Genomic DNA, 72,089 nt, shown 5'->3' with positions numbered 1-72,089 from the left:
ACATCACACACAGTCACACCACATACACCACACAACCACACCACACACCACACCACACACACACACCACACACACACACACTAACACACCACACCACACACACACCACACACACACATCACCACAGTGACACACACACACACCACACACACCCCCACACACACACCACACACACACCCCACACAACACCACACACACACCACACACACACACCACTAACACCACAACACACCACACACCACTACACAGTCACACACACCACACACATACACACCACATACACCACACACACCCACACACAGACACAAACACACCACACACCACACACACACCACTAACACACACACCACACCACCACACACCCCACCACAGTCACACACACCACACACACACCACACACCCCACACACAGACACAAACACATCACACACACACCACACACACACCACTACACAGTCACACACACCACACACCACCACATACACCCCACACACAGACACAAACACACCCCACACACCACACACACCCCACACACAGACACAAACACACCCCACACACACACACACCACTAACACACACACACCCACACACACACCACTACACAGTCACACACACACACCACACACACACCACACACACACACCACAGACACAGTCACAACACACCACAGACACAGTCACAACACACACACACACACACACACACACACACCACACACACACACAGAGACACACACACACCACACACAGTCACACACACAGTCACACACCACACACACAGACACACACCACACACAGAGACACACACCCACACACACACACAACACACACAGACACACACACACCACACACACACAGAGACACAACACCACACACACAGTCACACACACAACACACACAGTCACACCACACACACAGACACGCACCACACACAGAGACACACATACACACCACACACACAGAGACACACACACACACACACAGACACACCCACAACACATAGTCACACACCACACCACACACAACACCACACACACACTACACACACACACCACACACACACACCACACACAGTCACACACACCACACACACCACACACAAGAGGACACACACACCACACACACACACACCACACACAGTCACACACACACAGAGACACACACCACAAACACAGTCACACCACACACACAATCACACAGAGACACACACACCACACAGACACACACACCACACACACACACCACACACAGTCACACACACTGACACCACACAATCACACACACAATCACACAGAGACACACACACCACATACAGACACACACCCCACACACACACCACCCAACACGTGCAGACCTACGCCCACCCCAGGCTCTATCCACGTGTGCGACCCACTAGGCCCACACAGACACACACACACAGACAGACACACACACAGAGACACAACACCACACACCAACACACACACACACACAGTAACACCACACACACACAGTAACACCACACACACACACAGACACACACACACCACACACCACCCAGACCACACACACACCACACACACCACAGAGACACACACACACCACACACACACACAGTCACACACACCACACACACCACCACCAACACGTGCAGACCTAGGCCCACCCCAGGCTCTATCCACGTGTGCGACCCACTAGGCCCAAACTCACGCTGAGCGAAGCGTTGATGTCCGTGTGTCACGTGTGTGGACACGTGGAACAGCGCCTCTCGACTGCTGCTGCTGTTGTGCTGCTGCTGCTGTTGTTGCTGCTGCTGCTGTTGTTTCTGTTGTTGCTGCTGTTGTTGCTGCTGCTGCTGTTGTTGTTGCTGCTGTTGTTGTTGCTGCTGATGATGCTGCTGCTGCTATTGCTGTTGTTGTTGCTGCTGTTGTTGCTGCTGTTGTTGTTGCTGCTGCTGTTGCTGCTGTTGTTGCTGCTGCTGTTGTTGCTGCTGCTGCTACACCTCCTTGCGACTCACGCATCATTAAATACCCGCTGGGCATCTCGGATGCTGCTGAGTTTCGTTTGTTTCGTTGCAGTAGAAATCTTCCGGAAGACGCGGTGGGTTTTAAATCCTTTATATTAAGTCGCTTGCTTGCGTGCTTACGACCGTGCAAATATTTCGGTCGTTTTTAACCCACTTCCCGTGATCCAATCGAGCTGACATTTTGCACACAGACTCGTTGTGCGAGACAATTAATGTTCGTGAAAAAAGATTTACAAAATTTTACACTGTTTAGGGAAAACAAATTAAATATTTAATTACCAATTGCTTAATACTGGCAGACAATCATCTGACCATAGGTGGCAGCCATCTCAAGCCAGAGGACGAGAGGACTCTAGCCGCCACGCATATAAGGATTTATAGTGAAAAACTTTGTTTTTACGGGTTATACTTATTTACGTTCTAAATCTGAGAAGAGGTTTCGACCTTCAATTATTTAAAATCAGGGACCCAATCTGTCAACCCTTATCAGCGCCCTTCTTATTCTAGACCATTTCAGACCAATTTTAGTCACCCACATCTCAATGTTTTTTCTGCAATATTTTACTGTCTTTTTCTTGGATTTTCTGTTTGCAGTGGCATCTACACCTGCAAAACGTGAAGAACCAGTGGCATCTACATCTGCAGAACGTGAAGAACCAGTGGCATCTACATCTGCAGAACGTGAAGAACCAGTGGCATCTACTCTGCAGAACGCGAAGAACCAGTGGCATCTACATCTCAGAGCGAGAAGAACCAGTGGCATCTACATCTGCAGAACGTGAAGAACCAGTGGCATCTACATCTGCAGAACGTGAAGAACCAGTGGCATCTACATCTGCAGAACGTGAAGAACCAGTGGCATCTACATCTGCAGAACGTGAAGAACAGTGGCATCTACATCTGCAGAACGTGAAGAACCAGTGGCATCTACATCTGCAGAACGTGAAGAATCAGTGGCATCTACATCTGAGCGAGAAAACCAGTGGCATCTACATCTGCAGAACGTGAAGAATCAGTGGCATCTACATCTGCAGAACTGAAGAACCAGTGGCATCTACATCTGTAGAACGTGAAGAACAGTGGCATCTACATCTGCAGAACGTGAAGAACCAGTGGCACTACACTGCAGAACGTGAAGAACCAGTGGCATCTACATCTGCAGACGTGAAGAACCAGTGGCATCTACATCTAGAACGTGAAGAATCAGTGGCATCTACATCTGCAGAAGCGAGAAGAACCAGTGGCATCTACATCTGCAGAACGTGAAGAACCAGTGGCATCTACACCTGCAGAACATGAAGAACCAGTGGCATCTACATCTGCAGAACGTGAAGAATCAGTGGCATCTACATCTGCAGAACGTGAAGAACCAGTGGCATCTACATCTGCAGAACGTGAAGAACCAGTGGCATCTACATCTGCAGAACGTGAAGAACCAGTGGCATCTACATCTGCAGAACGTGAAGAACCAGTGGCATCTACATCTGCAGAACGTGAAGAACCAGTGGCATCTACATCTGCAGAACGTGAAGAACCAGTGGCATCTACACCTGCAGAACGTGAAGAACCAGTGGCATCTACATCTGCAGAACGTGAAGAACCAGTGGCATCTACATCTGCAGAACGTGAAGAACCAGTGGCATCTACATCTGCAGAACGTGAAGAACCAGTGGCTACATCTGCAGAACGTGAAGAACCAGTGGCATCTACATCTGCAGAACGTGAAGAACAGTGGCATCTACATCTGCAGACGAGAAGAACCAGTGGCATCTACATCTACAGAACAGAACCAGTGGCATCTACCTGCAGAACGTGAAGAACCAGTGGCATCTACATCTGCAGAACGTGAAGAACCAGTGGCATCTACACCTGCAGAACATGAAGAACCAGTGGCATCTACATCTGCAGAACGTGAAGAAACCAGTGGTATCTACATCTGTAGAACGTGAAGAATCAGTGGCATCTACATCTGCGGAGCGAGAAAACCAGTGGCATCTACATCTGCAGAACAAAAGAACCAGTGGCATCTACAGCTGTAGAACGTGAAGAACCAGTGGCATCTACATCTAGAACGTGAAGAACCAGTGGCATCTACATCTGCAGAACGTGAAGAACCAGTGGCATCTACATCTGCAGAACGTGAAGAATCAGTGGTATCTACATCTGCAGAACGTGAAGAACCAGTGGCATCTACATCTGCAGCGAGAAAAACCAGTGGCATCTACATCTGCAGAACATGAAGAACCAGTGGCATCTACAGCTGCAGAACGTGAAGAACCAGTGGTATCTACATCTGAGAACGTGAAGAACCAGTGGCATCTACATCTGCAGAACGTGAAGAACCAGTGGCATCTACATCTGCAGAACGTGAAGAACCAGTGGTATCTACATCTGCAGAACGTGAAAAACCAGTGGCATCTACATCTGCAGAACGTGAAGAACCAGTGGCATCTACACCTGCAGAACGTGAAGAACCAGTGGCATCTACATCTGCAGAGCGTGAAGAACCAGTGGCATCTACACTGCAGAACGTGAAGAACCAGTGGCATCTACACCTGCAGAACGTGAAGAACCAGTGGCATCTACATCTGTAGAACGTGAAGAACCAGTGGCATCTACATCTGCAGAACGTGAAGAACTAGTGGTATCTACATCTGCAGAACGTGAAGAACCAGTGGTATCTACATCTGCAGAACGTGAAGAATCAGTGGCATCTACATCTGCAGAACGTGAAGAATCAGTGGCATCTACATCTGCGAGAAGACAGTGCATCTACATCTACAGAACGTGAAGAACCAGTGGCATCTACACCTGTAGAACGTGAAGAACCTGTGGCATCTACATCTGCAGAACGTGAAGAACCAGTGGCATCTACATCTGCAGAACATGAAGAACCAGTGGCATCTACATCTGCAGAACGTGAAGAACCAGTGGTATCTACATCTGTAGAACGTGAAGAATCAGTGGCATCTACATCTGCGGAGCGAGAAAACCAGTGGCATCTACATCTGCAGAACATAAAGAACCAGTGGCATCTACAGCTGTAGAACGTGAAGAACCAGTGGCATCTACATCTGTAGAACGTGAAGAACCAGTGGCATCTACATCTGCAGAACGTGAAGAACCAGTGGCATCTACATCTGCAGAACGTGAAGAATCAGTGGTATCTACATCTGCAGAACGTGAAGAACCAGTGGCATCTACATCTGCAGAACGTGAAAAACCAGTGGCATCTACATCTGCAGAACGTGAAGAACCAGTGGCATCTACATCTGCAGAACGAGAAGAACCAGTGGCATCTACATCTGCAGAACGTGAAGAACCAGTGGCATCTACATCTGCAGAACGTGAAGAACCAGTGGCATCTACATCTGCAGAACGTGAAGAACCAGTGGCATCTACATCTGCAGAACATGAAGAACCAGTGGCATCTACATCTGCAGAACGTGAAGAACCAGTGGCATCTACATCTGCAGAACGTGAAGAACTAGTGGCATCTACATCTGCAGCGAGAAAACCAGTGCATCTACATCTGCAGAACGTGAAGAATCAGTGGCATCTACATCTGCAGAACAGAAGAACCAGTGGCATCTACATCTGTAGAACGTGAAGAATCAGTGGCATCTACATCTGCAAATGAAGAACCAGTGGCACTACATCTGCAGAACGTGAAGAACCAGTGGCATCTACATCTGCAGAACGTGAAGAACCAGTGGCATCTACATCTAGAACGTGAAGAATCAGTGGCATCTACATCTGCAGAGCGAAGAACCAGTGGCATCTACATCTGCAGAACGTGAAGAACCAGTGGCATCTACCTGCAGAACATGAAGAACCGTGGCATCTACATCTGCAGAACGTGAAGAATCAGTGGCATCTACATCTGCAGAACGTGAAGAACCAGTGGCATCTACATCTGCAGAACGTGAAGAACCAGTGGCATCTACATCTGCAGACGTGAAGAACCAGTGGCATCTACATCTGCAGAACGTGAAGAACCAGTGGCATCTACATCTGCAGAACGTGAAGAACCAGTGGCATCTACATCTGCAGAACGTGAAGAACCAGTGGCATCTACATCTGCAGAACGTGAAGAACCAGTGGCATCTACATCTAGAACGTGAAGAACCAGTGGCATCTACATCTGCAGAACGTGAAGAACCAGTGGCATCTACATCTGCAGAACGTGAAGAACCAGTGGCATCTACATCTGCATAACGTGAAGAATCAGTGGCATCTACATCTGCAGAACGTGAAGAATCAGTGGCATACATCTGCAGACGTGAAGAACCAGTGGCATCTACATCTACAGAACGTGAAGAACCAGTGGCATCACTGCAGAACGTGAAGAACCAGTGGCATCTACATCTGCAGAACGTGAAGAACCAGTGGCATCTACATCTGCAGACATGAAGAACCAGTGGCATCTACATCTGCAGAACGTGAAGAACCAGTGGTATCTACATCTGTAGAACGTGAAGAACCAGTGGCATCTACATCTGCAGAGAAAACCAGTGGCATCTACATCTGCAGAACGTGAAGAACCAGTGGCATCTACACTAGAACGTGAAGAACCAGTGGTATCTACATCTGCAGAACGTGAAGAACCAGTGGCATCTACATCTGCAGAACGTGAAGAACCAGTGGCATCTACATCTGCAGAACGTGAAGAACCAGTGGTATCTACATCTGCAGAACGTGAAGAACCAGTGGCATCTACATCTGAGCGAGAAAAACCAGTGGCATCTACATCTGCAGAACATGAAAACCAGTGGCATCTACAGCTGTAGAACGTGAAGAACCAGTGGTATCTATCTGTAGAACGTGAAGAACCAGTGGCATCTACATCTGCAGAACGTGAAGAACCAGTGGCATCTACATCTGCAGAACGTGAAGAACCAGTGGTATCTACATCTGCAGAACGTGAAAACCAGTGGCATCTACACCTGCAGAACGTGAAGAACCAGTGGCATCTACATGCAGAACGTGAAGAACCAGTGGCATCTACATCTGCAGACGTGAAGAACCAGTGGCATCTACACCTGCAGAACGTGAAGAACCAGTGGCATCTACATCTGCAGAATGAAGAACCAGTGGCATCTACATCTGTAGAACGTGAAGAACCAGTGGCATCTACATCTGCAGAACGTGAAGAACTAGTGGATCTACATCTGCAGAACGTGAAGAACCAGTGGTATCTACATCTGCAGAACGTGAAGAATCAGTGGCATCTACATCTGCAGAACGTGAAGAATCAGTGGCATCTACATCTGCAGAGCGAGAAGAACCAGTGCATCTACATCTACAGAACGTGAAGAACCAGTGGCATCTACACCTGTAGAACGTGAAGAACCTGTGGCATCTACATCTGCAGAACGTGAAGAACCAGTGGCATCTACATCTGCAGAACATGAAGAAACCAGTGGCATCTACATCTGCAGAACGTGAAGAACCAGTGGCATCTACATCTGCAGAACGTGAAGAATCAGTGGCATCTACATCTGCAGCGAAGAACCAGTGGCATCTACACCTGCAGAACGTGAAGAACCAGTGGCATCTACAGCTAGAACGTGAAGAACCAGTATCTACATCTGTAGAACGTGAAGAACCAGTGGCATCTACATCTGCAGAACGTGAAGAACCAGTGGCATCTACATCTGCAGAACGTGAAGAACCAGTGGCATCTACATCTGCAGCGTGAAGAAAACCAGTGGCATCTACATCTGCAGAACGTAAAGAACCAGTGGCATCTACATCTGCAGAACGTGAAGAACCAGTGGCATCTACATCTAGAACGTGAAGAACCAGTGGCATCTACATCTGCAGAACGTGAAGAACCAGTGGCATCTACATCTGCAGAACGTGAAGAACCAGTGGCATCTACATCTGCAGAACGTGAAAACCAGTGGCATCTACCTGCAGAACGTGAAGAACCAGTGGCATCTGAAAGAACCAGTGGCATCTACACCTGCCAGAACAGTGAAGAACCAGTGGCATCTACAACTGCTAGAACGTGAAGAACCAGTGGCATCTTACACCTGTCAGAACGTGAAGACACCAGTGGCATTCTACATCTACAACGTGAGAACCCAGTGGCATCTACATCTGCAGATACGTGAAGAACCAGTGGCTATCCTACATCTGCAGAACGTGAAAATCAGTGGCTATCTACACCTTGCAGAACGTGAAGAACCAGTGGCATCTACACCTGCCAGAAACGTGAAGAACAGTGGCATCTACATCTGCAGAGCGCTGAAGAACCAGTGGCATCTACACCTGCAGAACGTGAAGAACCAGTGGCATCTACATCTACAGAACGTGAAGAACCAGTGGCATCTACATCTGTCAGAACGTGAAGAACCGTGGCATCTACATCTGCAGAACGTGATGAATTAGTGGTATCTACATCTGCAGAACGTGAAGAACCAGTGGTATCTACATCTGCAGAACGTGAAGAATCAGGGCATCTACATCTGCAGAAAGTGAAGAATCAGTGGCATCTACATCTGCAGAGCGAGAAGAACCAGTGGCATCTACATCTACAGAACGTGAAGAACCAGTGGCATCTACACCTGTAGAACGTGAAGAACCTGTGGCATCTACATCTGCAGAACGTGAAGAACCAGTGGCATCTACATCTGCAGAACATGAAGAACCAGTGGCATCTACATCTGCAGAACGTGAAGAACCAGTGGTATCTACATCTGTAGAACGTGAAGAATCAGTGGCATCTACATCTGCGGAGCGAGAAAAACAGTGGCATCTACACCTGCAGAACATAAAGAACCAGTGGCATCTACAGCTGTAGAACGTGAAGAACCAGTGGTATCTACATCTGTAGAACGTGAAGAACCAGTGGCATCTACATCTGCAGAACGTGAAGAACCAGTGGCATCTACATCTGCAGAACGTGAAGAATCAGTGGTATCTACATCTGCAGAACGTGAAGAACCAGTGGGCATCTACATCTGCGGAGCGAGAAAAACCAGTGGCATCTACACCTGCAGAACATAAAGAACCAGTGGCATCTACAGCTGTAGAACGTGAAGAACCAGTGGTATCTACATCTGTAGAACGTGAAGAACCAGTGGCATCTACATCTGCAGAACGTGAAGAACCAGTGGCATCTACATCTGCAGAACGTGAAGAACCAGTGGCATCTACATCTGCAGAACGTGAAAACCAGTGGCATCTACACCTGCAGAACGTGAAGAACCAGTGGCATCTACACCTGCAGAACGTGAAGAACCAGTGGCATCTACACCTGCAGAACGTGAAGAACCAGTGGCATCTACATCTAGCACAACGTGAAGAACCAGTGGTATCTACATCTGCAGAACGTGAAGAACCAGTGGCATCTACATCTGTCAGAACGTGAAGAACCAGTGGCATCTACATCCTGCAGAACGTGAAGAACTAGTGCATTACACATGCAGAACGTGAAGAACCAGTGGCATCTACACCTGCAGAACGTGAAGAACCAGTGGCATCTACATCTGCAGAACGTGAAGAACCAGTGGCATCTACACTGCAGAACGTGAAGAACCAGTGGCATCTACATCTGCAGAACGTGAAGAACCAGTGGCATCTACATCTGCAGAACGTGAAGAACCTGTGGCATCTACATCTGCAGAACGTGAAGAACCAGTGGCATCTACATCTGCAGAACGTGAAGAACCAGTGGCATACATCTGCAGACGTGAAGAACCAGTGGCATCTACATCTGCAGAACGTGAAGAACCAGTGGCATCTACATCTGCAGAACGTGAAGAACCAGTGGATCTACATCGCAGAACGTGAAGAACCAGTGGCATCTACATCTGCAGAACGTGAAGAACCAGTGGCATCTACATCTGCAGAACGTGAAGAATCAGTGGCATCTACATCTGCAGCGAGAAAAACCAGTGGATCTACACCTGCAGAACGTAAAAAACCAGTGGCATCTACATCTGTAGAACGTGAAGAACCAGTGGCATCTACATCTGTAGAACGTGAAGAACCAGTGGCATCTACATCTGCAGAACGTGAAGAACCAGTGGCATCTACATCTGCAGAACGTGAAGAACCAGTGGCATCTACATCTGCAGAACGTGAAGAACCAGTGGCATCTACATCTGCAGAACGTGAAGAACCAGTGGCATCTACATCTACAACGTGAAGAACCAGTGGCATCTACATCTGCAGAACGTGAAGAACCAGTGGCTATCCACATCTGCAGAACGTGAAGAATCCAGTGGTATCTACATCCTGCAGAACGTGAAGAACCAGTGCATCTACACCTGCAGAACGTGAAGAACCAGTGGCATCTACACCTGCAGAACGTGAAGAACCAGTGGCATCTACACCTGCAGAACGTGAAGAACCAGTGGCATCTACATCTACAGAACGTGAAGAACCAGTGGCATCTACATCTGCAGAACGTGAAGAACCTGTGGCATCTACATCTGCAGAACGTGAAGAACTAGTGGTATCTACATCTGCAGAACGTGAAGAACCAGTGGTATCTACATCTGCAGAACGTGAAGAATCAGTGGCATCTACATCTGCAGAACGTGAAGAATCAGTGGCATCTACATCTGCAGAGCGAGAATAACCAGTGGCATCTACACCTCAGAACGTGAAGAACCTAGTGGCATCTACACTGCAGAACGTGAAGAACCAGTGGCATCTACATCTGCAGAACGTGAAGAACCAGTGGCATCTACATCTGCAGAACGTGAAGAACCAGTGGCATCTACATCTGCAGAACGTGAAGAACCAGTGGCATCTACATCTGCAGAACGTGAAGAATCAGTGGCATCTACATCTGCAGCGAGAAAACCAGTGGCATCTACACTGCAGAACGTGAAGAACCAGTGGCATCTACATCTAGAACGTGAAGAACCAGTGGCATCTACATCTGCAGAACGTGAAGAACCAGTGGCATCTACATCTGCAGAACGTGAAGAACCAGTGGCATCTACATCTGCAGAACGTGAAGAACCAGTGGTATCTACATCTGCAGAACGTGAAGAACCAGTGGCATCTACATCTGCAGCGTGAAAACCAGTGGCATCTACATCTGCAGAACGTAAAGAACCAGTGGCATCTACATCTGCAGAACGTGAAGAACCAGTGGCATCTACATCTGCAGAACGTGAAGAACAGTGGCTCTACATCTGCAGAACGTGGAAGAACCAGTGGCATCTACATCGGCAGAACGTGAAGAACCAGTGGTATCTACATCTGCAGAACGTGAAAACCTAGTGGCATCTACACCTGCAGAACGTGAAGAACCTAGTGGCATCTACACCTGCAGAACGTGAAGACCAGTGGCATCTACACCCTGCAGGAACGTGAAGAACCAGTGGCATCTAACATCTACACAACGTGAAGAACCAGTGGCGTCTACATCTGCAGAACGTGAAGAACCAGTGGCATCACATCTGCAGAACGTGAAGAATCAGTGGTATCTACATCTGCAGAACGTGAAGAACCAGTGGCATCTACACCTGCAGTACGTGAGAACAAGTGGCATCTACACCTGCAGAACGTGAAGAACCAGTGGCATCTACACTGCAGAACGTGAAGAACAGTGGCATCTACATCTACAGAACGTGAAGAACCAGTGGCATCTACATCTGCAGAACGTGAAGAACCTAGTGGCATCTACATCTGCAGAACGTGAAGAAAGCAGTGGCATCTCCACCTGCAGAACGTGAAGGAATCAGTGGCATCTTACACCTTGCAGAACTGAAGAACCAGTGGGCATCTACATGCTGCAGAGCGAGAGAGAGAAGAACCAGTGGCATCTACATCTGCAGAACGTTGAAGAACCCAGTGGCCATCTACATCTGCAGAACGTGAAGAACCTAGTTGTGATTACATCGCCGAACGTGAAGAACCAGTGGCATCTACATCTGCAGAACGTGAAGAACCAGTGGCATCTACATCTGCAGAACGTGAAGAACCAGTGGCATCTACATCTGCAGAACGTGAAGAACAGTAGGATCTACATCTGCAGAACGTGAAAACCAGTGGCATACTACATCTACAGAACGTGAAGAACAGTGGCATCTACATCTGCAGAACGTTGAAGAACCAGTGGCATCCTACATCTGCCAGAACGTGAAGAACAGTGGCTATCTACATCTGCAGAACGTGAAGAACCAGTGGCATCTACACTCTGCAGAACGTGAAGAACCAGTGGCATCTACATCTGCAGAACGTGAAGAACCAGTGGCATCTACATCTGCAGAACGTGAAGAACCAGTGGCATCTACATCTGCAGAACGTGAAGAACCAGTGGCATCTACATCTGCAGAACGTGAAGAACCAGTGGCATCTACATCTGCAGAACGTGAAGAACCAGTGGCATCTACATCTGCAGAACGTGAAGAACCAGTGGCATCTACATCTGCAGAACGTGAAGAACCAGTGGCATCTACATCCTGCAGAACGTGAAGAACCAGTGGCATCTACATCTGCAGAACGTGAAGAACCAGTGGCATCTACATCTGCAGAACGTGAAGAACCAGTGGCATCTACATCTGCAGAACGTGAAGAACCAGTGGCATCTACATCTGCAGAACGTGAAGAACCAGTGGCATCTACATCTGCAGAACGTGAAGAACCAGTGGCATCTACATCTGCAGAACGTGAAGAACCAGTGGCATCTACATCTGCAGAACTGAAGAACCAGTGGCATCTACATCTCAGAACGTGAAGAACCAGTGGCATCTACATCCTGCAGAACGTGAAGAACCAGTGGCATCTACATCTGCAGAACGTGAAGAACCAGTGGCATCTACATCTGCAGAACGTGAAGAACCAGTGGCATCTAGCATCGTAGCAGAATCGTTAAGAACCAGTGGCATCGTACATCTTCAGACGTGAAGAACCAGTGGCACTACATCTGGTCAGAGACGTGAAGAACCAGTGGCAAATCTGGAGAACGTGAAGCTAACCAGTGGCATACAATGCAGAGCGTGAAGAACCAGTGTCATCCTACACTAGCAGAACGTGAAGAACCAGTGGCATCTACATCTGCAGAACGTGAAGAACCAGTGGCATCTACATCTGCAGAACGTGAAGAACCAGTGGCTATCTACATCTGCAGACGTGAAGAATCCAGTGGCATCTACATCTAGCAGAGCGTGAAGAACCAGTGGCATCTACATCCTGCAGAACGGTGACAGAACCAGTGGCATCTACATCTAGCAGAGCGTGAAGTAACCAGTGGCATCTACATCGACAGACGTGAAGAACCAGTGGCATCTACATCTAGCAGAACGTGAAGAACCAGTGGCATCTATCTACATCTAGCAGACGTGAAGAAACCAGTGATCCTACATCGTAGAACGTGAAGAACCAGTGGCATCGACATCTGTAGAACGTGAAGAACCAGTGGCATCTACATCTACAGAACGTGAAGAAAACCAGTGGCATTCTACATCTGCAGAACGTGAAGAACCAGTGGCATCTACATCTGCAGAACGTGGAAGAACCAGTGGCATCTACATCTGCAGAACGTGAAGAAACCAGTGGCATCTACATCTGCAGAACGTGAAGAACCAGTGGCATCTACATCTGCAGAACGTGAAGAACCAGTGGCATCTACATCTGTAGAACGTGAAGAACTAGTGGCATCTACATCTGTAGAACGTGAAGAACCAGTGGCATCTACATCTGTAGAACGTGAAGAACCAGTGGCATCTACATCTGCAGAGCGTGAAGAACCAGTGGCATCTACATCTGCAGAACGTGAAGAACCAGTGGCATCTACATCTGCAGAACGTGAAGAACCAGTGGTATCTACATCTGTAGAACGTGAAGAATCAGTGGCATCTACATCTACAGAACGTGAAGAACCAGTGGCATCTACATCTGCAGAACGTGAAGAACCAGTGGCATCTACATCTGCAGAGCGAGAAAAACCAGTGGCATCTACACCTGCAGAACATAAAGAACCAGTGGCATCTACATCTGCAGAACGTGAAGAACCAGTGGTATCTACATCTGCAGAGCGTGAAGAACCAGTGGCATCTACATCTGTAGAACGTGAAGAACCAGTGGCATCTACATCTGCAGAACGTGAAGAACCAGTGGTATCTACATCTGTAGAACGTGAAGAACCAGTGGCATCTACATCTGTAGAACGTGAAGAACCAGTGGCATCTACATCTGCAGAACCAGTGGCATCTACATCTGCAGAACGTGAAGAACCAATGGCATCTACATCTGCAGAACGTGAAGAACCAGTGGCATCTACATCTGCAGAACGTGAAAAATCAGTGGCATCTACATCTGTAGAACGTGAAGAATCAGTGGCATCTACATCTGCAGAACGTGAAGAACCAGTGGCATCTACATCTGCAGAACACGAAGAACCAGTGGCATCTACATCTCCAGAGCGAGAAGAACCAGTGGCATCTACATCTACAGAACGTGAAGAACCAGTGGCATCTACATCTGCAGAGCGAGAAGAACCAGTGGCATCTACATCTGCAGAACGTGAAGAACCAGTGGTATCTACATCTGTAGAACGTGAAGAATCAGTGGCATCTACATCTGTAGAACGTGAACCGTGGCTTACATCTGTAACGTGCATCTACATCTGTAGAACGTGAAGAACCAGTGGCATCTACATCTGTAGAACGTGAAGAACCAGTGGCATCTACATCTGTAGAACGTGAAGAACCAGTGGCATCTACATCTGCAGAACGTGAAGAACCAGTGGTATCTACATCTGTAGAACGTGAAGAACCAGTGGCATCTACATCTGTAGAACGTGAAGAACCAGTGGTATCTACATCTGCAGAACGTGAAGAACCAGTGGCATCTACAGAACGTGAAGAACCAGTGGCATCTACATCTGCAGAACGTGAAGAACCAGTGGCATCTACATCTGCAGAGCGTGAAGAACCAGTGGCATCTACATCTGTAGAACGTGAAGAACCAGTGGCATCTACATCTGTAGAACGTGAAGAACCAGTGGCATCTACATCTGCAGAACGTGAAGAACCAGTGGTATCTACATCTGTAGAACGTGAAGAACCAGTGGCATCTACATCTGTAGAACGTGAAGAACCAGTGGCATCTACATCTGCAGAACGTGAAGAACCAGTGGCATCTACAGAACGTGAAGAACCAGTGGCATCTACATCTGCAGAACGTGAAGAACCAGTGGCATCTACATCTGCAGAACGTGAAGAACCAGTGGCATCTACATCTGTAGAACGTGAAGAACCAGTGGCATCTACATCTGTAGAACGTGAAGAACCAGTGGCATCTACATCTGCAGAACGTGAAGAACCAGTGGTATCTACATCTGTAGAACGTGAAGAACCAGTGGCATCTACATCTGTAGAACGTGAAGAACCAGTGGCATCTACATCTGCAGAACGTGAAGAACCAGTGGCATCTACAGAACGTGAAGAACCAGTGGCATCTACATCTGCAGAACGTGAAGAACCAGTGGCATCTACATCTGCAGAACGTGAAGAACCAGTGGCATCTACATCTGTAGAACGTGAAGAACCAGTGGCATCTACATCTACAGAACATGAAGAACCAGTGGCATCTACATCTACAGAACGTGAAGAACCAGTGGCATCTACATCTACAGAACGTGAGAAACCAGTGGCATCTATACCTGCAGAACATGAAGAACCAGTGGCATCTACATCTACAGAGCGAGAAGAACCAGTGGCATCTACATCTGTAGAACGTGAAGAACCAGTGGCATCTACATCTGTAGAACGTGAAGAACCAGTGGCATCTACATCTGCAGAACGTGAAGAACCAGTGGCATCTACAGAACGTGAAGAACCAGTGGCATCTACATCTGCAGAACGTGAAGAACCAGTGGCATCTACATCTGCAGAACGTGAAGAACCAGTGGCATCTACAGAACAGGGGAGGAGACGAGAGGAGGAGGAGAGACAGAGAAGGGCGGGCGGCGAAGAGAAAGGAAGACAGCGCGCGAGTCTGTGACGTGGGTCGCTCTACGCGCAGCAAACGCACGGAGAGACACGGAGAGACACGAGAGACACGGAGAGACACGGAGAGACACGGAGAGACACGAGAGACACGGAGAGACACGAGAGACACAGAACGGCCTTGAGGGTTTTATTTGTATTCTTGGTCCTTTTGGTAAAGTTACGTAGAAGGGAAATAATAAAATAAGAAAAATAAAACAATAAAATAATTTTCACGACGTTTCGGCCACAACGCAAGCAGCCGTCCTCAGGTGAAAACCAGGTCTGTCGGGGAGACAGCGTCTGAATGAAACAGCACACGGGCTTGGAGCATATATATAAGCTGGGCGCCTTGACAAAAGAATTTGCTTATCAAGAGTCATTTAGCATATTTATGGGAAATGCAGGAATGTGACTAGTACTACTTATGCCCGTGCATTATGCAGGATTAGCATTCAGACGCTGTCTCCCCTACGTGGTGACTTTACCGAAAAACCTAAGAGTATGAATCCTTGCAGTCACGAAAGCTTCAAATCTAAAACAAACCTTGTTGGCCGAGGCGACGGCGTCATTGCGTGCGACGCTGACAGGCTTTGCCCGAGGCAAGGCCGGAGAAACTTCCAGACCTCAAGAGGCAAATACCCCCCCACTCCTCCCCCCTTCTCTATTCAATGCGGGTCCCCCCACCCCCCCACCGCCCCCCCCACCCCCCTCAGTTTGACACGAAACTCCACAGCGACACGGCAAGTCCCCGCGCCGTTATCTTGCGGAACGTGGCACCGTTCGGCTCGTAAACAAGAAAAACCCGTAAAAACAAAGTTTTTCACTACAAATCCTTTATATGCGTGGAATCGGGGCGGCTAGAGTCCTCTCGTCCTCTGGCTTGAGACGGCTGCCACCTATAGGTCAGATGATTGTCTGGCAGCATTAAACAATTGGTAATTAAATATATATATATTTTCCTAAACAGTGTAAAATTTTGGAATTTTTTTTCTCACGAAAATGCATTGTCACGCACAACGAGTCTGTGTGCAAAATGTCAGCTCGATTGGATCACGGAAAGTGGGTTAAAAAACGACCGAAAGATTTGCACGGTCCTAAGCAAGCAAGCGAGTGAACTTAATATAAAGGATTTAAAAAAAAACACCGGCTCGCTGACAAACCGACAGACCTCCGGAAGACGAATTCGCTCGCGAGTAGAGGGAGTCCCTGCGACAAGCCAATTCGTGACTCGCGAAGGCAGGAAACCCCCCCTCGCCGTGCCCCGCCCACCCCAGCAAGCCACGCCCCCCTCGTTTAGCTCGCGATCGCCGCGAGGTCAAAATGCGCAAAAAAAACATAAAAAAGCAAAAAACGGCGGATTTTAAAGATTTGATTCTCTAATCCGAACCCCCGACAACTGAACAAACCTTTTTTGCCCGACTAGCTCGCTCGCTCGCTCACCCCGCCGCCGATTCCACCGTCAGCCGATCGCGCGTCGGGGTGGAGGGCGGGGCGAGAGAGGCACGCGCGGTACATGCGCTACCGGAGCTACGCGTTTAAACATTTTAAATCGTGATCGCACATCTATCTGGAACCACCACCACCCACCCCACCGCTACCCACTCTCTCTCTCTCTCTCTCCGGAGTACCATTTACCGTAGATTTGAAGCTTTCGTGACTGCAAGGGTTCATATTCTTAGGTTTTTACGGTAAAGTCACCGTGTAGGTAAAACATTAAAATTAATAAATAAATAAATAAAATAAAACAAAAATCACGGTCCCACCTGATGACGGAGACTTGTGTTGCCTCCGAAACGTCGTGATTTTTGTTTTATTTTATTTATTTTTATTAATTTTGATGTTTTACCTACACGGTGACTTTACCGAAAAAACCTAAGAATACCATTTACCGATTCGCGCCAATAACATTTATTGCACTAGGGGGTGGCGGGGGGTGGCGGGGAGGGAGCGTTACATTTGCTACGATGAAAAGCATCGTAAAAAAATAAGTGTATACGTACAACTATTCTCTAATACAATCGAGCCTCAAGGGATCAGACGGCCCCCTGCCGACCAATCGCGGTCTCTCGCTCGCCCCCCCCTCCGCCCCCCTCCACCAAGGGGCCGCTGCTACACGAGACGGGGCGTCTGGCGCGAGAAAGCAACGAGCGCAACTCTATTCTGCCTCCGCATATAAAAACAAACTTTGCCTAACGCCTACGCGTCTTCTTTCACGCGCCAATTTTACTAAAGTTCAGCTCACGCGAGAACTAAGCGTTTGTTAAACACGTGGCGGCGGCGGTGGCGGCGGTGACGACGACGCAGGCGGTAATCTCCAGCGACACGTCGTACGTGTAATATTGTCGGAGTTTGTGCTCGCGACGTCAACATTCCGGTTTTTTTGCCGACAGACCAACTGAAATGGCGTGCGCGCGTGTGCGTGGAGTTTTTTCCGCACCGCACGTAGTCGGCCGTGCTGATCGGAGGTGCGTTGGAAGGACAACAAAACCAAACACAAGAATCACTTCTAGAGAAATTGGTTCTCAATCGTGACCTTACCGAACGAACCAAAGAGTACGGATCCTTGCAGTCACGAAAACTTCAAGCTCCAGTTGGCTTCCTAATATCGGGCGCACGAGACGGGGAAGTGGCGATGGGGGCGATGTCGACGGAACCGCGGCGGATTCGCCCCGAGGCCCGAGCCCCGTCGTCGCCGCCGCTGCCGCCGCTGCCTTGCGAGCGGCGCTCTCACACGCCGCTCTACTCCATCACGCGGCCGTCCGCTCGCTCGTAGGGCGGCCTGCCCGGGGGGGCGCCCCTCGGCCCGCCGGGGCCCGTCGGCCCGCCCGGGGCCGGGCGTCGCAGAGCCGCCAGGAGGCCGTCGGAGGGCGTCGCCGCAGAGCCGATGGAGGTGCGGGTGCTGGGCGGGTCGTGGGTCGCGGGCGGGAGGCTCGTCGACGCGGGGAGGCAGTCGTCCATCCTGCGGTGGGAGGCGAGAGAGCGGAGGGAGGGAGGTGAGGGAGGGAGGTGAGGGAGGTGAGGGAGGCGAGGGAGGGAGGGAGGCGAGAGAGGGAGCAGAGAGAGCGGAGGGAGGGAGGGAGAGAGGGAGGGAGGGGAGGGAGGGAGAAAGCAGAGAGAGCGGAGGGAGGGAGGGAGATAGGGAGGGAGGGGAGGGAGGGAGCAGAGAGAGTGGGTGGGTGAGTGGGTGAGTGGGTGAGTGGGTCAGTGGGTGAGTGGGTGAGTGGGTGAGTGGGTCAGTGGGTGAGTGGGTCAGTGAGTGAATGGGTGAGTGGGTGGGTGAGTGGGTTGAGTGAGTGAATGGGTGAGTGAGTGGGTGGGTGAGTGGGTGAATGGGTGAGTGAATGGGTGAGTGGGTGAGTGGGTGGGTGAGTGGGTGAGCGAGTGAGCGGGTGAGTGGGTGAGCGAGTGAGTGGGCGAGTGGGCAAGCGGGTCAGTGGGTGAGTGGGTCAGTGGGTGAGTGGGTCAGTGGGTGAGTGAGTGGGTGAGTGGGTGAGTGGGTGAGTGGATGAGTGGGCGAGTGAGCGAGTGAGTGGGTGAGTGAGTGGGTGGGTGAGTGGGTGAATGGGTGAGTGAATGGGTGAGTGGGTGAGTGGGTGGGTGAGTGGGTGAGCGAGTGAGCGGGTGAGTGGGTGAGCGAGTGAGTGGGCGAGTGGGCAAGCGGGTCAGTGGGTGAGTGGGTCAGTGGGTGAGTGGGTCAGTGGGTGAGTGAGTGGGTGAGTGGGTGAGTGGGTGAGTGGGTGAGTGGATGAGTGGGCGAGTGAGCGAGTGAGTGGGTGAGTGAGTGGGTGAGCGAGTGAGTGGGCGAGTGGGTCAGTGGGTGAGCGAGTGAGTGGGTGAGCGAGTGAGTGGGCGAGTGGGTCAGTGGGTGAGCGAGTGGGTGGGTGAGCGAGTGGGTGGGTGAGTGGGTGAGTGGGCGAGCGGGGGAGTGGGTGAGTGGGTGGGTGAGTGGGTTGAGTGAGTGAGTAAGCGAGTGGGTGAGTGGGTGGGTGAGTGGGTTGAGTGAGTGGGTGAGTGAGTGGGTGAGTGGGTGAGTGGGTGGGTGAGTGGGTTGAGTGAGTGGGTGGGTGAGTGAGTGAGTGAGTAGGTGAGTTAGTGACTGAGTGGGTGAGTGAGTGGGTGAGCGAGTGAGTGGGTGAGTGAGTGGGTGAGCGAGTGAATGACTGGGTGAGCGAGTGGGTGGGTGAGTGAGTGAGTGAGTGGGTGAGTGAGTGGGTGAGTGAATGGGTGAGTGAATGGGTGAGTGAGTGAGTAAGCGAGTGGGTGAGTGGGTGGGTGAGTGGGTTGAGTGAGTGGGTGAGTGAGTGGGTGAGTGGGTGAGTGGGTGGGTGAGTGGGTTGAGTGAGTGGGTGAGTGAGTGAGTGAGTAGGTGAGTTAGTGACTGAGTGGGTGAGTGAGTGGGTGAGCGAGTGAGTGGGTGAGTGAGTGGGTGAGCGAGTGAGTGGGTGAGTGAGTGGGTGAGTGAATGGGTGAGTGAATGGGTGAGTGAGTGAGTAAGCGAGTGGGCGAGCGAGTGAGTGAGTGAGTGGGCGAGTGTGCGAGGGAGCGGGTGGGCCGTCACCAGACGTCGTTGCGACGGTCGTGGTGCCGCCCCGGCTTGCGCTTGAGCAGCCGGTACCAGAGGAGGAAGCCGGTCGCAGCGACGACGAGCAGCACGCCCATCAGGGCGCCCGGCACGAGGCCGGCGTCACTGCTCGCTGCACGCGGCACACGCACACACGCACACATCACACACACACACACGCACACATCACACACACACACACGCACACACACACGCACACATCACACGCACACACACACGCACACACACACGCACACACACACGCACGCACACACGCACACACACACGCACGCACACACACGCGCACACACACACACACACGCACACACACACACGCACACACACACACACGCACACACACACGCATCACACACACACACACGCATCACACACACACACGCACACACACACACACGCATCACACACACACACGCACACACACACGCACACACACACACACGCACACACACACACACGCACACACACACACACGCACACACACACTCACACACACACACACGCACACACACACGCACACGCACACACACACACACGCATCACACACACACACGCACACACACACACACGCACACACACACACACACACGCACACACACACACACGCACACACACACGCACACACACACACACACACGCACACACACACACACACGCGCGCACACACACACACGTACACACACACACGCGCGTGTGGGCGTAGCGAGAGTCGGACTCACGTGTCACGACGGACAGCAGGACGACGCACGACCTCCAGCCCACGCGGTTGCTCGCGTTGCACCGGTACAGCCCCGAGTGGCTAACACTCACGTCCCTGATGCGCAGCGTTCCTCCTGCGCTCAACAAGCGGAAATATCCCACCGCCCTCCTGTGGGTCTCTATGCGAGACTATGGGTCTCTGTGTGAGTCTATGGGTCTCTGTGTGAGTCTGTGGGTCTCTATGTGAGTCTATGGGTCTCTATGGGTCTCTATGCGACACTACGGGTCTCTATGTGAGTCTATGGGTCTCTATGCGAGACCACGGGTCTCTGTGTGAGTATATGGGTCTCTGTGTGAGTCTATGGGTATCTGTGTGAGTCTATGGGTCTCTGTGTGAGTCTATGGGTATCTGTGTGAGTCTGTGGGTCTCTGTGTGAGTCTGTGGGTCTCTGTGTGAGTCTATGGGTCTCTGTGTGAGTCTGTGGGTCTCTATGCGAGACTATGGGTCTCTGTGTGAGTCTGTGGGTCTCTGTGTGAGACTATGGGTCTCTGTGTGAGACTATGGGTCTCTGTGTGAGTCTGTGGGTCTCTATGCGAGACTATGGGTCTCTGTGTGAGTCTGTGGGTCTCTGTGTGAGACTATGGGTCTCTGTGTGAGACTATGGGTCTCTGTGTGAGTCTGTGGGTCTCTATGCGAGACTATGGGTCTCTGTGTGAGTCTGTGGGTCTCTGTGTGAGACTATGGGTCTCTGTGTGAGACTATGGGTCTCTGTGTGAGTCTGTGGGTCTCTGTGTGAATCTGTGGGTCTCTGTGTGAGTCTATGGGTCTCTGTGTGAGACTCTGGGTCTCTGTGTGAGTCTGTGGGTCTCTGTGTGAGACTCTGGGTCTCTATTAGAGTCTATGGGTCTCTGTGTGAGTCTATGGGTCTCTGTGTGAGTCTGTGGGTCTCTATGTGAGTCTATGGGTCTCTATGCGAGACCACGGGTCTCTGTGTGAGTATATGGGTCTCTGTGTGAGTCTATGGGTATCTGTGTGAGTCTATGGGTCTCTGTGTGAGTCTATGGGTATCTGTGTGAGTCTGTGGGTCTCTGTGTGAGTCTGTGGGTCTCTGTGTGAGTCTATGGGTCTCTGTGTGAGTCTGTGGGTCTCTGTGTGAGTCTATGGGTCTCTGTGTGAGTCTATGGGTCTCTGTGGGAGTCTGTGGGTCTCTGTGTGAGACTATGGGTCTCTGTGTGAGTCTATGGGTCTCTGTGTGAGTCTATGGGTCTCTGTGCGAGTCTATGGGTCTCTGTGGGAGTCTGTGGGTCTCTGTGTGAGACTATGGGTCTCTGTGTGAGTATATGGGTCTCTGTGTGAGTCTATGGGTCTCTGTGCGAGTATATGGGTCTCTGTGTGAGTCTATGGGTCTCTATGTGAGTCTATGGGTCTCTGTGTGAGTCTGTGGGTCTCTGTGTGAGTCTGTGGGTCTCTGTGTGAGACTATGGGTCTCTGTGTGAGTCTATGGGTCTCTGTGTGAGTCTATGGGTCTCTGTGCGAGTATATGGGTCTCTGTGTGAGTCTATGGGTCTCTATGTGAGTCTATGGGTCTCTATGTGAGTCTATGGGTCTCTGTGTGAGTCTGTGGGTCTCTGTGTGAGTCTGTGGGTCTCTGTGTGAGTCTGTGGGTCTCTGTGTGAGACTCTGGGTCTCTATTAGAGTCTATGGGTCTCTGTGTGAGTCTGTGGGTCTCTATGTGAGTCTATGGGTCTCTATGTGAGTCTATGGGTCTCTATGTGAGTCTATGGGTCTCTGTGTGAGTCTGTGGGTCTCTGTGTGAGTCTGTGGGTCTCTGTGTGAGACTATGGGTCTCTGTGCGAGTATATGGGTCTCTGTGTGAGTCTATGGGTCTCTGTGTGAGTCTATGGGTCTCTGTGCGAGTATATGGGTCTCTGTGTGAGTCTATGGGTCTCTGTGTGAGTCTGTGGGTCTCTGTGTGAGTCTATGGGTCTCTATGTGAGTCTATGGGTCTCTATGTGAGTCTATGGGTCTCTGTGTGAGTCTGTGGGTCTCTATGTGAGTCTGTGGGTCTCTTTGGGTGTCTGTGCGAGTCTATGGGTCTCTGTGTGAGTCTATGGGTCTCTATGTGAGTCTATGGGTCTCTGTGTGAGACTATGGGTCTCTATGGGTCTCTGTGTGAGTATATGGGTCACTGTGTGAGTCTGTGGGTCTCTATGAGAGTCTATGGGTCTCTGTGTGAGTCTATGGGTCTCTGTGTGAGTCTGTGGGTCTCTATGTGAGTCTATGGGTCTCTATGTGAGTATATGGGTCTCTGTGTGAGTCTATGGGTCTCTATGGGAGTCTATGGGTCTCTGTGTGAGACTGTGGGTCTCTATGCGAGTCTATGGGTCTCTATGTGAGTCTATGGGTCTCTGTGTGAGACTATGGGTCTCTGTGTGAGTCTGTGGGTCTCTGTGTGAGTCTATGGGTCTCTATGTGAGTCTATGGGTCTCTATGAGAGTCTATGGGTGTCTGTGCGAGTCTATGGGTCTGTGTGAGTCTATAGGTCTCTATGCGAGTCTATGGGTCTCTGTGTGAGTCTGTGGGTCTCTATGCGAGTCTATGGGTCTCTGTGTGAGTCTATGGGTCTCTATGTGAGTCTATGGGTCTCTATGTGAGTCTGTGGGTCTCTGTGTGAGTCTGTGGGTCTCTGTGTGAGTCTATGGGTCTCTGTGTGAGTCTATGGGTCTCTGTGTGAGTCTATGGGTCTCTATGCGAGTCTATGGGTCTCTATGTGAGTCTATAGGCCTCTATGTGAGTCTATGGGTCTCTGTGTGAGACTATGGGTCTCAGTGTGAGTCTATGCGTCTCTATGTGAGTCTATGGGTCTCTATGAGAGTCTATGGGTCTCTATGAGAGTCTATGGGTCTCTGTGTGAGACTATGGGTCTCTGTGGGAGTCTATGGGTCTCTATGTGAGTCTATGGGTCTCTATGAGAGTCTATGGGTCTCTGTGTGAGTCTATGGGTCTCTGTCGGAGTCTATGGGTCTCTGTGGGAGTCTATGGGTCTCTGTGTGAGAATATGGGTCTCTATGTGAGTCTAAGGGTCTCTATGTGAGTCTATGGGTCTCTATGAGAGTCTATGGGTCTCTATGAGAGTCTATGGGTCTCTATGTGAGTCTATGGGTCTCTATGTGAGTCTAAGGGTCTCTATGTGAGTCTATGGGTCTCTATGTGAGTCTATGGGTCTCTATGTGAGACTATGGGTCTCTATGTGAGTCTATGGGTCTCTATGAGAGTCTATGGGTCTCTATGAGAGTCTATGGGTCTCTGTGTGAGTCTATGGGTCTCTGTGTGAGACTATGGGTCTCTATGAGAGTCTATGGGTCTCTGTGTGAGTCTATGGGTCTCTATGCGAGTCTATGGGTCTCTATGGGTCTCTATGTGAGTCTATGGGTCTCTGTGTGAGTCTGTGGGTCTCTATGTGAGTCTATGGGTCTCTATGAGAGTCTATGGGTCTCTATATGAGTCTATGGGTCTCTGTGTGAGTCTATGGGTCTCTGTGTGAGTCTGTGGGTCTCTATGTGAGTCTATGGGTCTCTATGCGAGTCTATGGGTCTCTATGGGTCTCTATGTGAGTCTATGGGTCTCTGTGTGAGTCTGTGGGTCTCTATGTGAGTCTATGGGTCTCTGTGTGAGTCTATGGGTCTCTATGCGAGTCTATGGGTCTCTATGGGTCTCTATGTGAGTCTATGGGTCTCTGTGTGAGTCTGTGGGTCTCTATGTGAGTCTATGGGTCTCTATGAGAGTCTATGGGTCTCTATATGAGTCTATGGGTCTCTGTGTGAGTCTATGGGTCTCTGTGTGAGTCTGTGGGTCTCTATGTGAGTCTATGGGTCTCTATGCGAGTCTATGGGTCTCTATGGGTCTCTATGTGAGTCTATGGGTCTCTGTGTGAGTCTGTGGGTCTCTATGTGAGTCTATGGGTCTCTATGAGAGTCTATGGGTCTCTGTGTGAGTCTGTGGGTCTCTATGTGAGTCTATGGGTCTCAACAATCATCGTCGTCGTCATCATCATCATCATCGTCGTCGTCGTCATCATCATCGTCATCATCATCGTCATCATCATCATCGTCGTCGTCATCATCATCATCATCATCGTCATCATCATCGTCGTCGTCATCATCGTCGTCATCATCGTCGTCATCATCGTCATTATCGTCATCATCATCGTCATCATCGTCATCGTCGTCATCATCGTCATCATCATCATCGTCATCATCATCGTCATCATCATCATCATAGCCATCATCATCATCATCGTCGTCATCATCATCATCATCGTCATCATCATCATCATCATCGTCATCATCGTCATCATCGTCATCATCGTCATCATTGTCATCATCATCGTCATCATCATCACCGTCACAGGTGGCACCCACTCAGCACGGACGGTAATGGCTCCTCTGCGCCGCCCTTGCTCCACTCGTAGCTGATGGGCGACGTCCCCTCTGCGGACTGGCACTGCAGCGACAGCTCCTTGCCCTGCTGCGCCGAACCGTTCACCACGCAGACTGGCTGGGTCGGCTTCACTGCACCAGGTGGGAGAGTGGGTGGGTGGGTGGTGGGGGGTGCAGGAGCAAGGGGTCACAACAGTTCCAAGCGCTCATATTCTTGGGTTGTTTCGGTAAAGTCACGTGGGTAAAAAAAATTAAAATTAATAAAAAGCAAAATAAAAATAAAATAAATATCACGACAAGAAAAAATTAACCCGTAAAAACAAAGTTTTTCACTCTAAATCCTTTATATGCGTGGCGGCTAGAGTCCTCTCGTCCTCTGGCTTGAGATGGCTGCCACCTATGGGTCAGATGATTGTCTACCAGTATTAAGCAATTGGTAATTAAATATTTAATTAGTTTTCCCTAAACAGTGTACAATTTTTGAAAAAATTTTCACGAACATTAATTGTCTCGCACAACGAGTCTGTGTGCAAAACGTCAGCTCGATTGGATCACGGGAAGTGGGGTAAAAAACGAGCGAAAGATTTGCACGGTCCTAAGCAAGCAAGCAAGCACGCAAGCAAGCGAACTTAATATAAAGGATTTAATAAAACACAATAAAATAATTCTCACGATGTTTCGGCCACAACGCAAGCAGCCGTCCTCAGGTGGAGACCAGGTCTGTCGAGGCGACAGAGTCTGAATGAAACAGCACACGTGCTTGGAGCATATATATATAAGCTGGGCGCCCAGCTTATATATATGTAGAGGAGTAGTGGAGAGTGGTGGCGTCGTGTGCGCTGTCAGGTGCGGTGACCTCACGGGACGTGGGGTCGCACGCGCTGGGCAGTGCACGCGACATCACCCCTCCGAGGGTATATAAGGGAGACCCCGTAACGTAAGCGGGGTCACTGGAGGAACGGGGATAGTGGAAGGGGTAAAGAGGGAACCAGGGATAGTGATAAGTGTTAATAAACCCTGGCGGAAGCCCCTAACTCAACCTCCGTCTCCGAGTACCTCCGTCTACGATACAACAACTGGTGTCAGAAGTTTACACCGTCGCCAACATGTATAAAGCGGGCGCACGGCGTAGGAACCCACCGGCACATGACTTGGAGGGCGCCGAAGGCGGAGAGGAGGCTCCAGCAGTGACCCCGGAGCCCGGGACCCCGGTGACGGTTCCCGTGGAGACGAGCGGGCCGGAGCGGGAGGAGTCGGCTGCGGGGAGTGCCAGCTCACCGCCGCCGCCAGAGACGGAGAGCGTCCCCGCAGCTCTGCTGCAGCAGCTCCTGCAGGCGGTGGGGCAGCTGACAGCCAGGTTGGCCAAGGTGGAGGCGCGGACGCAGCCAACCGCCCCGCACGCGGGACGGGAGCAACTGTCAACTGCCAACGTTGAAAGCGCCGCAGTTTTCCCAGCGACCGCTCCACCGGAAATGGCCGCCATGTTGGCTGCGACTCAATCCGCGGCGGCCATGTTGGCTCGGGAGCCATATGCGGCCGCTGCTACGGCTGCCATGGCGACCGCGACGCCGCGTCTCTCCACCGACGCGGCCGGGATTTCTCGGCACGCCGCTCCTGCGAGACCAGCCGCCGGCGACGACGCGGCTCTACATCAAGCTGCACCCGCCGGGGGGGCCCCAGCGACCGCTCCACCGGAAATGGCCGCCATGTTGGCTGCGACGCAATCCGCGGCGGCCATGTTGGCTCGGGAGCCATATGCGGCCGCTGCTACGGCTGCCATGGCGACCGCGACGCCGCGTCTCTCCACCGACGCGGCCGGGATTTCTCGGCACGCCGCTCCTGCGAGACCAGCCGCCGGCGACGACGCGGCTCTACATCAAGCGGCGCCCGCCGGGGGGGCCCAGGGTAAGTACGCGCGTGCCGTCCTCGCCGGGCCGCCGGGGTGGGCAGCGGCGGCTGCTGCTGCCCCGTACATCGCTGTGCCGCCGGAATGGGCCGCGGGTGCTGCCGCGGCTCAACCTGTCGCTGCGCTCACGGGGCCGGACACCGGCGATGCCGCGGCTCTGCACCTCGCCGTGCCTGCGTCCCTTCTCATGGATGACGCCGCAGCTGCGTGTTATTCTGCCGCGTCTTCGGCGTGGCCCATGGAGGCTGCAACGCCGTGGCGCCTCGCCGCGTCGCGAGAGGTTGCCGCGGCTGCGGCCGCTGTCCCGCACCTCGCTGCGCTGGCGGGGAGGGCCGCGGGGGCCACCGCGGCTCCGTGTTTTACCGCCGCGTCTACGGCGTGGCCCGGGGAGGCCGCAACGCCGTGGTGCCTCGCCGCATCGCGAGAGGTTGCCGCGGCTGCGGCCGCTGTCCCGCACCTCGCTGCGCCGGCGGGGTGGGCCGCGGGGGCCGCTGCAGGCCCGAATTACACCGCCGCGTCTTCGGCGTGGCCCGTTGAGGCTGCAACGCCGTGGTCCCTCGCCGCGTCGCGGGACGACGCCGTGGCTTCGTACGCCGCCGCTGACCGGTGGGTCGCGAAAGCGCAGGCGCCTTCACACTTTGCTGCGCCTACGGCGTGGCCCAAGGGGGCCGCAACTCAGCCACAATTCGCTGCGCCTACGGAGTGGCCCATGGGGGCCGCAACTCAGCCACAATTCGCTGCGCCTACGGCGTGGCCCATGGGGGCCGCAAATCAGCCACAATTCGCTGCGCCTACGGCGTGGCCCATGGGGGCCGCAGCACCACCGCACCTTTCCGCGTCTTCGGCGTGGCCCGCGGGAGCCGCAATGCTGCCACCGCCGCAACACGTCGCGTCCGCTGGGTGGCCCGCAGGTGCCGCTTGGCTTCCACACCTCGCGGCGCCGCGCGGCCAATGGCAGCGCAGGTTACCCGACGTTGCGCCGTTTGTCGCGCAAGGGGGCGACTGGTCGGCCTTCCAGGACCGGTTCGACGCGGCATACATGTCGGTCGGCTGGTCCATGGAGGAGGCCTTGCCGGCGCTTCCGACCTGCTTGGACGAAAGGGCTCTGCAGGCCTTCAAGTCCATCCATCCGGCCAATCGGGCTACACTCCCGGCGGCCTATATCCAAATGGCCAACGTTTTTGAGCCGCCGTCCACCGCGCAGCTAAAGTTTTCATTGCGGCGGCGGGAGGAGGGGGAACTGCCGCTGGCCTTCCGCTGCTCGCTCCTGGCCCTGGCGCAGGCTGCATACCCTGACCTGTACGGCAGGGCACTTGATTCTATGGCCTTGGGGAAGCTGCTTGACCTGGCAAGGGAGCTAGGAATTGCTCTGTCGATCAACAATGATCGGCAGATCACATCCTTGGCGGTCGCAGAAAACATTCAGGCGCACCTCTCCCTCCGCCAACGGCCTCAGATGGCGGCGTGTGCGGGGATCCTGGCGCCGGACGGGGGGGACACCCTCGCGGCCCTGGCGATGCCCGATCGTCGAGGAAGGGGGACGGGTGGTCGCCGTCCGGAGCAGCGGGGGCGGCCGGGACCTTCCCGTCCACAGGAGGCGGACACGGTGGCCTGCTTCCGCTGTGGTCAGCGGGGCCACATTGAGCGGGGCTGCCGGAATGCCCCGGGGGCCTTTGGAAAAGGGACTCCACCTTCTCCCAGACCCTCCTTGGCATCGGGTTCGGGGCCCCAGGCGAGTCGCGACGCATCATCTGCGCGGCCGCTCCCTTCACCTCATGCATCTAGTGGGGCTAGGGCCCATCGTCATGGGGTTGTCCTCGAAGGGTCGGGTGCACCATCGTCATCACCCCCTCAATGGCCCAGACAGACCCGCCACTGGGATGCGCTTGCGCATAGGATGGTGGCGGCAGCTGCCGGCTCCTCAGCGGTGGCAGGATATGTGCAAGGGGTGCACGTTCGCCTCCTGGTGGATACGGGGGCGTCGGCCACCATTATTTCTGAGGCCATTTTTGGGCTGCTACCCCGCAGCGTGGGTCCATTAAGGCCGGTTCGCGGGGCTTGTGTCGCCGCGAACGGCGGCAGTTTGGGCATCCTGGGCCACGTTGTAGCGTCGGTTCGGGTTGACGAGATTGAGTTGGCCGGGCCGATTTTGGTCTCCAGGACCTTGGCAGTGCCATGCCTCTTGGGGACCGACTTTTTGTCTAGGATGCCCATCCGAATTCTCGTTGACCAGGGCTGTGTGGAAATGCCGTCAGGGAGGCGGCTGCAATTCCTACAATCACCTACCGTCCTGTCTCCCTTGGTCGCCGGTGTACGGGCCTTGAATAAAGTGCCGGTGACCGTACCACCGGCGTCACAAATCCTGATACCCCTTAGGTTGCGCAAACCGCTCGAAATGGGCTCCACGGAGACGGGTATCCTCCTGTCCCCGTCAAGCTACTTTTCAAGGACGAAGGGGTTGGTGGGCGCCTTGACAGCCGTGTCGGGGGGCCAGGACCTTTTTTTGCAGGTCCTCAATTCGGGACCCTTGCCGGTCATAGTCCCGGCCGGCGCCGTCCTGGCACACGCAATCCCGGCTCCTCCACCCGAGAGCGCTGCCCCGGATGGAGGGGTCGTGGCGGGCGTGATGCGCACGGGGGACCCCGACGCATCATGGATCGCCACGTTGTGCGACGAGAATGCCTCGTTGTCCTTCGGGGAACGTCGGCAACTCCGCGACCTCATCGAACGGTTCACCGATGTGTTCAGCCAAAGTAAGTTTGATCTGGGTCGCACTACTCTTTTGGACCACCACATAGACACGGGCGACGCGGCCCCCATTCGACTTAATTCCCATCGCTTTAGCCCAGCGGAAAAAGATCATGTCCGCTCGGCTGTCGAGGAAATGTTGGCGGCGGACATCATCTCCCCATCTACTAGCCCTTGGGGTGCCCCCATTGTGCTAGTCAAGAAACGGGACGGGAGTCTCCGGTTCTGCGTCGATTTTCGTAGATTGAACAAGATCTCGGTGGCTGATGCATATCCATTGCCTCGCATGGATGATTCCTTGGACGCCCTCTCGGGCGCGCGGTTCTTTTCGACTTTAGATTTGCTCTCCGGCTTCTGGCAATTGCCACTGGATGAGGCCTCTAGACCCAAAACAGCGTTCCGCACGCCCCAGGGGTTGTTCGAGTTCAATCGGCTTCCTATGGGTCTCCATTCGGCCCCGGCCACCTTCCAGCGTCTCATGGAGATGGTCTTGGCGGGGCTGCAGTGGGAGTCTTGTCTAATCTACTTGGATGACGTTATTGTTTTTGGCCGTACGTTTGGCGAGCACTTGCAACGCCTGAGGCGGTGTTCGTCAAAGTGCGTGCTGCTGGCTTGAAATTCAAACCCCAGAAATGCCACTTGCTACAACCATCGGTGAGGTATTTGGGACACATTGTTAGCACGTCAGGTGTCGCCACGGACCCGGATAAAACGGCTTGTGTCCGGACGTGGCCGACTCCCACATCTGTCGCGGAGGTGCGTAGCTTCGTTGGATTCGCATCGTACTATCGCCGGTTTGTCCGCGATTTTGCGACAATTGCGAAGCCACTGCACGCCCTTTCCGCCAAAGGACAAAGGTTTCACTGGGGCGCGGAGGAGGAGGCGGCTTTTGCGGCGCTTCGCACGGCCTTGGCGGATGCGCCGCCCTTGGGGTACCCGGATTTTACGAAACCCTTCCTGCTCGATACCGATGCCAGCGACACGGGAATTGGGGCTGTCCTGGCCCAGGTGGTCGACGGGGTTGAGAGGGTGGTAGCCTATGGCAGTCGCGTTCTGTCCTCGACGGAACAGCGATATTGTGTGACCCGGAGGGAGCTTTTGGCCATAGTTTATTTTGTTCAGTTGTATAGACCATATTTGTACGGTAGGCTGTTTACGGTCCGAACCGACCACGCGGCCCTGCAATATTCGCTGAAGATTAGTCAGCCCTCGGGTCAGCTGTCTCGCTGGCTCGAAGTGCTCCAGGATTACCCTTTTGATGTAATCCATAGGAAGGGGACACAGCATGGAAATGCGGACGGTTTATCCCGATTGCCGGCAGGCGGCGGGTGTGCTTGCGCCCTGGGCTCTAGCCGTTGCAAGGCCCCAGGGGACGCCGCGGCCCAGTTGGTCGCGTCGGCCGAGGCGGACACCCCTCCAGGTGCGGCGTCGACCGCAGATTTCGGCCTTGGACTTCCCCGGGAGGTATGGTCCGGCTTGCAGATGGAGGATTCCTCTCTGCTGAAGCTACGGCGCCGTGTCGGACATAACGCCCGGAGCTTAGCTTCGTCGGCTGCCCCGGCGATCGCCGTGCATGACGGACTACTCATGCGTTGGGATGCCCAATTGGAACGCTATTGTGTGGTTGTGCCCACTAGCCTGCGTGGTAAATTAACCCGAGCCATTCACGAGAAGCTTATGCACCTTGGCTACCACAAGACCTTATTGACCCTTAAGCGGGACTATTACTGGCCGGGTGTTGAGGGTGACGTAGCACTGATTTTGAAGGGTTGCCACGACTGCGCGCGGAGGAAGGCCCCAGTTGTCCAGGACCGGGCCCCGCTGCAGTCCATCCGGGTTTCTCGCGTTAATGAGCTCGTGGCGCTCGACATTTTGGGGCCATTCCCTGCATCCCAACGGGGCCACAAATACCTCTTGGTGGGCGTTGAGTACCTCACACGTTGGCCCATGGCATGGCCTTTGGTCGATCAGTTGGCCTCTTCTATCACCGAGGCCTTCGTCCAGGGATACGTGTTTGACAAGGGCGCGCCGGAACAATTGTTGACTGACCAGGGGCGGAATTTCTCGTCTAGGTTGCTCAAGGAGGTGTGTGACCTCCTTGGCACCAAGAAAATCCGCACCTCGCCCTACCACCCCCAGTCAGATGGGATGGTAGAGCGCTTGAACCGCACCCTTACGTCCATGCTGTGCCACCAGGTGAACACGTCCCAGTCAGACTGGGACCTGTTCGTCCCGGGGGTCTTGGCGGCGTATCGGTTGGCCCCTCATGCCTCCACGGGATTTTCGCCTTTTTATTTAATGTACGGTAGGGAACCGGAGCCCCCGGTGCACGTCCAGATGGACGTTGGCTCCTCCAAGAAGGGGTCGTCGGTGCCGACCCCTTTGAAGGTCGCACTTGACCGGCTGCGCGAGGCGCGACAGGCCGCTGCCGAGAATTCCGCAAGCCGGCAGGCGGCTAATGAGCGGCTGCCAAAACACCAGGCAGCTGGCCTCCCGTGGGTAGCGGGTCAAAAAGCGTGGCTGCATTGTCCCCAGGTCCCCGTTGGCACATCGGCCAAATTGCATCGCCCTTGGCAGGGACCCGTGGAGGTTGTGGAGGTCCGCCGGCCGCAATGCGTCCGGATTCGATTCGGTCGCAGGCAGTGGATAGTGCACCCGTCCCGGCTCAAACGTTATGTTCCATCTACCCTGGGGGATCCACCCCCAATTCCGGAGCGGCCGGCTGATGATGTATCCGGCGTGCCTGACCGGCCGGGTCTCGTTGACGGAGGTGACGTCCGACCTGTGTGTGTGCCCCCAGGCCCCTCCCGAGTGAGGCCGACAGAGACCCCCCAGGCACCGGAGGCCACGGCGGTGGGCCTGTTGCCCGCTGACGGCCCACCTGCACGGGTGGCGGACACCGCACGAGGGAGCGGGCCAGCAGCGCATACCCGCTCGAGGGGGGTGCGGCTCCGGTGACGGCCCTGATGGCCGTTCAGCGGGCCTAGCCCCTGGCGCCCGTTCGGCGCTATCCGGCGGATGAGGCCTTCGGGCTCTATTTGTTTTGTTTTTTTGTTGTTACTGTTCTGCTTGAAGGGCCGTGCTGCCCTAAGGTTGATTGCAGCCGGGTCGGCTGTTTTTTTTTTACGGGGGGGGGTGATGTAGAGGAGTAGTGGAGAGTGGTGGCGTCGTGTGCGCTGTCAGGTGCGGTGACCTCACGGGACGTGGGGTCGCACGCGCTGGGCAGTGCACGCGACATCACCCCTCCGAGGGTATATAAGGGAGACCCCGTAACGTAAGCGGGGTCACTATAGGAACGGGGATAGTAAACAGGGTGAAGAGGGAACCAGGGATAGTGAGAGGGATCAAATAGGGAGTCTGGGGAGAAGCCGGTGGTAGCCGAAGAGGTGCTTCTCTCTCCGGTCGGTGGAGTCGGCAGACTCCACGATCCGACACGAGAGAGAGACCGGAGCTAGCCGGCAGGGACCCAGACTCAGAGTAGGACCCCTAGCCCCTGGGAGTTGTGTACCCTGTGTAGTTTTGACCAAGAGTAATAAACCCTGGCGGAAGCCCCTAACCATACCTCCGTCTCCGAGTACGTCCGTCGGTAGCTTCTCTACATATATATGCTCCAAAGAACCAAGAAGATGAATCGCTGCAGTCACGAAAGAAGCTTTAAATCGAAATAAAAATCACGACGTTTCGGAGGCAAACACAAGCTTCTTCAGGTGGAACCGTCACAGCAGGCGCTTGCTTTTATCAATTTTACATTTTTTTCCTATCTTCTTGGTTCTTTCGGTAAAGTCATGTAGAAGGGAAGTAATACATTATTGTGTTTTATTTTTATTATTTTATTTATTACTTCCCTTCTACGTGACTTTACCGAAAGAACCAAGAAGATGAATCCCTGCAGTCACGAAAGCTTTACATCGAAATCTACGTGACTTTGCCGAAAAAACCTAACAATATGAATACTTGCAGTCAACGAAAGCTTCAAATCTAGAGTCCCAAGTGCTCTCTGTTGCGCGCGGTTTCGCGCGGTTGCTCTCGTGACGGGCGCACGTACAACGGGAAGACACTGGGGCTGTACAATTATTTTTTTAATCATCTCGGTGGAAAACTAATTTCTTTACACGTTTAATACAACAGGTCCCTGCGGGGTGGGCTGGTAGGAACGAACAACCAAAGAATATAAACATAATGTAACGTTACACTTGTTTAGCCAGGAAAGCCTCACTGAGTCTAAAGGTTTTTGTAGGGTCCTGCCAAGTGTTTGCAGTAGGGGGCGATGTTGCTGCACCTAATCGGACGATACGAAGGGAGAGTTTGAGGCCTAGTTCTAGGCTTCAGGCCTAGCTGTAGGCTTTAGGCCGCTGTGAGTTAATTTTTAATTTAAATGTTTTCATTATTTATGTAAAAGCTTTAGATTTAAATGTTTCTATTTAAAAACATGAGGGAATGTAACATTGTTAAACATTAACTCCCTTTCACACACGCGGGGGTACGATACGAAGGGAGAGTTTGAGGACTAGTCTAGGCTTTAGGCCGAGCTGTAGGCTTTAGGCCGCTGTGAGTTAATTTTTAATTGAAATGTTTTAATTAAAAACTATCTCAGGGAATTATAAGGGAATGTTACACTTGTTTAGCCAGGAAAGCCTCACTGAGTCTAAAGGTTTTTGTAGGGTCATGCCAAGTGTTTGCAGTAGGGGGCGATGTTGCTACACGGACGGACAGACGGACGGACGATACAATCTATTGTAGGCTGGTTCACTTCGCTCCTACCAGTAAAATATCAGTTCAACACGTACGTAGTAGGAGGCTTTCGCGACCGATATCATCCGTAAGAGGTTTTTAGGTGAGATCGCGTAAATATTAAATGTGTCGTTAAAACCCTCCACCACCCGGCACGGCCAACTAGTGAGGGTTGTCACGTAAACACAACGTGACAATTCGTCACTAGCACAGCACTAGTGTGTAGTGTATAGTGTAGTGTGTAGTGTATAGTGTAGTGTATAGTGTAGTGTGTAGTGTATAGTGTGTAGTGTAGTGTATAGTGTAGTGTGTAGTAGTGTGTAGTGTATAGTGTAGTGTATAGTGTAGTGTATAGTGTAGTGTGTAGTGTAGTGCAGTGTATAGTATAGTGTATAGTGTAGTGTATAGTGTAGTGTGTAGTGTAGTGTATAGTGTAGTGTGTAGTGTAGTGTGTAGTGTAGTGTATAGTGTAGTGTATAGTGTAGTGTATAGTATTGTATAGTGTAGTGTATAGTGTAGTGTATAGTGGAGTGTATAGTGTAGTGTATAGTGTAGTGTATAGTGTAGTGTGTAGTGTATAGTGTAGTGTATAGTGTAGTGTATAGTAGTGTATAGTGTAGTGTAGTGTGTAGTAGTGTATAGTGTAGTGTATAGTGTAGTGTAGTGTGTAGTGCAGTGTATAGTGTAGTGTATAGTAGTGTATAGTGTAGTGTATAGTGTAGTGTATAGTGTAGTGTATAGTGTAGTGTATAGTAGTGTAGTATACAGTAGTGTAGTGTATAGTGTAGTGTATAGTAGTGTATAGTGTAGTGTATAGTGTAGTGTATAGTGTAGTGTACTAGTACAGCACTAGTGTATAGTGTAGTGTATAGTGTAGTGTATAGTGTAGTGTATAGTAGTGTAGTGGCATAGTAGTGTATAGTGTAGTGTATAGTGTAGTGTATAGTGTAGTGTGTAGTGTAGAGTGTAGTGTATAGTGTAGTGTATAGTGTAGTGTATAGTAGTGTATAGTGTAGTGTATAGTGTAGTGTATAGTAGTGTATAGTGTAGTGTATAGTGTAGTGTATAGTAGTATATAGTGTAGTGTATAGTAGTGTATAGTGTAGTGTATAGTGTAGTGTATAGTAGTGTATAGTAGTGTATAGTGTAGTGTATAGTAGTGTATAGTGTAGTGTATAGTGTAGTGTATAGTGTAGTGTAGTGTGTATAGTAGTGTATAGTGTAGTGGCATAGTAGTGTATAGTGTAGTGTATAGTGTAGTGTATAGTGTAGTGTATAGTGTAGTGTGTAGTGTATAGTGTAGTGTATAGTGTAGTGTATAGTGTGTAGTGTATAGTGTAGTGTGTAGTGTAGTGTATAGTGTATAGTAGTGTATAGTGTAGTGTATAGTAGTGTAGTGTATAGTGTAGTGTATAGTGTAGTGTATAGTGTATAGTAGTGTATAGTGTAGTGTATAGTCTAGTGTATAGTGTAGTGTGTATAGTAGTGTAGTGTATAGTAGTGTATAGTGTAGTGTATAGTGTAGTGTATAGTAGTGTAATGGCATAGTAGTGTATAATGTAGTGTATAGTGTAGTGTATAGTGTAGTGGCATAGTAGTGTATAGTGCAGTGTATAGTGTAGTGTACAGTAGTGTATAGTGTAGTGTATAGTGTAGTGTATAGTGTAGTGTATAGTAGTGTAGTGTATAGTAGTGTAGTGTATAGTGTAGTGTATAGTAGTGTTATAGTGTATAGTAGTGTAGTGTATAGTGTAGTGTATAGTAGTGTATAGTGTAGTGTATAGTGTATAGTAGTGTAGTGTATAGTATAGTGTATAGTAGTGTATAGTGTAGTGTATAGTAGTGTATAGTGTAGTGTATAGTAGTGTATAGTGTAGTGTATAGTGTAGTGTGTAGTAGTGTATAGTGTAGTGTATAGTAGTGTATAGTGTAGTGTATAGTGTAGTGTATAGTGTAGTGTGTAGTAGTGTATAGTGTAGTGTATAGTGTAGTGTATAGTGTAGTGTATAGTGTAGTGTACTAGTACAGCACTAACCGGTGTGTTGGAGAGCAAAGCCACAACATTTACAATCCGAGTTCGACGCGCTCTGTGCGCTACGGTACGAAAGAAGTTCAACGTACAATTCGCAGAGACCCACAACACCCAGACCCAGAGACCCGCAGAGAGCCACAGAGACCCACAGAGACCCACAGAGACCCACAGAGACACTCACAGAGACCCACATAGACCTGCAGAGACCCACAGAGACCCACAGAGACACTCACAGAGACCCACAGAGACCCACAGAGACCCGCAGAGACCCACAGAGACACTCACAGAGACCCACAGAGACACTCACAGAGACCCACATAGACCCGCAGGCACAGAGACCCACAGAGACCCAAAGAGAACCACAGAGACCCACAGGCACAGAGACACTCACAGAGACCCACAGAGACCCACAGAGAACCGCAGAGACCCGCAGGCACAGAGACACTCACAGAGACCCACAGAGACCCACAGAGACACTCACAGAGACACTCACAGAGACCCACAGAGACACTCACAGAGACCCACAGAGACCCACAGAGACCCACAGAGACACTCACAGAGACCCACAGAGACCCACAGAGACCCACAGAGACCCACAGAGACACTCACAGAGACCCACAGAGACCCACAGAGACACCCACAGAGACCCACAGAGACACTCACAGAGACACTCACAGAGACCCACAGAGACACCCACATAGACCCGCAGAGACCCACAGAGACACTCACAGAGACCCACACGTGCGTGTGCGTGCGTGTGCGTGAGTGTGCGTGAGTGTGCGTGCGTGTGCGTGCGTGTACGTGAGTGTGCGTGCGTGTGCGTGCGTGTGCGTGCGTGTATGTGAGTGTGCGTGCGTGTGCGTGAGTGTGCGTGCGTGTACGTGCGTGTACATGCGTGTACGTGCGTGTACGTGCGTGTACGTGAGTGTGCGTGCGTGTGCGTGCGTGTACGTGCGTGTACGTGCGTGTACGTGAGTGTGCGTGCGTGTGCGTGAGTGTGCGTGCGTGTACGTGCGTGTGCGTGCGTGTACGTGCGTGTGCGTGCGTGTGCGTGCGTGTGCGTGAACGTGCGTGTGCGTGCGTGTGCGTGAGTGTACGTGCGTGTGCGTGAGTGTGCGTGAGTGTACGTGCGTGTACGTGCGTGTGCGTGCGTGTGCGTGCGGTACGTGCTGGTGCGTGCGTGTGCGTGCGTGTGCTGTGCCGTGTACGTGCGTGTTGCGTGCGTGTACGTGCGTGTGCGTGCGTGTACGTGCGTGTACGTGTACGTGCGTGTACGTGCGTGTACGTGCGTGTACGTGTACGTGCGTATACATGCGTGTACGTGCGTGTACGTGCGCGCGCGTGTGTACGTGCGTGTACGTGCGTGTGCGTGCGTGCGTACGTGTACGTGCGTGCGTATACATGCGTGCGTGTACGTGCGTGCGTGCACGTGTGTCCTGCGTGCGTACGTGTACGTGCGTGCGTGGACGTGCGTGCACGTGCGTGCGTGTACGTGCGTGCGTGTACGTGCGTGTACGTGCGTGCACGTGCGTGCGTGTACGTGCGTGTACGTGCGTGCGTGCGTGTACGTGCGTGTGCGTGCGTGTGCGTGTGCGTGCGTGGTACGTGCGTGTACGTGCGTGTACGTGTACGTGCGTATACATGCGTGTACGTGCGTGTACGTGCGTATACATGCGTGTACGTGCGTGTACGTGCGTGTACGTGCGTGACGTGACGTGCGTATACATGCGTGTACGTGCGTGTACGTGCGTGTACGTGCGTGTACGTGTACGTGCGTATACATGCGTGTACGTGCGTGTACGTGCGTGTACGTGCGTGTACGTGTACGTGCGTATACATGCGTGTACGTGCGTGTACGTGCGCGTGCGTGTGTACGTGCGTGTAGGTGCGTGTGCGTGCGTGCGTACGTGTACGTGCGTGCGTATACATGCGTGCATGTACGTGCGTGCACGTGTGTCTGCGTGCGTACGTGTACGTGCGTGCGTATACATGCGTGCATGTACGTGCGTGCACGTGTGTCTGCGTGCGTACGTGTACGTGCGTGCGTGTACGTGCGTGCGTGTACGTGCGTGCACGTGTGTCTGCGTGCGTACGTGTACGTGCGTGCGTATACATGCGTGCGTGTACGTGCGTGCGTGCACGTGTGTCTGCGTGCGTACGTGTACGTGCGTGCGTGTACGTGCGTGTACGTGCGTGCGTGTACGTGCGTGTACGTGCGTGCGTGTACTGCGTGCGTGTACGTGCGTGTACGTGCGTGCGTGTACGTGCGTGTACGTGCGTGCGTGCGTGTACGTGCGTGTACGTGCGTGTACGTACGTGCGTGTACGTGCGTGCGTGTACGTGCGTGTACGTGCGTGCGTGTACGTGCGTGTGCGTGCGTGTACGTGCGTGTACGTACGTGCGCGTGCGTGTACGTGCGTGCGTGTACGTGCGTGTACGTGCGTGCGTGTACGTGCGTGTACGCGCGTGCGTGTACGTGCGTGTACGTGCGTGCGTGTACGTGCGTGTACGCGCGTACGTGTACGTGCGTGTACGTGCGTGCGTGTACGTGCGTGTACGTGCGTGTACGTGCGTGCACGTGCGTGTACGTGCGTGTGCGTGCGTGTACGTGTGTGCGTGCGTGTGCGTGCGTGTGCGTGCGTGTACGTGCGTGTACGTGCGTGTACGTGTACGTGCGTATACACGTACACGCACGTGCGTGCGTGTACGTGCGTGCGTGTACGTGCGTGTACGTGCGTGCACGTGCGTGCGTGTACGTGCGTGTACGTGCGTGTACGTGTACGTGCGTATACATGCGTGTACGTGCGTGTACGTGCGTGTACGTGCGTGTATGTGTACGTGCGTATACATGCGTGTACGTGCGTGTACGTGCGCGTGCGTGTGTACGTGCGTGTAGGTGCGTGTGCGTGCGTGTACGTGCGTGCGTATACATGCGTGCATGTACGTGCGTGCACGTGTGTCTGCGTGCGTACGTGTACGTGCGTGCGTGTACGTGCGTGCGTGCGTGTACGTGCGTGTACGTGCGTGTACGTACGTGCGTGTACGTGCGTGCGTGTACGTGCGTGTACGTGCGTGCGTGTACGTGCGTGTGCGTGCGTGTACGTGCGTGTACGTACGTGCGCGTGCGTGTACGTGCGTGCGTGTACGTGCGTGTACGTGCGTGCGTGTACGTGCGTGTACGCGCGTACGTGTACGTGCGTGTACGTGCGTGCGTGTACGTGCGTGTAAGCGCGTACGTGTACGTGCGTGTACGTGCGTGCGTGTACGTGCGTGTACGTGCGTGTACGTGCGTGCACGTGCGTGTACGTGCGTGTGCGTGCGTGTACGTGTGTGCGTGCGTGTGCGTGCGTGTGCGTGCGTGTACGTGCGTGTACGTGCGTGTACGTGTACGTGCGTATACACGTACACGCACGTGCGTGCGTGTACGTGCGTGCGTGTACGTGCGTGTACGTGCGTGCACGTGCGTGCGTGTACGTGCGTGTACGTGCGTGTACGTGTACGTGCGTATACATGCGTGTACGTGCGTGTACGTGCGTGTACGTGCGTGTATGTGTACGTGCGTATACATGCGTGTACGTGCGTGTACGTGCGCGTGCGTGTGTACGTGCGTGTAGGTGCGTGTGCGTGCGTGTACGTGCGTGCGTATACATGCGTGCATGTACGTGCGTGCACGTGTGTCTGCGTGCGTACGTGTACGTGCGTGCGTGTACGTGCGTGCGTGTACGTGCGTGCACGTGTGTCCTGCGTGCGTACGTGTACGGCGTGCGTATACATGCTGGCGTGTACGTGCGTGCGTGCACGTGTGTCTGCGTGCGTACGTGTACGTGCGTGCGTGTACGTGCGTGTACGTGCGTGCGTGTACGTGCGGTACGTGCGTGCGTGTACGTGCGTGTACGTGCGTGCGTGTACGTGCGTGTACGTGCGTGCGTGTACGTGCGTGCGTGTACGTGCGTGCGTGTACGTGCGTGTGCGTGCGTGTACGTGCGTGCACGTACGTGCGCGTGCGTGTACGTGCGTGCGTGTACGTGCGTGTACGTGCGTGCGTGTACGTGCGTGTACCGCGTACGTGTACGTGCGTGTACGTGCGTGCGTGCACGCACGTATACGTGCGTGCACGTGTGCGTGCGTGTGCGTACGTGTACGTGCGTGTACGTGCGTGCGTGTACGTGCGTGTACTTGCGTGTACGTGCGTGCACGTGTGTGTACGTGCGTGTGCGTGCGTGTACGTGCGTGTGCGTGCGTGTGCCGTGCGTGCGTGTACGTGCGTGTACGTGCGTGTATGTGAGTGTGCGTGCGTGTGCGTGAGTGTGCGTGCGTGTACGTGCGTGTGCGTGCGTGTACGTGCGTGGTGCGTGCGTGTGCGTGTACGTGCGTGTGCGTGCGTGTGCTGAGTGTACGTGCGTGTGCGTGAGTGTGCGTGAGTGTACGTGCGTGTACGTGCGTGTGCGTGCGTGTGCGTGCGTGTACGTGCGTGTACGTGCGTGTACGTGCGTGTGCGTGCGTGTGCGTGCGTGCGTGTACGTGCGTGTGCGTGCGTGTACGTGCGTGTTCGTGCGTGTACGTGCGTGTACGTGTACGTGCGTGTACGTGCGTGTACGTGCGTGTACGTGTACGTGCGTATACATGCGTGTACGTGCGTGTACGTGCGCGCGCGTGTGTACGTGCGTGTACGTGCGTGTGCGTGCGTACGTGTACGTGCGTGCGTATACATGCGTGCGTTACGTGCGTGCGTGCACGTGTGTCTGCGTGCGTACGTGTACGTGCGGCGTGTACGTGCGTGCACGTGCGTGCGTGTACGTGCGTGCGTGTACGTGCGTGTACGTGCGTGCACGTGCGTGCGTGTACGTGCGTGTACGTGCGTGCGTGCGTGTACGTGCGTGTACGTGCGTGTACGTGCGTGTACGTGTACGTGCGTATACATGCGTGTACGTGCGTGTACGTGCATATACATGCGTGTACGTGCGTGTACGTGCGTGTACGTGTACGTGCGTATACATGCGTGTACGTGCGTGTACGTGCGTGTACGTGCGTGTACGTGTACGTGCGTATACATGCGTGTACGTGCGTGTACGTGCGTGTACGTGTACGTGCGTATACATGCGTGTACGTGCGTGTACGTGCGCGTGCGTGTGTACGTGCGTGTAGGTGCGTGTGCGTGCGTGCGTACGTGTACGTGCGTGCGTATACATGCGTGCATGTACGTGCGTGCACGTGTGTCTGCGTGCGTACGTGTACGTGCGTGCGTATACATGCGTGCATGTACGTGCGTGCACGTGTGTCTGCGTGCGTACGTGTACGTGCGTGCGTGTACGTGCGTGCGGTACGTGCGTGCACGTGTGTCTGTGTGCGTACGTGTACGTGCGTGCGTATACATGCGTGCGTGTACGTGCGTGCGTGCACGTGTGTCTGCGTGCGTACGTGTACGTGCGTGCGTGTATGTGCGTGTACGTGCGTGCGTGTACGTGCGTGTACGTGCGTGCGTGTACGTGCGTGCGTGTACGTGCGTGTACGTGCGTGCGTGTACGTGCGTGTACGTGCGTGTACGTGCGTGTACGTGCGTGTACGTACGTGCGTGTACGTGCGTGCGTGTACGTGCGTGTACGTGCGTGCGTGTACGTGCGTGTGCGTGCGTGTACGTGCGTGTACGTACGTGCGCGTGCGTGTACGTGCGTGCGTGTACGTGCGTGTACGTGCGTGCACGTGCGTGTACGTGCGTGTGCGTGCGTGTACGTGCGTGCGTGTGCGTGCGTGTGCGTACGTGTGCGTGCGTGTACGTGCGTGTACGTGCGTGTACGTGCGTGTACGTGTACGTGCGTATACATGCGTGTACGTGCGTGTACGTGCGTATACATGCGTGTACGTGCGTGTACGTGCGTGTACGTGCGTGTGCGTGTACGTGCGTATACATGCGTGTACGTGCGTGTACGTGCGTGTACGTGCGTGTACGGGTACGTGCGTATACATGCGTGTACGTGCGTGTACGTGCGCGTGCGTGTGTACGTGCGTGTAGGTGCGTGTGCGTGCGTGCGTACGTGTACGTGCGTGCGTATACATGCGTGCATGTACGTGCGTGCACGTGTGTCTGCGTGCGTACGTGTACGTGCGTGCGTGTACGTGCGTGCGTGTACGTGCGTGCGTGTACGTGCGTGCACGTGTGTCTGCGTGCGTACGTGTACGTGCGTGCGTATACATGCGTGCGTGTACGTGCGTGCGTGCCGTGTGTCTGCGTGCGTACGGTAGGTACGTGCGTTGCCGTGTACCGTGCGTGTACGTGCGTGCGTGTACGTGTCCGTGCGTTGTACGTGCGTGCGTGACGTTGTACGTCGTGCGTGTACGTGCGTGCGTGTACGTGCGTGTACGTGCGTGCGTGTACGTGCGTGCGTGTACGTGCGTGTACGTGCGTGCGTGTACGTGCGTGTGCGTGCGTGTACGTGCGTGCACGTACGTGCGCGTGCGTGTACGTGCGTGCGTGTACGTGCGTGTACGTGCGTGCGTGTACGTGCGTGTACGCGCGTACGTGTACGTGCGTGTACGTGCGTGCGTGCACGCACGTATACGTGCGTGCACGTGCGTGCGTGTGCGTACGTGTACGTGCGTGTACGTGCGTGCGTGTACGTGCGTGTACGTGCGTGTACGTGCGTGCACGTGCGTGCACGTGCGCGTGCGTGCGCGTGCGTGTGCGTGCGTGTGCGTGCGTGTGCGTGCGTGCGTGTACGTGCGTGCGTGTACGTGCGTGTACTGCGTGCGTGTACGTGCGTGTACTGGGCGTGTACGTTAGCGTGCGTGTACGTGCGTGTACGGCGTGTACGTGCGTGCGTGTACGTGCGTGTACGTGCGTGCGTGTACGTGCGTGTGCGTGCGTGTACGTGCGTGCACGTACGTGCGCGTGCGTGTACGTGCGTGCGTGTACGTGCGTGTACGTGCGTGCGTGTACGTGGCGTGTACGTGCGTGCGTGCACGCACGTATACGTGCGTGCACGTGCGTGCGTGTGCGTACGTGTACGTGCGTGTACGTGCGTGCGTGTACGTGCGTGTACGTGCGTGTACGTGCGTGCACGTGCGTGTGCGTGCGTGTACGTGTACGTGCGTATACATGCGTGTACGTGCGTGTACGTGCGTATACATGCGTGTACGTGCGTGTACGTGCGTGTACGTGCGTGTACGTGTACGTGCGTATACATGCGTGTACGTGCGTGTACGTGCGTGTACGTGCGTGTACGTGTACGTGCGTATACATGCGTGTACGTGCGTGTACGTGCGTGTACGTGCGTGTACGTGTACGTGCGTAGGCATGCGTGTACGTGCGTGTACGTGCGGGGTGCGTGTGTACGTGCGTGTAGGTGCGTGTGCGTGCGTGCGTACGTGTACGTGCGGGCGTATACATGCGTGCATGTACGTGCGTGCACGTGTGTCTGCGTGCGTACGTGTACGTGCGTGCGTATACATGCGTGCATGTACGTGCGTGCACGTGTGTCTGCGTGGCGTACGTGTACGTGCGTGCGTGTACGTGCGTGCGTGTACGTGCGGGCACGTGTGTCTGCGTGCGTACGTGTACGTGCGTGCGTATACATGCGTGCTGGTACGTGCGTGCGTGCACGTGTGTCTGCGTGCGTACGTGTACGTGCGTGCGTGTATGTGCGTGTACGTGCGTGCGTGTACGTGCGTGTACGTGCGTGCGTGTACGTGCGTGCGTGTACGTGCTTGTACGTGCGTGCGTGTACGTGCGTGTACGTGCGTGCGTGTACGTGCGTGTACGTGCGTGTACGTACGTGCGTGTACGTGCGTGCCGTGTACGTGCGTGTACGTGCGTGCGTGTACGTGCGTGTGCGTGCGTGTACGTGCGTGTACGTACGTGCGCGTGCGTGTACGTGCGTGCGTGTACGTGTGTGTACGTGCGTGCGTGTACGTGCGTGTACGCGCGTACGTGTACGTGCGTGTACGTGCGTGCGTGTACGTGCGTGTACGTGCGTGTACGTGCGTGCACGTGCGTGTACGTGCGTGTGCGTGCGTGTACGTGCGTGCGTGTGCGTGCGGGTGCGTGCGTGTGCGTACGTGTGCGTGCGTGTACGTGCGTGTACGTGCGTGTACGTGTACGTGCGTATACATGCGTGTACGTGCGTGTACGTGCGTATACATGCGTGTACGTGCGTGTACGTGCGTGTACGTGCGTGTACGTGTACGTGCGTATACATGCGTGTACGTGCGTGTACGTGCGTGTACGTGCGTGTGCGTGTACGTGCGTATACATGCGTGTACGTGCGTGTACGTGCGCGTGCGTGTGTACGTGCGTGTAGGTGCGTGTGCGTGCGTGCGTACGTGTACGTGCGTGCGTATACATGCGTGCATGTACGTGCGTGCACGTGTGTCTGCGTGCGTACGTGTACGTGCGTGCGTGTACGTGCGTGCGTGTACGTGCGTGTACGTGCGTGCACGTGTGTCTGCGTGCGTACGTGTACGTGCGTGCGTATACATGCGTGCGTGTACGTGCGTGCGTGCACGTGTGTCTGCGTGCGTACGTGTACGTGCGTGCGTGTACGTGCGTGTACGTGCGTGCGTGTACGGCCGTGCGTGTACGTGCGTGTACGTGCGTGCGTGTACGTGCGTGCGTGTACGTGCGTGTACGTGCGTGCGTGTACGTGCGTGTACGTGCGTGCGTGTACGTGCGTGTACGTGCGTGCGTGTACGTGCGTGCGTGTACGTGCGTGTACGTGCGTGCGTGTACGTGCGTGTGCGTGCGTGTACGTGCGTGCACGTACGTGCGCGTGCGTGTACGTGCGTGCGTGTACGTGCGTGTACGTGCGTGCGTGTACGTGCGTGTACGCGCGTACGTGTACGTGCGTGTACGTGCGTGCGTGCACGCACGTATACGTGCGTGCGTGCACGCACGTATACGTGCGTGCACGTGCGTGCGTGTGCGTACGTGTACGTGCGTGTACGTGCGTGCGTGTACGTGCGTGTACGTGCGTGTACGTGCGTGCACGTGCGTGTACGTGCGTGTGCGTGCGTGTACGTGCGTGTGCGTGCGTGCGTGTGCGTGCGTGCGTGTACGTGCGTGTACGTGCGTGCACGTGCGTGTGCGTGTGTGCGTGTGCGTGCGTGCGCGTGCGTGTACGTGCGTGCGTGTGCGTGCGTGTGCGTGCGTGCGCGTGTGTGCGTGCGTGTACGTGCGTGTGCGTGCGTGTACGTGCGTGCGCGTACGTGCGTGTACGTGCGTGCGTGCACGTGCGTGCGTGTACGTGCGTGCGTGCATGTGCGTGCGCGTGTACGTGCGTGCGCGTGTGTGCGTGCGTGTACGTGCGTGTGCGTGCGCGTGCGTGTGCGTGCGTGTACGTGCGTGTACGTGCGTGCGCGTGTGTGCGTGCGTGTACGTGCGTGCGTGTACGTGCGTGCGTGTACGTACGTGCGTGTACGTGCGTGCGTGCGCGTGCGTGCGTGCACGTGGGTGCGCGTGCGTGTACGTGCGTGCGTGTACGTGCGTGCGTGTACGTGCGTGTACGTGTACGTGCGTGCACGTGCGTGCGTGCGCGTGTGTACGTGCGTGCGCGTGTGTACGTGCGTGCGTGTGTGTGCGTGCGCTCGTCACCCAGCACGATGAGCTTGACGGACACCTGCTGGATGAAAGCGCCGAACTTGACTTTGCACGTGTAGAAGCCGTAGTCTCGCGTCTGCACCCCGACGATCTTCAGCGACGCGTCCCGCTGCGTCACGTTGCGGGCGAAGCGCATGCGGGACGCGTACTCCGGGTAGACGTGCTCCACGCCCCTGACGTACGTGGCCAACTGGGGATAGGGGGACGGACAACAAGTATAACCCGTAAACACAAAGTTGTTCACTATAAATCCTTTATATGCGTGGCATCGGCTAGAGTCCTCTCGTCCTCTGGCTTGAGATGGCTGCCACCTATGGGTCAGGTGATTGTCTGCCACCATTAAGCAATTGGTAATTAAATATTTAATTTGTTTTCCCTAAACAGTGTAAAATTTTTGAAACATTTTTCACGAAAATTAATTGTCACACACAACAAGTCTGTGTAGCAAAATGTCAGCTCGATTGGATCACGGGAAGTGGGTTAAAAAACGACCGAAAGATTTGCACGACGTGTCCGAGAGAGAGAGAGAACGCGTCCAGCGCGGAGACGGAGCCGCGAGACTTTGTGTCGTCAAGGTGCGGAACGGGTCGTCGTTGTTGTTGTTGTCGTTGTGGTCGCACTGCACGATTGAGAGAGGTGGTGGTGGTGGTGGCGGTGGTGGTGGTGGTGATGGTGGTGATGGCGGTGACGGTGGTGGCGGTGATGGCGGCGGTGGTGGTGGTGGTGGTGGTGGTGGCGGCGGTGGTGGTGGCGGTGGTGGTGGCGGCGGTGGTGGCGGTGGCGGCGGTGGCGGCGGTGGTGGTGGCGGCGGTGGGCAGCGGTGGCGGTGGTGGTGGTGGTGGTGGCGGCGGTGGTGGCGGTGATGGTGGTGATGGCGGTGGCGGTGGTGGCGGTGATGGCGGCGGTGGTGGTGGTGGCGGTGGTGGCGGCGGTGGTGGTGGTGGCGGTGGTGGCGGTGGCGGCGGTGGCGGCGGTGGTGATGGTAGCGGTGGCGGTGGTGGCGGCGGTGGCGGCGGCGGCTTTCATCCAGCAGTGACACAAGCAGCTCAGCGCATTCTCTGCGTGTGCGATGGGTTCTCTGTCTCTCTCTCTCTCACTCACATGGATGTTGGTGGTGGGCATCTGCATGAACCACTCCACGTCCAGGTGTTCAGTGGGCGCCGGATCGACCGTCCAGGTGCAGCCCAGCAGCACCGTCTCGCCCTCCGCTTTCTCTACCCACGAGACGGCTGCCAAGGGGAGGGGGGGGTGGTGGTGACACGGTTGTGAAGTAATGTCTTCAAGAGTCACGTAAATGTTTTTGTGTTTCTCTGTTAGCGCCACAAACACGTCGGAGTTGTGGTAGATTTACCCGCACAGGCTCACTCAGAGAGGCATAGACTCACACAGTGACCCCTAGACTCACACATGTACCCATAGACTCACTCAGAGAAGCATAGACTCACACAGAGACCCGTAGACTCACACAGAGACCCGTAAACTCACACAGAGACCCACAGACTCACACAGAGACCCCTAGACTCACACATGTACCCATTGACTCACTCAGAGAAGCATAGACTCACACAGTGACCCGTAGACTCACACAGAAACCCGTAAACTCACACAGAGACCCACAGACTCACACAGAGACCCCTAGACTCACACATGTACCCATTGACTCACTCAGAGAAGCATAGACTCACACAGTGACCCGTAGACTCACACAGAGACCCACAGACTCACACAGAGACCCACAGACTCACACAGATACCCATAGACTCACACAGAGACCCACAGACTCACACAGAGACCCATAGACTCACACAGAGACCCACATACTCACACAGAGACCCATAGACTCAGAGACCCACAGACTCACACATATACCCACAGACTCACACAGAGACCCATATACTCACACAGAGACCCATAGACTCACACAGAGACCCATATACTCACACAGTGACCCATATACTCACACAGTGACCCATATACTCAGAGACCCACAGACTCACACAGTGACCCATATACTCACACAGAGACCCATAGACTCACACAGAGACCCACAGACTCACACAGTGACCCACATACTCACACAGAGACCCATAGACTCACACAGAGACCCATAGACTCACACAGAGACCCATATACTCACACAGAGACCCATAGACTCACACAGAGACCCATAGACTCACATAGAGACCCACAGACTCACACAGATACCCGTAGACTCACACAGAGACCCACACACTCACACAGAGACCCATAGACTCACACAGAGACCCACAGACTCACACAGAGACCCACAGACTCACACAGAGACCCACAGACTCACACAGAGACCCACAGACTCACACAGAGACCCATAGACTCACACAGAGACCCATAGACTCACACAGTGACCCATATACTCACACAGAGACCCATATATTCACAAAGAGACCCACAGACTCACACAGAGACCCACAGACTCACACAGAGACCCACAGACTCACAGAGACCCACAGACTCACACAGAGACCCATAGACTCACACAGAGACTCACAGACTCACACAGAGACCCACAGACTCACACAGAGACCCATACCCAGGCGCTAACCACTGCACCACCGCTCCCCGTCACCGCAGCAGCTCGTGTGCCAGGCTAGGTTCACTTTGAGACATCGAACCCCCCTCACAACAGATCCGCACCGCCCCCCCCCCCACCACCGTTACCAACAGCGCTCGTGCCAGGCTAGGTGCACTTGGCAACGGAACAAACACGTCACACAAACACGTCACACAAAAACAAAGAATAAGATGTCACGAGTCACCAGACAGACGCCGACTCACCGCCCGTGGCGACCTCCATCATCAACAACAACATCAACAACAGCAACAACAACAGCAACAACAGCGCTCGTGCCAGGCTAGGTGCACTTGGCAACGGAACAAACACGTCACACAAAAAAAATAAGATGTCACCAGACAGACGCCGACTCACCGCCCGTGGCGACCTCCATCATCATCATCAACAACAACAGCAACAACGACAACAGCGCAGAGCGAGACATCAACAACGCGGCCGCCATTGCTTCTTCATCTCGCGCCGTGACGTCACGGGGCGAGGGGCGGGGTTCCGGTGGATTCACCCCCCACAAAGCCCCGCCCCTCGCGCCGTGACGTCACGGGGCGAGGGGCGGGGTTCCGGTGGATTCACCCCCCAACCCCCTCCGCTCTGAACGCCCCTCCCCTTTCCCTCGGCAAGGTTAAAGGTCAAAAGCAAACGAGTCGACCTTTAACCCTTGTACCCTGAGCCCGTACGAATGACCAGATTGCAGGGTAACTGCTGCGGTGCCACTACTACACATGGACACGGTGTAGAACAGTTCGATTTAAAGCTTATTTCGTGACTGCAGGGATTCATCTTCTTGGTTCTTTCGGTAAAGTCATCACGTAGAATAAAAATAAAACATAATTATTTTATTATGTTTTATTTTTATTATTTTATTACTTCCATTCTACGTGACTTTAACGAAAGAACCAAGAAGATTATTTTATTATGTTTTATTTTTATTATTTTATTACTTCCATTCTACGTGACTTTAACGAAAGAACCAAGAAGATTATTTTATTATGTTTTATTTTTATTATTTTATTACTTCCATTCTACGTGACTTTAACGAAAGAACCAAGAAGATTATTTTATTATGTTTTATTTTTATTATTTTATTACTTCCCTTCTACGTGACTTTAACGAAAGAACCAAGAAGAAGGTGTACAACAGGTGGATGCTTGCTAGAGCGCTGCATTCATGTTTTTAAATAAAAGGGAAAATTTGTGAATGTGTCCGAAATGTTTAGCATACTTCGATTTAAAGCTTTTTTCGTGACTGCAGGGATTCATCATCTTGGTTCTTTCGGTAAAGTCACGTAGAAGCGAAGTAATAAAATAATAAAAATGCAACATAATAATAATTCTCAGAATTATTTGATTTTATTATGTTTTATAATAAAATAATAAAAATAAAACATAATAAAATCAAATAATTCTGAGAATTATTTTATTTTATTATGTTTTATTTTTATTATTTTATTACTTCCCTTCTACGTGACTTTACCTAAAGAACCAAGAAGATGTTTAGCATACTTCCCAACATGCATCAAACTTGACATTTGGCACGTGGATAGCTTCCAGACTGTACACAATGCAAAAAGTATAAAAATAGACTTTTGTATTTTTGGGGGGGCGGGGGGGCGCAATAATGGATATATTTTGCACGGCAAGTGAGCGGTGACGTCACATTAGTGACGTCACCGCCTTCTTCTTGGTCACATTAGTGACGTCACCGCCTTCTTCTTGGTCACATTAGTGACGTCACATCGGTGACGTCACATCGGTGATGTCACCCGCATGCGGCAGCGTCACGCAGTGTGCCTGATGACGTCACCCCCCCCACCCTCCCCGTACGGTCGTAAGCGCGCAAGCAAGCAAGTGAACTTCATATAAAGGATTAAAAAAATTAACCCGTAGAAACAAAGTTTTTCACTCTAAATCCTTTATATGCGTGGCGGCTAGAGTCCTCTCGTCCTCTGGCTTGAGATGGCTGCCACCTATGGGTCAGATGATTGTCTGCCAGTATTAAGCAATTGGTAATTAAATATAAAAAAAATTCCCTAAACAGTGTAAATTTTGGAAAAAAAAAATTTCACGAACATTAATTGTCTGTCACAACGAGTCTGTGTGCAAAATGTCAGCTCGATTGGATCACGGGAAGTGGGTTAAAAAACGACCGAAATATTTGCACGGTCCTAAGCAAGCAAGTGAACTTAATATAACGGATTTAAAAGAGCAACAGAGCTGAGACAAATAGGGGGGGGGGGGGGGCAAGCGGAGCCCCTTGGAGAAACAGCGACAGTCAAGAGGGCTGCAAGGAGGAGGGGCGGGGGAAGTGGCGGTGACCGAACGAGACGGCAGAGATGCGCACGAGAGAGATCGGGACTGCAGCCAAGAAAGTTGGGTGCCCAAAATGCCGAGACGGAGAGAGAGACAAGAGTAGGGGTGGTCGACCGTGTCAAAAAAAGCTGAGGGGGGGGGCATGTAGAGAGCAGGGACGGTTTCTTCATTAGGGCGATTGGGCGACGCACCACCAATGTCATTCAACCACAGAGTGACGCGAGCCGTCACTGCAGCCTCTGGATATAGTCCAATCGGCGTCATGTCACGTTCTGTGGAGTACCGCCTCTTTTTGGGCGATTTCACTCCGGCTGAGAATCGCCCCGAGTGTTCCCATAGACTTACATTCAAAGATGTTTTTTTTCGAACGGCGGGCGCTGCAATGCATTCTCTACGGCTTCCGGGAGGGCTCGCCCTAACGTGCTTACGTCATCATACGTAAGCACGTTTCATCTAACAATATAATTTGTCGCCACCTAGTGGAATCTTTAATAAAATAAACTTGAGTGGATTGTAATAATAGTGAGTATAGAAACAAACAAGATGTATTGTAAGAGTCACTTTATTTTGCATTAATATTAAAGAAGTGAAGTTGCCTTTACATGCTTAAGCTGTTAATTTATCCATTGCATCGGTGGACCTTATCCTTATCAATCATCCAGACATTTGCCCCCCCTGAGAGATTTTGCAGGAGCCGCCACTGATAGAGAGCGATGCAAAATATGCCACCGCGTGCATGCTTATGAAATTATTACACAAACCGCCTGCCACTACCCCCCCAACCTCCCCGATAAAAATTATAATCAAACGGTACCTATGAACACGACGCAAATCCTGATGCAGGTTTCAGGCTCTAAAAATTAGCGGCTGTTCTTCATAACCTGGGGTGCATCACGCTGCAGTGCCTGTGGGTGCGAGATGCCCTTTCTGTATTCTTAGGTTTTTTTCACATAGGTAAAAACATTAAAAAGTAAAATAAAATAAAAATCACGACGTTTCGGAGGCAACACAAGCTTCCGTCTTCAGGTGGAACCGTCACAGCCACGACAGCCGTATCAAGTGAATGAGAGATTGCAGGAGCTACCACTCCGTTTATATAATGGTTATATAAACGGATATATAATGGTTATGTAATGCGGGCGTAAATGGGCGGGGCGGATATGACGATCCGAGAGGGAGGAGTCAGGGTGACGTGGGGGAGAAGTTATAGCGGGGAGACAGGAAGCTATCTGGGGAGTCGGGGGAGTGAAGGGTGGTGAACACGTTGGGTGGTCGCCGTGCCTCAGCCTGGTGGCTGAGGGGCTCATGACGGCGCCAGCCAGCGGGGTGGAAGAGAGAGTGGAGGATTGAGGTAGGAAGTGGCGAGATAGCCACAGAGGCCACGAAGGGCTGAGGTAGGAAATGGCGAGATAGCCACAGAGGCCACGAAGGGCTGAGGTAGGAAATGGCGAGATAGCCACAGAGGCCACGAAGGGCTGAGGTAGGAAATGGCGAGATAGCCATAGAGGCCACGAAGGGCTGACATTGGGAGGTGGCGAGATCGCCACGCACGGAGGAACAGGGAGCAGAGATGGAGCTGCTGGGGGAGCAGCCAGAGGGCTGTACCAAGAGCCTGCAGCGGAGCTGCAGGAGCGTGGAAGGCTACGGGAGCGAAGGCAGATGTGGGGCTGCCAGGGAGAGAGTCTCAGGAGGAGTGCCGTGTGGGAAGGAGAACGCGAACCCCAAATAAAGGACACGGAGTCAGCAAGAAGTGTCTGAGTCCTTTTATTACAGTTATATAAACGGAGTGGTAGCTCTTGCAATCTCTCATTTATTTGATACAGCTATATGTACTTGATACGGCTGTCGTGGCTGTGACGGTTCCACCTGAAGACGGATGCTTGTGTTGCCTCCGAAACGTCGTGATTTTTATTTTATTTTACTTTTTAATGTTTTTACCTACACGGTGACTTTACCGAAAAAACCTAAGGATATGAATCATTGCAGTCACGAAAGCTTCAAATCTAGAACCTCCTTCCCGACACGCAACACGTAACTCCGTCACAATCGCGCTCCAGAATCCCACCTGGATTTCGTGGTGGTTTCCGTGCTGTCTCCACCCCCCCCCCCGCACCCCCCACACATTTTTGAATATTATTAGAACGTAAAACAACCTAAACAACACAAAATAGATTGCTTGCCGTGTCATCGCACTTGCAGCATCACGTTTGTCGTCCACTCATTGATATGCTATTTTTTAAAATCCTTTATATTAAGTTCGCTTGCTTGCTTACGACCGTGCAAATCTTTCGGTCGTTTTTTAACCCACTTCCCGTGATCCAATCGAGCTGGCATTTTCCACACAGACTCGTTGTGCCAGACAATTATTGTTCGTGAAAAAAAATTCCCAAAATTTTACACTTTTTAGGCAAAAAAAAAATATTTTACATATATTCAAAAGAACTCATTCTTGGCTTTGGCTGAATGTCAGAGTGTAAGAGCTCAGAGCGTAACCCCTCCACAGGCCGTGGCAGAGTAGCGCAGTTGGTAGCGCCCTCGCTTCCCATGCCAAAGGTTGCGGGATCGATCCCCGCGTCCTCCACAGGCGAATATATTTTTAAATCCTTTATATTAAGTTCGCTGCCACGCATATCATAAACAACTACGCTGGTTTGGTCGTCTGCGTGCGTATCTGGACGTTAATTTATTTACGGACCCGCCCAAACAGCTCGCTCTGATTCGATGAAAATAAAACAGCCGGCAAAAAGCCACAGCTCACTTTGATTCGATAAAAATAAATAATTAACACGCCCGGAAGAGAGCGATAGCATAGGTTTGGCATGGTCTGCGCCGCAGTGCTGCAGTGCACTGTGGGCGCAGACCCTGCGCTGTGTGAGTGTGGTGTGTATTGTTGTATATGTTGGTTATGAAAATTTGTTATGTTGTATGCGTGCGCGGGTGAATTATTATGTTGTATGTGTGGGTTATGAATATTCAGTGGAAATAATAATAATTAATGAAATTTGGCCAAATGTGTAATTATCCGGAAATGTTAATTATGTAATTACGCACATTTTAATTATGCCAATTCGAGAGGTAATCGTATTAATTATGCGAGTGGGTGTAATTATGATAACGCAAGTCGTTATGATAACCAGACCCCGGTTCACCCCGTTATCGCTTTAACATTTACTGAGTATGTATTAGTGTGTTTATTAAGGTCACCAAGTTCAAATCTCAACGCAGAAGCAGATCTTATGCATAGATTTCAGGAAAGAATCACACAACCACTTCTGTATTGATCAATTTATTACTAATTCAACCTTAACTATGATATAGTATGCGAACTCTCAATCCCGGAACGTCAATACGGCATCAATACAGTATCATCAACGATTGTCTGATTTCACTTTGACAACTGCACATGGATCCCGCATAACGCGATGGTTGTTAGTGAGAGAGAGAGTCGTTAAAACATGCAAATACTATGCTAAGAAAACCTTAACGTTAATGAATGATTATACTCAATATTGTTCACGCAGTACCGCACTCCTTATTGATCATACGCAACCCTTATCACGTTGTTAACACCTTGGGTCACGGGACAGTTGAATATTCTGTAGAGGATGCGAGTACGTGCGGCGATTATGACTGAAGGATACTTGAAAGATTATACGGCGATAAAAAAAAAACACAATCAAAACAGTTACTATTCTTAAAGGCACCAATCTCAACAGATACATCGGAAGGTTATCTGACAGCAGAACGGCTCGGAGTAAGGGCCTGCGACGGTGCTCCTTTTCCGAAGATCGTTATCTTATACCAAGTTTACTAATTGGGGACCAGATCACCTGATAAGGATCCGGTGGCCACCACTCCCCACGTGAGCGTGGCTCGGCGGAAGGAGGTGCCAAGAATCAGTTCGTATTGATGGATCTGTTGGGAATTTATGCGATTAAGAGTACAGCCCACTAAATATTAAAGATAAAAATTAAGAATACTCTTATACGACGGAGGCCACCACTCGGTCTCGTTGTGATGCCTTCCCAGCCACGGATGACTTATGGGTTCGAGTGTGTTTGAGTGGTAAGAGTTGTCTTGAATAGTCAGTGTTCGGAGTCGATTCTTTATGTCAAACAGACGCCTGGTGGTCGTGTGGTGAGGGGGCGGTGCGCGTCATACGTATCAGGCGCTCTCCTGTCACCGTGGTGAATTGGCTCGGATGGCTGTTGATACGCTGTCGCAGTTCGGAACCCGGTCGGTAGGTGGCGCCCACAACTCGCTCGTAGCGTGCAGCGTTGGATCGTCGCCAAGTCGCGACGCTCACCACCGGCGGCAGCGGAGATCTCCGTCGGCAGCAGAGATTGACGAGCTGAAGATGAGTCGAGCCGACCCGCTGGTCGCAGCTCGCTCCTGAGTCGACCCTCCCGGTCGAGCTCGCTCCTGGGTCGACCCGCTGGTCGCCCTCGCTCCTGAGTCGACTCTCTGGTCGCACTCCTGAGTGGACCCGCTCTGGTCGCACTCGTTCCTGAGTCGACCCTCCCGGTCGAGCTTCTGAGTGGACCCTCCCGGTCGAGCTTCTGAGTGGACCCTCCCGTCGCACTCCTGCTGAGTCGACCCTCCCGGTCGAGCTTCTGAGTGGACCCTCCCGTCGCACTCCTGCTGAGTCGACCCTCCCGGTCGAGCTTCTGAGTGGACCCTCCCGTCGCACTGGTTTCCAATGTTCAGGATCCGTTCCTTTATGCTGAAAAATCCCCCTGGATCCCGCCCACAAGGCGGGGCTTCCGATTTTTGCTGTGTCAGGATCTGTCCGTAGGCAGGTGTGTCCATGTGTGTGTCCGTATGTCCTTGTGTGCATCACTGACGGTATATTCCGTTGTCAACTCCCTCCATAAAACCCACGAGCAAACAACCAGATGTTACAAATTGTCTCGAAGTCGTCTCTCTGTCTGGGTGCAATTTATCTCTTGTCTGGCCTTCTTCATGAACCCAAAACACAGACGTTACAAATCGTCTCATAGGCGTCTTTGTTCGTGTTGCACAACCTGGAGGGGGGGCAACACTCTCTCCGACCCGGCGCACAAAGAAATGGTTAAAAGTTTTAAGTTAACATTTGTCCCTTACTATTTCACAGTTATGATTCTGTATGTAACCTAAGGTCTGTCGTTTCCCATCGTGGTTCCCGACCCAAGTGTAGGTGTTTCCCCGAGCGTACACACACTCCTATCCCGCGCTGCGGGGATACAAAGACGGCCGGGATCTCCCTTTCTCTCCGACCCTGGGTTTAACATCGTTTTTTTTATTATGTATTTATATTCGACCTGGTGGTGATTCATCCCGTTATCCTGGCTTTTCCATAAGTTTTACTTTTGTCTTTCATGCATATACTTATTACTATTAATTTATTTCCGATATCTTAGGTTAAGGGGTAAGTTTCTTGATCCTAGGAATTCGTATTCCTTGGTGCCTGGATGGTTATATAAGCGGAATATAGTTTATGGTGAATAGCGTTAACATTGATGTTATGTGCGATATTATGTATTGTGATGTCTTTAACTTAACTTGTTTGTCAGGGCTTTACTGACACGAAGTTGCATTCCATGGTCCGCAGTCTTTGCCCCACCCTATCTCTGCTCGCCGTTGTTGTTGCCTGCCGTTAATTCAAGGCCTCATTAATTTCCGTCACCCCTGAGTAGGTGAGGGCGGTTGAACCTTGGAGTCAGTTCTGGTTTTTGTCTGCCTACTTCTTCTTGTGTCCCCTGACCCCGGGAGTTATTATTCTACTTTATGGCCTGTCGAAGCCCCACTCGCTGTTGCTGGGCTGGTGTTGTTCCCGGCTTTTTGCTTACGTTTGCAGTTCGCCGTGCTCTTGATTTCCTTCCCTCTTCAACCTTATATTGACTATTCGCTCCTGTCTGGGTGCGATTCAATTTTGACTTAGGAAGGTTCTGATTGTCATATGCTTCGGGTCGAATTGTATAGAAAGTATTGAAGTATGGAAATAACATTTCATATTGACTTAATGATGGTGATGGTTCAGTAGGCGTAACTTGTGACCTGGTTTAATTGGAGTGGGTGTGAATATCAATAACTTTAGCCTACTCTGTTGTTAAATTCCGACTTTAACGTTACTTTAATAGCAATACAGAATAATTGAGCTTTTTGTCTTAACTAGGCGAATGCGAACTTCTGGTGACCCCCGCAGCCGTGTTGTTCAGCTGGGTCTTGTGCCTTGAGAGATATACAACCCTCTTTTAAATCACCTCTCCCCCTGCCAACCTTCTGCTCTGGGAGTGTTTATTCTTGATTCCAGGTCCAAGGCCCCCTCACATCCAGACGCGCAGGGTTGTTTACATCAGCTCCCCCCCCTGTGCACGTGTTCTAACTAGCTCGGAATTCCTGAACACACAATCAGTGATGATTCCTGGCTTTCTGTGGTTGTGATTTAGACAAAGGCGCCTCTGTTTTCTTCCATTGCCTTTGAGTCGACACTGCCCTATTATTTGCCCATGTGCTGAGGTCATAGAATTCGTTTTGACTTCAGTAATATTAACATTCAGTATTGGATTAGCAAATGGGCAATGGTTCATTGATGTAGCTCGCAGCCTGGTCTCCAATTTGAGCGAGCGCGAGGATCGATAATTTAGCCTACTCTGTTGTTGAATTTCGAATTTTGACGTTACTTTAAAACCATGCAGGATGATTGGGCTTTTGCCTTAACTATGTCTGGCTGACACTCCCACTGTCTCTGCCGCCTGCACGGGTGACATGTGCCCGTTCATCAGGCCTTATCTTCCCTTGAAGCAACGTTGTAAATTCTGCCATCCTAGCCCTCCTCCGGTTCATTACTTAACAACACCTGGTGTTTTGCAGTTTGCTGCGCTTGGTGTGTTTCACTCATTAAAAAAACAAGTAAAAAGATAATATATAAAAATCATCAAATATTATTAATCTCAATTATGGAAGAAGGGTTAGTATACAACATTCCGCCCTTTTAAAAATGACCAGTGGTCAAATGGCCACGGGTTATTTTTAAAAATATGTATACCCTTCTTCCATCATGAACCATCGATTGTCCTCAAGTTTTGCTGCTATTCCTTACAACGCGCGCGTACGTGTCACAACTTAACATGGTTATTTTGAATTGAGCAAAGAAAATTAAACAAGCGTTAAACATCGATACTGCGTTACATCGGTTCTGATACATCATGACTCCGACGAATATTCATTTTTGTTTTTGTTAAATCCTGGGAAACGCTAGGTAGCGGTTTCGAACGCATTTATGCGTTACTTTCCTCATGTTGCCTCGTTCACCACTTATCACTTCGATAATTCGATCACGGTTTTCGGGGTTCGTTTTTGTAGTTTCTTCTCTCACTCTCTGTGTCGTGGGAGTGTGTGGTGAAAAATTGTGCTGCACATAACCAGAATTCGCGCACCCGACCCACTTTGACCCTTGGTTCGAGGCATTCGCTCTCTCTGCGATTACATGCACATTTGCCGAGTCCGTGTGTCGATTTAATTCTGTCCCTCGTAATGTTGCCCTCTTTGTTTTTACTAGTGTGTTGGATTTCAACACCATTCCCGATACGTCATGGACATTCGTCTCCATTTTAGCACTCCGATCCACATAATTTTTGGTTTCCCTTGGATATTTTCCATTCAAAGGCTCATGCCTGCGCTCCTCAGGGCGTGTCCCTGCTGTCTGTTTTTGTACTGTCCGATCACGCTTCAATGCAACCCTGTCCTTGTATTCGATCCGCGCGTCATTTACGGGAGCACTGTCCACGTTTTTGCCCGCCCTGTCACTTGCAGCCTGCCTGTATTTCACATTGAGCGCCGGGTTTAACACCTCGGCGGGTGTGGCGCGTATGGGCTGCCCGCTCTCAATCACTGTGGATGGTTCATCACGTATTTGGACCGTATTCTGTGTTATTCCTCTATTCCCTCCTGGTATAGCCGGTGGAGGAATTGGTCGGAATTGTATCGATTGTGTTTGACCTCCCATCCTGCGATTCTCGTGAATGTTCGCATCCATACCTCCGCGGTATGTGTAACACTTTCCCGCTAGGTGGTTATCTTCCCATCTCTGTGCGTAATTTGAACCTTGCGTGTGTCGTGGGATGGTGTGTTGGTATGGTTCTATTCTGAACCTCCCCCTCCTGCGATTCTCCTGAATGTTCGGCTTTGTGCCGCTCTCATTCTCGTGCCAACCTCTCTCTGGGTTATTTTGCCATGTGTGCGTGCGTTTCTGCTGCTCTCTGCATGGTGGGACTGCTCGGTGATTTTTATTCCTCTCTGAGAGGCTGGGTTCCTCATCCCTCTCCCTGTGTTCTGGATCCGAATTATGATTCTTAGCTCTGTATAACCATGCCATGTACGCCTTGCTCTCTATGCGGCGTAAGGATGCGGTTTCTGGATTCAAAACCATTCTCACCCTTTCTGTAATCTCTGGGCTCAAGGATTCAAAAAACATTATTTTGAACATTTTATCCCCTTCGTGGTATTGATTCACATCGCCTGCGTAATACGCTCTTTTAAATTGGACGAGGTAGTCACGTGGATCTTGGTCCATGCCCTGGGTCATCGATTTTACAGCATAAAACCCCTCAGTGAGTGTCGAATATTCTCCAAACTTCCGAATCACTGCCAGGCTCAATTGTTTAAAATCATTTCTAACCTTGTGTGGTAGTGACTTTACCCATGGAATAGATTCTTTATGTAAGGTCCGTTTCAACAAACTCGCTTTTTCATCCCGTCTCCTCAGCCCTCTAATCATTGCCTCCTCTTCCACTGTCGCGATATGTGTGTGGATATCCATAGTCTTATTGTAGGGGTCAAAATCGGGAATTCTGACTAGAGCCTTGTCCATCAACTTAAGGGTTTTACTGGTGAACAGGTATTCCGAAAGTTGATTGCTGACAGCGTCATCATCAAACAAGTTATCATCAGGCAATCTGTCACTTTGGTCTGTGCTGTGTCTCTTGTGTTTAAGTGGTGTGCATTTTCTGTGTGCGCGCCCAGGGCCGTGTCGCTCGTGTTGCCATTTCCCTTCAGTTTTTGCCTCTGCCCTTAGTGTACCATGTCCTGGCGATTTTACTTTAACTTTTGTGCGATCAATCCCTGGACTCTGTCCACGTACCCAAGAGAGTGATTTGATGTTACTTCCATATTTATTTTGTGGCTCAACGTCTGTGAGTTTCGCTGGTGTCGCGAGCTTTGACTTCTCCTCCCTCTCGAGGGCGTCTGCTGCTTCAATTTGTTGTTCTATTTGTTCTTCTATTGTAAGGACTCTTCCCTCTTGGTTTGGATCTAGGGCCTTCGTGGTTTCGGGCGGCTCAATTGAAAGTTCCTTTTGCGTTACTATCGGTTGAGTTGCCTTGGCTTCATCCGAGGGTAATACGCTCTTGCCCTTGGGTTCTCCTTCATCAGTTTGCAGTTCGTCGGTTTGGCCTCCAGGGGGCGGTATATACTCCATGAGGGGACGGTCTTTCGGTGATACTGACTCTAAGTCGGCTTCCTTTCGGACTTCTCTCAGTCTGTTAGTCATTAGCTGAGTGATTCGAATTCCTGCGGGGAGCTTGTCTTCGTTCCTGATTGTCGTTGATAGGTCGTCGAGCTCTTGTGTTATCACTTGGATTCCCGTGGAGTCTCTCATAACGTCTTCATCTTCTGAGTCCCTTTGTTTCTCCGGCATTGACTGTGCCCAAATTTGTCGGGATTCAAGGTTCACAATGGGTTTCAGGCGATTCAGTAGTTCGATCCCAAAAATCAGTTCTTTACCTGGGTATTGTACGACATATAGGGGATGGTTCATGTTGATTTTGTTGAACGTCAACTTCGTCATAACTTTGCCCAAAGGTCGCATGTGGGTCCCTTCACATCCTGAGTAGGTAAGTTTACTTGGCATCATTTGTAGTGTTTCATTCTTCCTCTGGAGGGCAGTCTGGAGTTCGTCAAATAATTCTCTGGATATCATGGATATTTCTGCTCCAGTATCACAAAGGCCCTGGCTGGTCAGGGTGTCTTGCAGTATTACTTCCACGTGGACTCGTCCGACTGGTCCTACGGGAATCAATTCCCCCAGATGGTACCCTTTTCCCTCTGGTACCACTTCGGTGATTGCTTCGAGGCTTCTTGTCTTCTCTACGTTCACTTGGGCTACCTTTGCTCTGGGTGTGTCCTCCTCCTGTGTGGGTATAGTTGGTATTCTTCCCTTCGCTACTTGCATGGAAGTCTTCATACTCCCTAGGAGCTCTTTTTCCATCCTAATGTGGTGAGCATATCGATTCCTGTTAGCTAACGGTGGTCTATGCTCTATTGCTGGTGGAGGCGGCAGTAGGGGACGATATGGTGACTGGTTTGGTGGGCGTCGGCCTCCGCGGGGTAGGTGTGGCCCGTCACTCTCTCTTCCTCGTCCATAATTCCAGCCTCCGCCCTCTTCTGAATTCCATGGTGGTGGCGGCTGTGGGTGCCAAGTTCCTCTGGCCTCGTTCCTCCCCCCACGTGGAACGTTATTCAGCGTGTTGTGGACGGGTGTCGATTCTATTGGGTTAGGCGCCCTCTCCTGGGGGAATTCATGTCTACCCCGTGTGGCGCTAATATTATTCCTTGGAGATTCGCTTCCCTCCAGATCGAGGCATTCTTTATCTCTGGTGACGATGTGGGTTTTGGCTATGCCAGTGGTTTTCCGTCCGTTCACCCAGGCCGTGTGGGCCTTGCTTTCAATCTGGCGTAGGGAGGCAGTCTCGGGGTCCAACATCATTCCTACTATTCTCACTATTTCAGGTCTCAATGATTGGAAGAACATCACTTTTAAGACTGTCTTATCTCCCTGGGCATTGTCCACGTCCCCTGCGTAATATGCTTTCTTAAGGCGTAGGAGATAATCTCGTGGGTCTTCGTCTACACGCTGGGTCATCAACTTTGCCGCGTTCAATCCTTCGGATAGTGTGGAGTATTCCCCAAATCTCTTAACTACTGCTCGGCTCAATTGTTTAAAGTCACTCTTCACCCTATTTGGCAGGGAGGCTACCCATGGTCTGGCGGGTTCATGTAGGCTCCTTGATAATAAACATGCCTTTTCTGCTGATTTACCCAAACCCCGGATCTTAGCCTCCTGTTCTACTGTAGCTATGTGAGTGTGGATATCCCTGTTCTTGTTATGTGGATCGAAATAGGGAATTCTCACGAGTGCTTTGTCCATTAGTTTTAGTGTCTTACTGTTAAAAGTGTGTTGTTCGTCATCAGTGGTGTCGGTTCCTGAGGAGTGCTCCCTTGAGCTACCCTTGTCTCCACTATCACTGTTGTCATGTGTCCCGTGTCTGTGTCGTGATCTCCCTCTGTCCGAGGATTCGTATCTGTCCCGTTGCTTGTGTCTCTTGTTTTCCTTATGTGGGTCTTGTGATTCGTGCTTGTGGGTTGGTGTGCGTGATCTCCTTGAGCGGTGTCTATGTGGTGAGTGTTTTTGTCCTCGACCTTCATGCTGCCTACTACGTGTGTGGTGCCTGCTAGGTGAGGTGTTGAATTTATGTTTGTCTCGTGCTTCATGGTTATCGGGATTCCTGTCTCTGGGATTTTTGGTGCGGGTGGTTTTGCGTGGGTGATTTTTACATGTCATGCGTCCCTCTGGTGAGCTCTCTCTGGTACCCATGTCGTGTTGGTCATTGTCAGAGGAGTCAGTGTTAGATGAGCCGTCACCATCACGGTGGCTCTGCTTAACATAACTTTTGTAGTGCCTTTTGCACCTGTTACGTGGGTCAACTTGGCTCGGTGATTTCTGCTTATCCCATGGCTCATGCTTGTGTGATGTGCGTCTCTCTGGTGAGCTCCTGTTATCCGTGTCGTGTTGGTCATTGTCAGAGAAGTCAGTGTCAGATGAGCCGTCACCATCACGATGGCTCTGCTTAACATAACTTTTGTAGTGCCTTTTGCACCTGTTACGTGGGTCAACTTGGCTCGGTGATTTCTGCTTATCCCATGGCTCCTGCTTGTGTGATGTGCGTCTCTCTGGTGAGCTCTTGTTACGTGTGTCGTGTTGGTCGTGTTTGTGCGAGGTGCGTTTCTCTGGTGAGCTGTCTCTGTCATCTGCATCATGTCGGTCATACTTGCGTAGCGTGCGTCTGCCTGGTGTTCTGTTTATGTCATGTTTCCCGTCTTGCACCAGCTCCGCCCTTTCCCGCTCTATCATTACAGTGTATCCTGATGACTTAGGGTTAATTATTTGTCTCTCTCTAACGTTGGGGTGGTCGGCCTCATGTTTTCCCGTTTGTATTATTATTTCCTCTTCTCTCTCCTCGATTTGCGAGGGTGTTACTTTATCAAAATTGCTTTGCATAGTAGCCACACTCATTGTGGGATCTGGCCCTGGGCTACGTCCCCGTGGCTCGGAGTGTGGTAAATTGTTACTCCCGTATGTGTTCTGTGTATCAACGTCTGGGTGTTTCACTGGTGCATTTAGTGCGGATTCTTTCTCTCTCACGAGGGCGTGCAGACGCTCTACCTGCACCATTAAGGACAGTTTCTCTTGTCTCTCCCTTTCAAATTTTTCCTCATTCCATAATCTTTCTCTGTCTGTCTGTGCGAGGAGATACGAGTCTACCCTCGCTATTTCTGCAATTTTTACGTCACGTTTGGCTTTGCCACATTTCATCACGTCCTTAAGTAGTTTCCTTCTATGGGCCTTAACATCTTCTGTATGGCTCCCCTCCCATATATCTCTCTGCTCCGTCTGCTGGCTAGCAGTCCGTCCAGTACGTTTTAACACAAATTCCCGATATTGTTTTTCCATAGATTCCATCTCCTCCTCAGAGGTCCACTCTGTATCAGTGTTATGCGTTGGTGTGTCAAACTCAGAATGTTGTGGATCCTGTGCCATCTCTATTATGTAGTGTGGTTAATAGACTTAAGAGTGTATCTTAATTCTAACATCTCATGTGCGTCGTGAGTTACTCTAGAATTCCCTTTCAGAGCACATATAAACAATTGTATCACAGGATGCGTCAGTTTAACTCGAGCAAATAATCTCAGCCCAGCTGTCTTTTTTATACTCTGCTACTCTGGTACCTCCCTTCAGAGCGCGTTTTGTTTGTATACCCCCGTTTACAATCACAAGGCAACGTTAGTTCACAACACTTTGATTAACACATCAGTGATTCGTTCCTGAATTCATGCATAACCTGTCTGCGAGAGATCCCGGAAGACGAGCCCCCATTATGTTGTATATGTTGGTTATGAAAATTTGTTATGTTGTATGCGTGCGCGGGTGAATTATTATGTTGTATGTGTGGGTTATGAATATTCAGTGGAAATAATAATAATTAATGAAATTTGGCCAAATGTGTAATTATCCGGAAATGTTAATTATGTAATTACGCACATTTTAATTATGCCAATTCGAGAGGTAATCGTATTAATTATGCGAGTGGGTGTAATTATGATAACGCAAGTCGTTATGATAACCAGACCCCGGTTCACCCCGTTATCGCTTTAACATTTACTGAGTATGTATTAGTGTGTTTATTAAGGTCACCAAGTTCAAATCTCAACGCAGAAGCAGATCTTATGCATAGATTTCAGGAAAGAATCACACAACCACTTCTGTATTGATCAATGTATTACTAATTCAACCTTAACTATGATATAGTATGCGAACTCTCAATCCCGGAACGTCAATACGGCATCAATACAGTATCATCAACGATTGTCTGATTTCACTTTGACAACTGCACATGGATCCCGCATAACGCGATGGTTGTTAGTGAGAGAGAGAGTCGTTAAAACATGCAAATACTATGCTAAGAAAACCTTAACGTTAATGAATGATTATACTCAATATTGTTCACGCAGTACCGCACTCCTTATTGATCATACGCAACCCTTATCACGTTGTTAACACCTTGGGTCACGGGACAGTTGAATATTCTGTAGAGGATGCGAGTACGTGCGGCGATTATGACTGAAGGATACTTGAAAGATTATACGGCGATAAAAAAAAACACAATCAAAACAGTTACTATTCTTAAAGGCACCAATCTCAACAGATACATCGGAAGGTTATCTGACAGCAGAACGGCTCGGAGTAAGGGCCTGCGACGGTGCTCCTTTTCCGAAGATCGTTATCTTATACCAAGTTTACTAATTGGGGACCAGATCACCTGATAAGGATCCGGTGGCCACCACTCCCCACGTGAGCGTGGCTCGGCGGAAGGAGGTGCCAAGAATCAGTTCGTATTGATGGATCTGTTGGGAATTTATGCGATTAAGAGTACAGCCCACTAAATATTAAAGATAAAAATTAAGAATACTCTTATACGACGGAGGCCACCACTCGGTCTCGTTGTGATGCCTTCCCAGCCACGGATGACTTATGGGTTCGAGTGTGTTTGAGTGGTAAGAGTTGTCTTGAATAGTCAGTGTTCGGAGTCGATTCTTTATGTCAAACAGACGCCTGGTGGTCGTGTGGTGAGGGGGCGGTGCGCGTCATACGTATCAGGCGCTCTCCTGTCACCGTGGTGAATTGGCTCGGATGGCTGTTGATACGCTGTCGCAGTTCGGAACCCGGTCGGTAGGTGGCGCCCACAACTCGCTCGTAGCGTGCAGCGTTGGATCGTCGCCAAGTCGCGACGCTCACCACCGGCGGCAGCGGAGATCTCCGTCGGCAGCAGAGATTGACGAGCTGAAGATGAGTCGAGCCGACCCGCTGGTCGCAGCTCGCTCCTGAGTCGACCCTCCCGGTCGAGCTCGCTCCTGGGTCGACCCGCTGGTCGCCCTCGCTCCTGAGTCGACTCTCTGGTCGCACTCCTGAGTGGACCCGCTCTGGTCGCACTCGTTCCTGAGTCGACCCTCCCGGTCGAGCTTCTGAGTGGACCCTCCCGCTCGAGCTTCTGAGTGGACCCTCCCGTCGCACTCCTGCTGAGTCGACCCTCCCGGTCGAGCTTCTGAGTGGACCCTCCCGTCGCACTCCTGCTGAGTCGACCCTCCCGGTCGAGCTTCTGAGTGGACCCTCCCGTCGCACTGGTTTCCAATGTTCAGGATCCGTTCCTTTATGCTGAAAAATCCCCCTGGATCCCGCCCACAAGGCGGGGCTTCCGATTTTTGCTGTGTCAGGATCTGTCCGTAGGCAGGTGTGTCCATGTGTGTGTCCGTATGTCCTTGTGTGCATCACTGACGGTATATTCCGTTGTCAACTCCCTCCATAAAACCCACGAGCAAACAACCAGATGTTACAAATTGTCTCGAAGTCGTCTCTCTGTCTGGGTGCAATTTATCTCTTGTCTGGCCTTCTTCATGAACCCAAAACACAGACGTTACAAATCGTCTCATAGGCGTCTTTGTTCGTGTTGCACAACCTGGAGGGGGGGCAACACTCTCTCCGACCCGGCGCACAAAGAAATGGTTAAAAGTTTTAAGTTAACATTTGTCCCTTACTATTTCACAGTTATGATTCTGTATGTAACCTAAGGTCTGTCGTTTCCCATCGTGGTTCCCGACCCAAGTGTAGGTGTTTCCCCGAGCGTACACACACTCCTATCCCGCGCTGCGGGGATACAAAGACGGCCGGGATCTCCCTTTCTCTCCGACCCTGGGTTTAACATCGTTTTTTTTATTATGTATTTATATTCGACCTGGTGGTGATTCATCCCGTTATCCTGGCTTTTCCATAAGTTTTACTTTTGTCTTTCATGCATATACTTATTACTATTAATTTATTTCCGATATCTTAGGTTAAGGGGTAAGTTTCTTGATCCTAGGAATTCGTATTCCTTGGTGCCTGGATGGTTATATAAGCGGAATATAGTTTATGGTGAATAGCGTTAACATTGATGTTATGTGCGATATTATGTATTGTGATGTCTTTAACTTAACTTGTTTGTCAGGGCTTTACTGACACGAAGTTGCATTCCATGGTCCGCAGTCTTTGCCCCACCCTATCTCTGCTCGCCGTTGTTGTTGCCTGCCGTTAATTCAAGGCCTCATTAATTTCCGTCACCCCTGAGTAGGTGAGGGCGGTTGAACCTTGGAGTCAGTTCTGGTTTTTGTCTGCCTACTTCTTCTTGTGTCCCCTGACCCCGGGAGTTATTATTCTACTTTATGGCCTGTCGAAGCCCCACTCGCTGTTGCTGGGCTGGTGTTGTTCCCGGCTTTTTGCTTACGTTTGCAGTTCGCCGTGCTCTTGATTTCCTTCCCTCTTCAACCTTATATTGACTATTCGCTCCTGTCTGGGTGCGATTCAATTTTGACTTAGGAAGGTTCTGATTGTCATATGCTTCGGGTCGAATTGTATAGAAAGTATTGAAGTATGGAAATAACATTTCATATTGACTTAATGATGGTGATGGTTCAGTAGGCGTAACTTGTGACCTGGTTTAATTGGAGTGGGTGTGAATATCAATAACTTTAGCCTACTCTGTTGTTAAATTCCGACTTTAACGTTACTTTAATAGCAATACAGAATAATTGGGCTTTTGCCTTAACTATGTCTGGCTGACACTCCCACTGTCTCTGCCGCCTGCACGGGTGACATGTGCCCGTTCATCAGGCCTTATCTTCCCTTGAAGCAACGTTGTAAATTCTGCCATCCTAGCCCTCCTCCGGTTCATTACTTAACAACACCTGGTGTTTTGCAGTTTGCTGCGCTTGGTGTGTTTCACTCATTAAAAAAACAAGTAAAAAGATAATATATAAAAATCATCAAATATTATTAATCTCAATTATGGAAGAAGGGTTAGTATACAACAGTATGCAAGTGTGCGAATGGTAGTTACGCTAATATTACATTTATTTATGTAAAAATGGGTGCTGCGTGCTGCGATTAGTGGAGTCCCCAAACAACTTTACCTTACGAGTAGGCAGGGGTCGCTATACAGTAAGTCTTAGCGGACTGAGCTGCCAGCTTCACCTGCCGGGACCACGGCCAGTTGCGTAGCGCACCCCTACAGTTTCGCCCATGGGTCAATACCCCCATGGGGCAACCCAGCTGACTGTTTGATGGGTACAATGGGTACTTTTCGGTTTATCCGGCTTATTACCATTATTATGTATTGACGTTGATCACGTCTCCATGGACGGCTTGCTGTCTACTTCGGTTGTGTAATTCAGATGTTGTGCATGCTGCTGCTGGTAAGGGCATGTGTTGCATAATATGCAGCATGTGTCCGCGTATCATGTTTGGCACGGATGCAGTTGGCGTTACTGTACATTTATCATGTTTTGGAGTGCCAATCCCATGCACTTTGAAATGTAATAAACTGTCAAAAAAGGTTGCAGCCCGGCCCCCGCCGCTGTCACTCTCTGGCCGTTGCACAAGCCATATCGAAATTTGCGACATGCAAATTTCGTGTGACACCACCCGGGTAACTCCCGGGATCAAAATGGGCATTGGAAAGTGATCGCTTTATTGAGATGATTATGGTACTACCACAGGGTATTGTGAACGGTTCAGGAGGAGGAGAGGTCTGGTTTTCTAAGTCTCACAGTACCGGTAAGAAGCGCCGGGTGGGGGATGCCCTCCACTGGGGTACAAATTCTGTCATTATTAGTATACGATCATGCAATGTTTCTATCTGCAAACTGTCATAACTGAAACGATCCCCGTTATTGTTCGATTGAGAAATTGAGTGACCCACACCTCTGATATCATATGTGAGGAACCCAAAAATCTGATGCATGCGTAAAACACCCACAATGGGAATACGTAAACGTAAAAACACCAACAAAATATTTTTTATAAGAAAAAAATAGGTGGCCCCATAACGGATTTGTCTGTGTGTGTACATACAGACGGAGGATGCAGGGGCTAACCTGTGTGCGATCGGAACGGTGCAATTTCTGACCAATGTCACTGTGGATGGCGCACACGCTGACGCACACCGGAGCTGTGTCTTTGCCATGCAAGGGCATGGTGGATGGTGGAGTGCATATGGATGGTGCGTTACGAATAAAATTAAACAAAACAAACCCCTGGAAGCAGCCATGCGAGCAGGCTACCTTGAGAGCGATCGCGAATTGGTTGCGTGTCTGGAAGAAGCCTCGCTCTTTCAGATGCCGTACCAGCTTCGTCAACTCTTCGCTACCATTCTGCTGTATTCCATGGCAGCAGATACCAAGGCTCTCTGGGGTAAATTCTACGACGAATTGGCTCGCGATTACGAGTACCAGTACCGCCAGCTGACCAACAAAGAAGAAATGCTAAATCTTCTTGGTTCTTTCGCTAAAGTCACGTACAAGGGAAGTAATACAATAAAAAAAATTAAACATAATAAAATAATTCTCACGACGTTTCCGCCACAACGCAAGCCGCTGTCCTCAGGTGAAAACCAGGTATGTCGAGGCGACAGCGTCTGAATGAAACAGCACACGTGCTTGGAGCATATATATATAAGCTGGGTTGGAAGGGGGGGAAAGGGCGCCTTGACAAAAAAATTTGCATATCAAGAGCAATTTAGCATATTTATGGGAAATGCAGGTATGTGATTAGTACTACTTATGCCCGTGCATTATGCAGGATTAGCAGCATCAAAGGGAGGGGATATGGGAAATGCAGGTATGTGATTAGTACTACTTATGCCCGTGCATTATGCAGGATTAGCAGCATCAAAGGGAGGGGATATGGGAAATGCAGGTATGTGATTAGTACTACTTATGCCCGTGCATTATGCAGGATTAGCAGCATCAAAGGGAGGGGATATGGGAAATGCAGGTATGTGATTAGTACTACTTATACCCGTGCATTATGCAGGATTAGCAGCATCAAAGAAAATAAAAAAAAATGGTAAAGTTCAAGACCCTTCACAGCCTCCACGAGTTCCTCACGGCAGGTGGGATGGCTCTGTCGGACTTTGACGACCTCCCGCAGCTTTCCGAGTACCCACACTTGGTCTTGGACTCGCTGCTTGAGAACAACCATATCTGCCGCGAATTGGACACGAAGGACTTCCCATTTCGACTTCGGCGCAAACAGTTCCCCATTGTCCCAGCATTCGCGATGACCATCAACAAGGCGCAAGGACAAACTGTTCACAACCTGGGATTATATCTACCAACTCCATGCTTCTCGCACGGCCAACTGTACGTGGCACTATCGCGAGTCACGGCAACATCCAACATCAAGGCGCTTATTGAGGGACCTGACGACGAGGAGGAAGACGGAGTGTACACGAAGAATATCGTGAATCGCCAGATATTTGAATAAGTTGCATTCTATATTTGATTAAGTTGCATTATTGAATAATGTCGATTGAGCGTCTCATTAAAATACATATAACCTCACAAAAATAAACATAAAACAATCACCAAAACATGTATATTGTGTCCAGCCACTTTCAACTTCCCCACCAACCAAGCATGTACACACCGCCCGCGAAGCGGGCGGCAACTGCTAGTAATTTATAAATAAGAAATGCCAAACCTATTTTTTTCAAATTAAGAAATGGCAACCTCGTGTCTTACCCACAAATGTAGCAACTACCCAAAGCGTTGAGTAGGCACGTAAAATAAATTCATCAACTGAAATTGATTATGCTCCTGACAAATAAACAAGTCACGTGAGATTAGATTATTTACAATGCATGTACATTACATGTCAATGTTCATCATCATCATCAGCCATGCTCAATCTACTGCTGGGAGAAAAGGTTCCCCAATATTTTCCCCGATATTGTCACCATCCCTCATGATCTTGTGATCCACCCAGCTCATGCGCATGAGATGATCTCATTGCTTCATCTCTGTGGTGGTTATTTTCTCACACGTGTTTTCTCCATCGGTTGACATTCCATCCCAAGTTCTGTCCACTTGCTATTATCCCTTTTAGTCACGATGTGTCTTGGCCAAGCCTAATTAAAACTCTACTTGCATTTTTGCAATGTTGCATTGAGGAGAAAGTAAAGTAACCAAAAAATAACTGTATGAATTAAAATAGAGATGGTCAAAATGAAAAAAAATAATAATAAAATAATGACTGTAAATCTATCACAATTAATTGAAAAACTGGAAAGTGTGCTGGGAGTGGGGGGGGGACTCCAGTTGAATCGTAAACATGGCCACAGGCAGCCATTGCCACCATGCACACATGTCCAGTTAGGGATGTTTATTGAATTTTTAAGGGTGTTGAGATAATTGCATGCACAAAAGCCTATTAAAAAAAACCATTATCAATCTTCAGCACACCCACAATGACCGGAGTGAAATATGGTCAAAACAAGCTAAATGACTGACATGGCGTGGTTAGGCCTTCATCTAGCAGTGGCTTGACCAAGTGGTGTACGTTTATTATATTGTTTATATTGTATCTATAATGATCAGAACAATGACATTGCAACATGCGTCTGTAAAAATGTGTGCCATGCGCCAAGCAGTTTGATCAAGTACTCAAAACGTAGAAGATTATAGATTCCATGACATAGGAATCAATACAATATTCCATAAGCAAATGGTACAAATCGATAATAAAAGTGCAGGAGATACAAAACACTGAGTACGCTTCGCCAGTACTCTAACTTACAAT

At 51.3% G+C, this 72,089-nt stretch overlaps 2 protein-coding genes across 2 annotated transcripts; one reads left to right on the top strand and one right to left on the bottom strand.

The window, feature by feature from the left end:
* Positions 1-16,430: 16,430 nt before the first annotated feature.
* Positions 16,431-49,520, bottom strand: LOC133362303 (coxsackievirus and adenovirus receptor-like). The gene is made up of 7 exons (XM_061581228.1): positions 49,502-49,520; positions 47,789-47,916; positions 46,682-46,877; positions 25,664-25,813; positions 21,262-21,375; positions 20,522-20,657; positions 16,431-18,922 (listed from the first exon to the last, which is right to left on the bottom strand). Exons 1-7 carry the CDS (start codon positions 49,518-49,520, stop codon positions 18,703-18,705), a joined length of 963 nt encoding a protein of 320 aa, XP_061437212.1. The 3' UTR covers positions 16,431-18,702.
* Positions 28,389-33,884, top strand: LOC133362301 (uncharacterized). Its single transcript, XM_061581226.1, has 2 exons — positions 28,389-29,319; positions 33,136-33,884. Exons 1-2 carry the CDS (start codon positions 28,393-28,395, stop codon positions 33,148-33,150), a joined length of 942 nt encoding a protein of 313 aa, XP_061437210.1. The 5' UTR covers positions 28,389-28,392; the 3' UTR covers positions 33,151-33,884.
* Positions 49,521-72,089: the final 22,569 nt, after the last annotated feature.

Source organism: Lethenteron reissneri, unplaced genomic scaffold (genome assembly GCF_015708825.2).
Source record: "Lethenteron reissneri isolate LAM-NWPU_2019-01 unplaced genomic scaffold, ASM1570882v1 scaffold_1430, whole genome shotgun sequence".
Taxonomy (NCBI): Eukaryota; Metazoa; Chordata; class Hyperoartia; order Petromyzontiformes; family Petromyzontidae; genus Lethenteron; species Lethenteron reissneri.
Note: the sequence above shows the minus strand (reverse complement) of the source record. Positions and strands in the feature narration are given on the sequence as shown.

Bases quoted from the DNA above. Each gene is read 5' to 3' on its own strand.
- LOC133362301 (XM_061581226.1), top strand. From the start codon at position 28,393: ATGGGGGCCGCAGCACCACCGCACCTTTCCGCGTCTTCGGCGTGGCCC.
- LOC133362303 (XM_061581228.1), bottom strand. The intron at 25,814-46,681 runs GTGACGAGCGCA...CACCTGGTGCAG, and splicing joins CGTCAAGCTCATCGTGCTGG to TGAAGCCGACCCAGCCAGTC. The intron at 21,376-25,663 runs GTGGGTGCCACC...TGTTGAGCGCAG, and splicing joins GCCATTACCGTCCGTGCTGA to GAGGAACGCTGCGCATCAGG.